General features: G+C 42.3%; 3 protein-coding genes across 11 annotated transcripts in view; 1 reads left to right on the plus strand and 2 right to left on the minus strand.

The window, feature by feature from the left end:
- Positions 1-306: 306 nt before the first annotated feature.
- On the plus strand, positions 307-40,935 carry itga8 (integrin, alpha 8). Of its 3 annotated transcripts, none has more exons than XR_012596205.1 (31): positions 307-686; positions 1,022-1,152; positions 4,004-4,104; positions 4,246-4,369; positions 6,434-6,495; positions 6,935-6,980; positions 9,195-9,320; positions 9,474-9,518; positions 10,926-10,969; positions 12,528-12,584; positions 12,799-12,851; positions 12,935-13,140; positions 16,151-16,348; positions 21,069-21,114; positions 21,248-21,355; positions 25,856-25,911; positions 26,899-27,056; positions 27,209-27,340; positions 28,344-28,411; positions 28,984-29,131; positions 29,948-30,040; positions 33,517-33,596; positions 34,034-34,114; positions 35,379-35,484; positions 36,649-36,807; positions 38,479-38,595; positions 38,685-38,798; positions 39,065-39,166; positions 39,263-39,385; positions 39,468-39,994; positions 40,058-40,935. XR_012596205.1 is itself a non-coding variant. In XM_074653795.1 (30 exons), the coding sequence occupies exons 1-30, from the start codon at positions 505-507 to the stop codon at positions 39,555-39,557; spliced, it is 3,156 nt and encodes a 1,051-aa protein (XP_074509896.1). In that variant the 5' UTR covers positions 307-504; the 3' UTR covers positions 39,558-40,935. The 3 variants fall into 3 exon arrangements, 1 of the variants encoding a protein (XP_074509896.1); XR_012596206.1 differs by having other exon boundaries at positions 39,468-39,986; XM_074653795.1 differs by having other exon boundaries at positions 39,468-40,935.
- Positions 40,936-44,779: 3,844 nt separating this feature from the next.
- Positions 44,780-62,525, minus strand: LOC141779133 (ataxin-1-like). 7 transcript variants are annotated; one of them, XM_074653797.1, is made up of 4 exons: positions 62,337-62,525; positions 58,022-58,158; positions 51,064-53,134; positions 44,780-49,241 (listed from the first exon to the last, which is right to left on the minus strand). In XM_074653797.1, the coding sequence occupies exons 3-4, from the start codon at positions 52,861-52,863 to the stop codon at positions 48,600-48,602; spliced, it is 2,442 nt and encodes an 813-aa protein (XP_074509898.1). In that variant the 5' UTR covers positions 52,864-53,134; positions 58,022-58,158; positions 62,337-62,525; the 3' UTR covers positions 44,780-48,599. The 7 variants fall into 7 exon arrangements, with proteins under 7 accessions (XP_074509898.1, XP_074509899.1, XP_074509901.1 ...); XM_074653798.1 differs by lacking the exon at positions 62,337-62,525 and adding an exon at positions 60,369-60,486; XM_074653800.1 differs by lacking the exon at positions 62,337-62,525 and adding an exon at positions 60,369-60,463 and having other exon boundaries at positions 58,022-58,153.
- An 8,072-nt stretch (positions 62,526-70,597) lies between these two features.
- fam8a1b (family with sequence similarity 8 member A1b) overlaps positions 70,598-72,089 on the minus strand; it is a 4,975-nt gene continuing 3,483 nt past the window's right edge. Inside the window, exons 4-5 of the mRNA XM_074653803.1 lie at positions 71,543-71,682; positions 70,598-71,435 (exon numbers count right to left, since the gene is read on the minus strand). Coding sequence (XP_074509904.1) covers positions 71,291-71,435; positions 71,543-71,682 — 285 coding nt within the window. The 3' untranslated portion in view covers positions 70,598-71,290. The remainder of the gene's footprint in view (positions 71,436-71,542; positions 71,683-72,089) is intronic.

Here is a 72,089-nt window from a genome sequence, read left to right on the forward strand (position 1 = left end):
ATCATAGCAACCATATCAATTACAAATCTTGTAATCGTGCCAAGTCTCCGCGTGCGTATATTTCTGGACTGATTCGAGATTTGTGTGGCAGTAAATCTCACTTTTAATATTATTCATTGTGTCATTGTGTCAAGCCTTCAATTGTGCCAGTGTGCCATAAAAGGAGCGATGACGCGCCTGTCCCATTGCGCGCTCAGATGTGGTCTGTGCCTTGTAATGTGTGTGTGTATGTGTGTGTGAATGTGTGTGTGTGCATGTAGGGGGTAAAGTTTTGTGCAGAGGGCGGGTAGTCTCCTAGCTGAGACTCTGGACAGACCTGGTGGTTTCAGGGTGTCAGGATCGCAGTGATCCAGTGACTTAACCCGGGACAAACCTACCTCACCTGCACGGAGGAACCACCCTCTCTCCACCTCTTTCGTTCTCTTTCTCGCTCTCTCTCTCTCTGTTTCCCCCAGTTCCCTCTCATTTGGTTGGGACTTGTGCGCAGCTGGCTGTTCTTTGAGGATGGAGCGCGTCTGGGACTGTGTTTCCTCCTCTGGGATGTTTATTCTGGGGCTGCTGTCGGCGCTAAATGGAGTTTGGAGTTTCAACCTTTACGCACAGCATCCTACAGTCTACAGGGGACCTGATGGAAGTTATTTCGGCTATTCTGTGGACTTCTACCAAGCTTCCCCCGACAGCAACACGTGAGTGTGACTGAAGTTGTCCCATCAGGTATCCTGCAGGAGTTAAAACTGTATACCTGTAGTTTTTTCAGTATAGACTCAGGGGAAGAGAATCCAAATGATGTGAGGTGGAAAACAAATTATAACTTCAATGAAAATAAATGGGGCTTTATCATGTTTGTAGCTGCACATACTGTAATGGGACAGAAGCAATGATTCAGATTTCTGCTGCACAGAGAAAACATCATTATGAAACTAGAGAAGAATGTATGAATGAGACAAAATTGTCTGCACAAGTTTGCATAATGCATTGTACACTTTCCTGCATGTACCTTGGTTTTTCTTTCCCCCACCAGGTTCAGTGTGTTGGTTGGGGCTCCCAAGGCGAACACCTCTCAGCCTGGCATTGTGGAGGCTGGAGCTGTCTACTACTGCCCCTGGCCTGGACACCCGGACAGCTGCAGACAGATACCTTTTGATAATTCCAGTGAGTAACCGGAAAGCTTTTTCAATTTTTTCATGTCATGGATCAAAATGAATTCATGACAGAGCTCCTGGGGGCCCCACTGGAGTATAATCACGTTCCTATAGACTCATGTTGTAAAGCATTTGTGTTGAAAGGAATAACTTTTATGAGGAGTATTTTAGTGAATAACAGAAATAAAAATGTAACAAGCATTCATTTAGCTGAGGTCCAACTAGTGGATCCTTTTTAAAGGTGGCCCCAGATGTTATATTCCATCCATTTGGAACCTCTGGAGTTTCGTATAGCCTATGTGTGTATGGACATGAGCTGGCACATGTGCTGTTGCATGAAAAAGCGAGATAAGACATATGGGTCTCATCAGCTTCATCTAACAGAAAAAGGTGGCTGGCGGGTCTGCTGGTACAAGCCCTGCATCATGTTGATTATGCCTTTCAATATATTATCATCAAGGTTAGCTGTCCAATCAGCCTGTGTTTGTGCGTCTAATGTCTCTGATGCACGCTTTTCCATCTGAGTGGTAAGTGTGTGTGCACGAGGTCGAGAGAGAGAACAAGTGAGAGAGAGAGAGAGAGTGGAGGGGAGGGGGGTAAACTGTATGCACATGGGAATTTAGTTCCCCTTCAGAGGAAAGGGGGATTGGGTGAGGTCTGCTTTTTATTAGATCTTGAAAATGTATCCCTGTCTCCTCTCCCCACCCCTTGTCTCTCTCTCGGTCTCCATCAGTCTATCCTCTCTCTCTCTCTCTCTCTCTCTCTCTCTCTCTCTCTCTCTCCCTCTCTCTCTCTCTCTCTTTGTTTCTCTGTCTCTTTTTGTGAGGGCTTCCATCATCTTTGTGAGGACCACAAAAAGAGAGATGGAGAATGATGAACTGACCTTTTGTTGAACAGTTAACTTTGGTGGAAGCGGTACTCAAAGAATCCGAGCTGCAACAAGTATCTGTTGGGAGATATAATTTATGAGACAGGATTCAGAGAAAGTTGTAAACACACATGAACATAAGATTGTAGCAGAGTTAACAGTATCAAAAGCTCAAAAGTTTTTTAGCTGTGGATGGAGATGCAGCAATGAGGATATCAGCAGAGGGCTGTCGTACACCGCCGTGTGCAGATGTATGAATATGATTGGATGTTTTGTTTTAGCTGCTTGCCAATCAGCTGGTGTATCAATGATACTGCTCCTGAAGCATGAATGAAACAGCTGATCAGCCTATCAGCTGATGCAAGCAGGACTTCATTGTTGTGCCTATAAACTAAAGCAAGGCTTCGTGCAGATGAGGGTAAACCTCCAAAGTGAGGACTATATTCTTGGCTCTCCCTAAAGTTAATTATGTGTTATTTTCCCCCCCAAAGGGGTTAGTTTTAGTGTGAAGTGTTGTGGGGAAAATTTCAGGCTTAGAGGATATAAGAATAAACACAGAGGAAGAAATGTGTGCATAGTCATCGTGCATGTGTGTATCTATTCACTAGAATGGGTGGGTGATTGATGACAGTGGCCACGGTGGATATTTCTAGAGTTACAGCAGACCCTTTATTACAGGTATAAACCAGACTAAGAGACTCATGCACACTGTTAAAAAATATCAGCACAAGTGGAGAACATCTGTGAGTACTGTACTGTTTAATATCCATACTTCAGCCTCACATGTGTACCTGTGTGTGTGTGTGCGTGTGTGCGTGTGCGTGTGTGTGGCTTCAGTGACGTTATGCAGATGTGTCAAGTCGTGCCATCTGATCCTATCTGATCCATGATTAGAGTAAGGAAACCTGATGTCTGTCTTGCTGATCCAATAATCTGCCAGAAAATGATACACGCATCAATCATAGAGTTAGTTCTCTTTTATTTCTTCAGAGAAACTTGATGTAGCAATTTCACTCTTTTCTCAGATATGTCCTTCGCATTCAAACACAAATCTGAGAGCTTCACACTACAGCCTGTCCTCTGCTGTGGCCTCAGAGCAGTTCAATAAGGTTGGGTGTGTCTAATAAGAGTATTCTTCATTCATTCAAATAACTTCCTTTCCAGTCATGAGCCTGGTTCTTTAACCTTTAGGTCTATGATATGATGAGTAACTGGCTTTCTTATTCAATATAGTCATGATTTTTCTCTTTAGATATTAGAATAATTTATTTAAAAGCATGCAAACACACAATTTGGAAGTAGGATCTACCATACATACTATGAATGAGGATGGACAAGAAATAGAAATAGATTTAGAATCAAATAAACTCTACAACAATCCTCTGTACACCTGCTGTTATATATATGCTTTTATTGTCTGCCTGTATGTGTGTGTGCACATGCTAAATGAAGGTGTTAAATGTGGGGGGGTCTGCACGGCTCTAAAGAGAGCCAGCTGCTCTTTAATAATGCTGGAAAATATCGACAACAGAGCAAATACACACATGCACTCACACCGAATCTGACACTTTATTGTGAGCCGGCTGGGAAATGCTCATAATATGCATGGACAACTTTGTGTGTGTGTGCGTGCGTCTGGGTCTGTGTGTGTGTGTGTGTGTGTGTGTAGACCCAGTTAGAGTCTTAAGTGTTGTTACATTTTATAGGAAAAGCTTTGACTGAAAAAAAGCCTCCGGCATCCTGACAAATGTCTGTTTCTGGGGGGCACAAATGGTGTTTTGATGTTTGTTATAGGCCTTTTTAAGACTGTTGCTGTTTGTTGTTGCTTATCAAGGACAAATGCTTTCCACTCACAGGGTTAGAGCTACAGGCCTGGATCCACATTACCGCAGTCAATATCAGCTTTTACTGGCGTCATTATGAAATGTCTCTTTCATTTGCTTTTTTTTTTATGTCTTTTCCACTTCCCGTCTGTCTCCGTCTCTCTCCCCAGATAACAGAATGATTAAGGTAAATGGCACCAGAGAGCCTCTGGAGTTTAAGTCACACCAGTGGTTTGGAGCATCGGTCAGGACACACAAAGGAAAAGTGGTGGTGAGTGGACATGACGTCAGTTCAGACATGAAGCACCTGTATCATTATACAAGCTTGAAAACTATAGGTTACACAAATTGTTCTCTTTTTTAAGGCTTTTGAAGTCTTTAAACGGAAATCAGATTGTTATTTGTCATGCAGGCGTGTGCTCCTCTCTACCACTGGCGGACAGTGAAAATGAGTGGGGAGAAGGACCCCGTGGGGACCTGTTATGTGGCCGTCCAGAACTTCAGCGCCTACGCAGAATATTCACCCTGCAGGACCAGTGAGTCACCCCGCAGCCCCGTCTCCAACTGTCTCCATCTCCCTTTTTACTGCCCTCCATTCTCCCTTCCTTTTGTTTTTCTCTTTCTCTCTCTCTGCTGTCAGCATGAACACAAATTAACCATAACATTCAGAATGTTAGGACATGGCTTTAATAGACCATGACCTAGTATACTGTATCTCGCATCAGTCTCATATGTCATAATATGGCATAAAGTTTAAATACGGTGCACCAAGTTTTATGTCAACCTATAAAACATAATATCTGGGCCTCAAGTCTAAAGGGTCGGTTCACCAAAATGACACTCAAAAATACATTTCTCACTTACCTCTAGTATCTTGCATTGCAGACAGTTTATGCTTTATTTGTCCTGGTTTTGATATTCTGTCTCTGAGATCCCTGCCTCCACCCCACTAAAGTTGAGGTGAATGTAATTTTGTTTTATAATATTATGTTTTGTGATGCTGTTTTGGTTTTGCACTGTATTATGTAAAAGTAGTGCTATGATATTGGATGTTACAGGGACTGGGATGAATGCAATTTTAGATCCCAGATGTTCTGATTTCATAAAAAAAAAAAACTTTTTTACTCCGATTTTATGCATGTGTTGGTATGTTCTTTATACTATGACAGTTTTCCTAAAATTAGATTTAAAAAATCGCAGTATATTGCATTATATTGAATTATAACCCCTGTATCATGATACGTATCATATCGCCAGTGATTGACTTCACTGTGAACACTTGTTATTACTACTATCTACTATCTACTAACTACTATCTACTGAAGAAATAGTCCCAATGAAAACTGTTGCTAGCATGTTTTGCCAAAACTTCTATTGTATTTGCATGGCGGCAGAAATCTCAGAGGTGGATGTCTCAAAACTTGGCCAAATCAAAACAAAATTTGAGACAATGGGCCTCATTTAGGAAGCAACACCCGAACAAATGTCCTTTTATTTTTGTTCATATTTACCACATTTCTTTGGCGGCATCTCTCCAAAGGGACATGTGCGTTACCTATGCTAATAATAAACAATCGGCCACATGCCTCCAATTTATGACCAAGTGGGATTCATAATTCAGCACACCTGGTTTGGAGCAGACTTGGAAGATTAAGAACATTTGGTGCATCTGGAGCTCTTATTTTTTCTCGTAACAGAAAATTAAGAGAAAATAAAAAAGAAATTAAGAGAATGTTGCTGCATGAGGCCCATTGTGTGTTTTTTCTAATGTGGTTGCAATGACTGAAAAACAGCAAGCAGACTGGCTTATTTGTTGGCCGGGCTTTCTCTCTCTGGTCCTCTTCTTTCTGTCATCAGCTCTGTGAATGGGATTCATGGGATTTTCCAAACCCCCTCCTCTTCTTCATCTCCAGCTTTTTTCTTTCTCTCCCGCTCTCTTCCTGCGACCCCTCTCACCCTGTACCGTGATATGAGGCACCAGCAGAGTGTGATAAGGAGAAATGGAGCTTATCAGGTGGCACATCGTCAACAGCAGATCAAACACACAGCTCTTATCATCCGCTCCATCATCCGCTCTGCATAAGCACTCCTCACCGTTCACACTCATGTACTCTCATACACAGACTCATACTCCCTCTTGTAATGGGAGGTTGTTAAAGATCTCTGTGTTGTTGTTTATGTCAGTTCGGACTAATCAAGACTATAATCACAATATAAACTCAATTGTTCTCAAGGGTGGAATAACGCAGCAGGGGAGGTATTTCTTTATTATGTGTCTAAGTATGACTCTTCTGCCTCCAACAGCTTCTTTGCTTCATCTTAGCATGAATCTACGACCACTCAGACTATTACAATAACTCACATTTTGTTTATATGTGCACGTGTGTCGTTATGCATCATTAAGCCTCACTTCAGGGTGCCTCTGAAATGGAGAACGATTTATTATGTTCATGCACAGTTTAATGCAGTAATTTAAACAGAAACACACCTCAGTGGTTCTACATTTTTATGTAAACTTTAATAGGTTTTTCTTCAATGTTTGTTTTTTTAAGATGCTTTTCGTAGTATTTGAAAGATGTGTGTGTCTGTGTGGTTTTCAGATGATCCAGACCCGGAGGGACAGGGGTTCTGCCAGGCTGGCTTCAGTGTGGATTTCACCAAGGTAAAGATCGCAGCAACAACCGCACACTATCGCCATGACAACCCCCCTGCACACATCTCGTCCCCTTGTCAAAGTGCAAGCAGAGGGGTTTCTTCAAACACAAGACTCCCTTTTGAGATTTATGGTCTCTGGGAAGACGAGAGCACGTTTGTCCCTAGAGGAGCCTCCACTCCTGATATGACCCATCGCCTCTGAACACAATAGACCAAACACACACTCACTCTTTCACTGTATAGTTAAGGTGAACTTTGACCTCTGTCTCATGGTCCAACTCTACCCTCCTGTACAGGAAGTTTTCATTCTACACCGGACATTTCAACAGGCATGACAGCAGGAATCATATGTGCACGCTCACACAGCTACACATGTTATAACCCCCCTCTAGTCTCAAACAAACATCTGTCACATGACTAACCCTAACTAATTGTATTTATTCCAGGAAGGAATGCTGGTGGTAGGAGGACCTGGAAGCTTTTACTGGCAAGGTAACTGCAGCAACAATGCGTAAGCCTGTCTCTCTTTTGCAATGATTTCATAGATGGGAAGGTGTTCAAATGAGGGAAGAGAATGGAGATGAGTTTAACAGTGAGAACAGCCCACATACACACATATGCATGTGGACACACTTGCCAAAATCTGCAGTTTCATTACAGGAGTCTTACGTAGGAGAAGGTGGAAAGAAATGCGTCTCTTTCTTTGCTGCTTTCTTTAACTTTTTCCCTCACTCGCTCCTTTTCCTCCATGCTGCTCTCTGTCTGTAACAGTGTAACAGGAAATGGGTGTTTGGGCTCTGTAATGAGCTGATCGGGGGGTAATGGAGTGTGGAGGAGCTGCCCCTCTGCCCCGTGATAAAGCGCAGAGGGGCTTGGAAAAGCTTCAAGGAGAGGAAGAGGCTCAAGGGCAGGCTACAGGGTTGAGAAAGACGGAGGAGAGAATGTAAAGACTGATAGAGAAAGAGAGCAGGGAGGACAGCGGGAGCGATAGAGGATTGCTAAGGAGATGATAGAAACATGTTGCGGCGTAGTGGGGGGGGAGAAAGATGAGAAGTGAGGGAGTGAGTCAGACGCAGAAAGAGAAGAAGAAAGATGGATCTTCTGCTCGATAAAAGCAGCGCTGAGGTCAGCTAGCTGGCTGGATACGCAGGGCTAGTCGAAGCAGAGGGATGAAGTGTCTTAATAGGTGTAGACACAGCTAGAGTGTGTCAGAGTTCAGCTGGTGAAGTGTAGCGCTACTCCCCCAACGCCAGGTGTGTGAGAGTGTGTTATCTAAAATTAGAAGAGTTCTGCAGCTGGAGCAAGGAGACAGTTATACTGATAATTTGCACAAATATTACACTATATTCATTTTTAATATTTTTTTTCTGCACTATATTCACTTTTCTAATAGTCCTGTATCACAGTTGTTACCCTGCACTATAATCAGTTTTAACAGTTTTCTTCATCTCTTGGTATTTTTATATCTGGTATATTTTTTGTACTTTGTACTACTACCTTTTTTTACTGCCTTTTTACTAACATGTTTTGCACTATGGAACTGTGATGCTGGAAACTTGAATTTCCCTCAGGATCAATAAAGTTACTATCTATCTATCTATCTATCTATCTATCTATCTATCTAATTCTCTTTCCCTTCTTTATAAACCCCCGTGCGTCATGTCATTTGTTTAGAAAAGAGAGATGGAGAAGAGAGAGAAAGACATAAAGAGGAAAGTGGCTCAGTGATGGATATGTCAAAACTGCTGCACAATTTTTTTTTATGATTTTGGTTTGTTGTTTGGCATTGCTGCTGTTATTACACATGGTTAAATAATAAATGCCGCACTAGACAGGCATCACAGACTAACAACCTAATGGACTGCTCCCTCTCTCTCTCTCTCTATCTGTGCCCTCAGCGTGGCAAGGCTGGCTGCCTCCGGTTAAAACACTTCCTCCGAATGTTTATAAAAGCACTCAGTCTGGATTTTATGGCCTCTGATATACAACGATTATCTTCAGCCTTCAGTCTGAGTCATCATATAAAAAACTCTTTTATATACAATCTTGTTATCTCTGGGTGTAAAGGACACTTCAAATTAGCTGCAGTGAATTATGCATCTGTGTTAACAGTTTGTAACACGGTGTCTCATTAATCAGATGGAGGTTTAATAATGAGTTGATATAGTGATATGTTATTCTGGGAGATAAACTCGTAGCGTATGTGTGAGGGAGAAGGAGAGGGAAGGGGGGAGGAAGAGGAGTTGGAAGGAGGGTTAAGAGGGCACATTTTCCACCCTGTCAGTGCACACGCACACACACATTAAGAGAGGATTTATGGAAAGTGGAGGGCGGTCGTAGATAAAATCATTTGTTTGTTTGACCTCTTGTTCAACAGCAGAGGAAGGGTGTTGTTTGTGCGCACACACCTATAATTCAGAATCCTCGCTGCGGAGAGGACAGGCGCTTTCTTGAGGGTGTTTTAAAGGAACATTGGAGTATTTTTCCAACAATGTGCTTTAGCTTTCGTCGGGGAAGACTCGCATGTGTCGTTAGCTCTGTGCATCTTTCATGTGGAGCAGATGGGTCGGCTCCAGCAGGTTTCTATAGCGAAGGGCGGCGGTGCTCCCTTCATGGGGTCCCGAGCTGAAACCACTGGCCATGAACAGATGTGACTCTCTTGCCCTGAGTGTTTGTTTTTCTCTATCTATTTATCTGCGTGTGCAGGTCAGGTAATGACAGCGGGGATAGCCGAGATACTGAACGGCTACTCTTTGAAGGCAGTGCTGAGACGGGTTCCAGGAGAGAAACACACTCGAGCTGCTGAAGACACACACGACGACAGCTACCTTGGTAACATTTACAAAACAAACACACACACAAAGTGACGACCGTTGTGATCTAAATAGTAATCATACACTACATTACACGTATCACATATGGTTTACACAGAGCGATGAGTTAATTTCGCCCATATGTCATCATGTGCAACCGATTTCTCTCTAGGTTACTCTGTGGCAGTGGGAGAGTTTACAGGAGACTCTGAACAAGGTGAGAAAGCCAACAATTCATTATAACTAACCACATGCTGCACCAGACGAATCCCTCACTAACAAGGCCAGCAGGCACCCTGCAACGCCGTCTGAACCGCTGCAACACTCTCTTTCTGTTCTCTCCGGCTGGATGCCAGGACCACTGTGGGGGGTGTTATGGGGTGAGCGATAGGGAGCGGACAGCTGGGTGACAGTGTCTTGGTCTGAACTCAGAGGCAGTAATGAGAACCGTCTCTGTATGTCTGGGTCGCGACCCTGAGGGGACAGGACTTCGGGAACTGCTGATAAAGGGATTTCCTCTCCTCCATTTTGACTGATTAGAATGATTAGTGGCAGACTCCGCAGACCTCTTCAGGTCTAGAGTGAGTCCAGAATCTCTTGAGTATTAGGTGGAGAGAGAGACAGGCACGCACACACAGCATCGTTTTATTAAAGTCGTGCAGGTGGGGAGAAGTGCAAAGGAGTTTATCCTTAAAGCTTTCACGTGGGAGGCCAAAATAAAGTCATAAAAGTTCTGATTATGACTTGCCAGCAGTGTGGCATTTTGATTCACATCCCTCTGCGAGTTTCAGGTGCCGCTGACGTTCATTCCCATGCCATCACCAAGTAATTTGAGGCTCAGCTCTTTTATTAAAGAAAATATGAAGAAATAAAGCAACCACAGTCATGCTACATCATTTTTTTTAAAGCATTTAAACAATTTTTTTATTGCTTTCTCTTCAAACACTATCACCACACACTCACTCTTCTGTCACACGCATGAGACCCTCCTCCCCCCAACGCCACTTTAGCTTCCCATTCATAATTTCCTGTCTATTGGAGCCTCTTTGCTAATCACCATGTAGTGGGATCTTTACGGGACAGCCTCGCGTTTACATACCCCCATACCAACCCCGCAAAGGCCCTGAACCCCCTCTGGCACAACACATGTCCGGGAGACTTAAAGCGAACCTTAAGAGGTTACACATGCCTGTTGATGTGTTGTGTTGTGTTGTGGTACGAAGCTTGTTGTGGTCATGTTCCCCAAACCCTCTTCAGACTGGAGAACTGGTCGTAACTGTGAGTTCTGAGTGAAGATGGAGCTGGGAAATCCTAGTTTATAGGCTCGTGGTTGAGCCTTTTGGGGTAGAGCTGGAAGGCCGGAAGGAGGGGACGCTGTCTTCGCTCTCTGGGTGGGTCCTCTCAGATCGTCCCTCGAAGTCCACGGCGCCGCACTAATCAATCAATACACCATCACCCAATCACTCAGTGTGTTCTCAGCAACACTTGGCCCTTCTGACAGGGTGGGCTGGGTAGAGGGTTTAAGGGTTCAGGCCTTTGAGACAAACCCTTTCTTTCTCTGTAAGTCTTTCTCGCACATACACACACGCTAATGTAAGTCTTTCTTTGTTTGTATGTTTCCCAGAGCTGTTAGCCGGAGTCCCAAGAGGAGCACAGAACTTTGGATATGTGAGTTTGAATCGACAAGCAAATGCATACAAACAATTATCCAAAAAAAAAGACATTTGTTTGGTCATTCAGCAGCAACAGCATTATTACCGTGACATATTACTGTGAAGATATGATGAGTATGAAAGTGATGTGAATCATATGCTATGGCCTTCGCAGTCACTATATCTCAGCCCAGTTGAACACCTACTGTATGGGAGATATAGGTGCGTTCAACTACACTCTCCTCCACCACCATCATCAAAAAAACAAAACAAATTATGGAATATATTTTGGACAGATGAAGTATATTTCCAGAGACTTGTAGACTCTATGCCTATGACCTTTGAAGCCATTTTGGTGGCTTATGGTTAAGCTTTACGTCGGGTTTTTCTTTACTTCTGTATCCGTTTTCTCTACCATCTGTATGCCGTATATAAACTCGACATGTCTTGTAGTTGTGTGTGCAGCCGTGTATGATCTTAGTGAGATAAGAAGTACAGTATACGCTTTTTTTTGTGCAGAAACATATGCAGACACACAATAAAGTCTTCTAGATTCATCTGCTTTTAGTGTTTCATATAAGATTACATCTTTTACTGTACACTGTATGTATTTACATAGCAACGAGAAATACAGCATGTGCGTCTGTATAAACTGTGTCTAGGTTTCTCTTATGGGAACATGTCCCCAGGGCTGACAGTGTCAATCCTCCCTAATGACACACAGCTTCCGCCGCATGTGGAGGGCGGTGACCCCACCTAACCCCACTAACCCTTCTCCACACACACACGACCCCTAACCCTAACCTGCAGTGCAACCGCAGGACGCGTCACACTGCGCACACATTGCAACAGTGTGTGTTTCATGTCTGGATCTTGTAGCTGGTGCGAGGATGCTCCTTCCTGTACAGACAGTGCACTGTGAGTGTCATAGAGGAGGGGGGCTTGCTGCTCGCAGTAGGGGGAGTGTTATGAGGTAGGCCGTGTTAGAGGCCTGGCACCGGAGTAGCTGTCAACCCTGATCAGGTTTCTCCTGTGACCAATCTGACAACTCGGAGTGCATGAAAGTCAAGCTAGTGATTCAATATTTGTGTTTACACATCCTCATCTGTCTGTGTTCGTAAGTCTATCCCTGTTTAGTATGTCTTTGAGACATCTGTGAATGGGTCAACGTGTATCCTCCTGCATGTGTGTGTGTGTGTGTGTGTGTGTACGTGTAGCCCCCGGCTGTCTCCATGTGGTTGTTATTTTAGGTCTTATGAAGGAATTCTCAGCCTCCCCCCTCCGTCTCTCCCCACGACCGGGGTTAGGATGGGGGAAAGGAGAGAGACATGAGGGGGGGAAATGGTAAAGGCACAACGATGATGATGGTGGTGGGGGAGGGCAGGGAAAAGAAAAAGAGGTTTCTGTAGAATAAAAGCTTTTTTATGCGGCTTTGGACTTTTTTTTCCTGCATTCTTCATGTGCCTGTTTGTCAGGCTGCTTGGACATGTTTGCTTGTGGAGCACAACAAGGACCAAGCCTGGTGCTTTTATTAGTCACGTCATATTATATCTGACAGTCTCTGCTTGTTTTAGGTGGCGATGATCAACTCCACCAATCTGACCTTCATCCAGAACTTCACCGGGGAACAGGTAGGAGCATCAACACATCCCAGTGTTCCCAGTCACAGTCTGTCATAGTGCAGGGCCGTATATAAACGACTGCACTGTGGTCACCAGCTGATAAAGATTTTCTTCCATTTTTTATTTAATTCAATTTGAATGTAGATGAAAATTAAATTAGATGAAAATCAACCATATGTGTTTACGGTTAAAAATACTCATGTTCCTTCTTTGTCTGTCTCAGATGGCCTCCTATTTTGGGTACTCTGTGGCTGTCACTGACCTGAATGGAGATGGGTAAGAAGAAAATGTCCTCGTCAGTCTAGACGCATACTTTCTACTGTCTTTCATAGCATTAAAACTACAGCATATGTCCCCAGGACCGACGATGTGATGGTTGGAGCGCCCCTCTACATGGAGAGAGAGATGGAAAGCAAACCCAGAGAGGTGGGGAGGGTGTACCTGTACCTGCAGATGGCCCCGCTCACTTTCTCCAAACCTGTCGCCCTCACTGGCACGCACACCTTTGGGCGCTTCGGCACGGCTATAGCACCCCTCGGAGACGTCAACCAGGATGGATACAATGGTATGCTTGCGAGGATGAAAGGCAGAAACGGGGGGAGAAGAAAGGGAAAGACGAGATAAAAAGGAAATTGAGCCAGATGAAATTCATCTGAGAAACTAAAATATGCAAGATGAGAGAGACAACAAAGAGGAAAAAGAGAAAATTAAACAAAATCCTTTCATTTATTTTGTGTGCCAGTGCATGAACCTCTTTCTGTTGTACTTGTCTGCCCATGTGCGGCTGGTGTTTCCAGGTAAACCCAATGACAGACAAATCTTTTTCTGTGTATCCCGTGCCTCTCGGACTGTTTTGTCTCTGACTGAGGAAATCCTATCAGACGCTGCTGCTTGAGAAAACTTTAAGCTCTTCAGCCAATCAGGAAGTGCGCCGATGAAAGGTTGTCTGTGTGAACTGTGTTTCCTCCTGTGATGATCGGGGATAAGGCCGTGTGTGTGTGTGTGTGTGTGTGTGTGTGTGTGTGTGTGTGTGTCTGTGTGTGTCTGTGTGTGTCTGTGTGTGTCTGTGTGTGTGTTGGAGTTATTTTTAACCAACCAGATGTGCCCTGAGATAAAATCATCTGGGAGTTTCTGTCCAGCAGCCCGGAGTTCATTCCTCTTCAATGTGTTTGTTTTATCCTCACATTGATTGGACAAAGACACACACACACACACACACATGCACCACACAAACCAGGCAGGCTGCAGCCCAAATGCTCCATGAAGCTAAGGCATGTGCTTTAAAAATGAATGAACTAATGCACATCTGGCCCTCGTATGACATTAATCCCACTGATCTATGTTTTATTAATGTATGGACACTCTGTGTTAATGTGTGTCCCACCCCTTTAAACCCCTTTAACCATCGGATCAATAACCATTGGATCAATACTGAAGCTGAAACCCTACTGTAAATCACATCAGGCTGTCTGTCAGGATGTGACCGTCTCTGAGGAGCCTCTCTGCCAGCTGCAGTGACATGCGGAGCGTAGACTTGTTGAGAGTTAATCTAATGAGTACAAGTCCATGTCTGTGCATGATTTCATTATTCGGCATTGCATTACGGCGTCACCATGGAAACATTGAGATCAGGGTTTTCAGCAACATGTCAAACTGCTGCGTTCGAGTATACCTGTGCCTCGTATGTGTCCATGCATAATCACTGACAGATCCCTTTTCTGTCTGTGATGACACTGAGGCTCTTCCTCCTCCCATAGCAGAGGCCTCATCACCCCCATTTCCATGTCCTCTCATCTTCATCACTTCATGGCTGTCAGCTGTGGAAAGAAACCTTCCAATTTAGTTAATTCAATTTGCAATGTGGCTCTTTTTGTTTTTAGTTTTTATCAATCAACCAGTGGCTGTCTGTCACCATCGCTTTCTGTCTGTGAGTAGCAATCTCCTATAGTTTTGGTCACAGTGATCACAGTGGGTGTTCTGCTATTTAGCTGTGGATTTCTGCATTGAGGGGGATGCTGTTGAGCAATGCCCATGAGCGACTTTCACATTATTTGAAGACTTTTTTTTTTTTTTTTTTTAAGTAAAATGTTTTTTTACACAACTATTCAGTTATGTACACATACCCACGCATAGACATACAGACTTGGGCACACACAGGCTCATATATACACTTGCATACACACATGGTTGCGTTTATCCTCTCTACCCCACAATCTGCTTCATGTGGAACTAGTTGTTTAGGCTGAGAGAGAGAGAGGGGGTCCAGAGACAAACAGGATGTCTAGAGGTGTTTGGACAGTTACAGCACGGAGGGATACTTTTTGTGCAGGGCAGTGCAATGTGTGGAGAGTAAGAGGCTAAAGAGTAAACAACAACAACATCTGTTCATATGGGTAAAGAATCATTGACTTTTCATATCAGGACAGGTGCTTGCAGTAGTTGCTTTATCTCTGTTTTCATGTATGTCTGTGTAATAGGCCTTTTTCACTGCAGACATTTGGACTTGTCATAGTGGGAACAGCACAGGTGATACCAATAACACATACGAAGGCTCCGTTCTATTCAAGTGTCCCAGTTAGGGTGACAGTGAGCAAACGTGAACGACACCAGGAACCTGAAATCAAAGCAGCTAAATGGAATTCAGCCATCATTCATTTCAATATTAACATCTGTCCTTTTCCGATGGTGACAAGTCAAAATGTCTTACTATGAACAATTGTTGTCCAAATGGTCCGACATAAAATTTGGGTTAGAAAAGTTAGAAAAGTTCTCAGGGGTTTTAAAGTTATTGTTCAACATTTTTGAAAATATGCCTTTTCACTTTCTTGCCAAGAATAATTGATACCAGCCTCATATCTATCACATCTAGCTAGAGTCAGGAGACAATTCTCTTAGCTTGCTAATGTTAATTGTCTACTATCTTGAGGACACTGGAGGACACAGAGGCACATGAATCTTTTCAGATTACCTGTCTCATGCACTACTATCAGGATATAGTGATACATTTTATAAAAATAACTTTTTTTAATCATATTTGCTCCATTTCTATCCACTGCAGCTTTAATTAGTGAGGTTTAGGACACATCCAGGCTTCATATTTCCCCCTGTTTCCAGTCTTTAAGCTAAGATAAGTAAGTTAGAGGCACACATGGCAGTGGTATCGATCTTCTCATCTAACTCTCGGTAAGAAAGCGAATAAGCATATTTCCAGAAATGTCAAACTATCTCCAAACAGTATAGTTGCCAAGTCAACCTCTAATTATTTCTCACTTATTACTGGGGGATATTTAGCCAAATGTTTGCCATGCAGAGCACAATACTAAGTAACCGAGAACTAGAGCAATGACCTAAACAGTGCCCAGACAAGACAAGATTAAAAGATGAGTAAAACAAATGGAAATTAAAGCAAAGAGGTAAATGATCATGCTGCCATGGTCCCCGCAGTGCAGGTAAAGGAAGGTCAAGCTCTTTTCCTTCTCTCTTTCCTTCTACCTGTATGTTTCCCTCTGCTTCTGTCTCAGAGGGGCCTTAACCCTGCTGATGTCTAAACCATGCTTGTGTGTGTCATCCGTTAGACGTGGCGGTGGGCTGTCCGTTCGGAGGCGAGGATCGTGGAGGCAGAGTATTGATCTTTAACGGCAACAAAGATGTGTCCACGCAAGGCCTGACGCTGAGCCAGGAGCTGCGAGCATCCGGGACCCCCGGTGGCAGCTTGCCGGGATACGGATTCACCCTGAGAGGAGGCCAAGACCTGGACAACAATCAGTATCCTGGTAAATACTCACACTCAACAAGTCAATCCTTCTCTGCTCAACTCCCCATGTTATAATCAAAATTCTTTCTAAGACTTGCATTCCTTCACTTCTCCACTTTCCTTCCAGCTCCTCTCGTTACAGCCTCCCCTCCTCTTCATTCTTGACCCCCACATTTCATGCTTCCCCTCCCCAACCCCCATGCACTCCTCCACTACCATCCCCATGTTTTCCTGTATGACTTTCCTCCTCTTCTCTGGTAAAGTCATCAGTCAGACGAAGGGGGTATAGGGATGAGTGCCAATGAACTGCTGCCGCATCCATTCTTCAGGGATTTATAGTACTCAAGTAGGAGAGAAAACACAAGATTGAGAGAAAGAGGTATAATAATACATTATCCGCATGTTCAGTCTGCCAGACATTCAAGCCTCGACCCGTATCCCTAAAACTATGAGCAGACAATACAGCATGCAATCAAATTACATGCAGGCACACTTTATATGCCACCTACTCACTTTACCAGACACCTCAACCTTCTGACAAAACATACCTGAAAAGGAGGGGATTTTTTCATACGAGTGCAAAGCTGTTGTACAACAGTTTTTAGTACAGAAAAAAAATCCATTTGAAACAAGGCAGGTCTGTAAAACCACTGTTTTACTACCTAATTTTCTCCCTAATTTAAAGCCAATCTGCTCCCAGCATTACTTTGGCTTTGTGCTTCCACAGATTAGGCTGAAAAGGAGAATTTGTTTAGTTTTACCTTTTCTTTTCTTTACCCCCACTCCCTTTCCCCCTTTCTTTTCCTTTTCATTCTGCTGTAATAACAGATTTCTTCATTCCACAAACAGGATATCAAGGGAAATACACGCACAGGAGTACACACAAGTTAACATGTGTGGCTTGTGATCAGTTTCACTGGCGGCTGGAGAGTGTGTGTTGAGCGAGTGCCAGGCTTTAGGTCAAAGCTAGACCCTCTGCAGACCCACTGTGCAAATCAGCAAACCCCGAATTAGAAAAAACATTGTACAGTAAATACACACTCAGGGGTTACAGGTTGAAACTTGGGCTGGTGGAGGAGGAAGTGGAGTAGAAACTCATGGGTGGCATAGCTTTCAGCCAACACACACACACACCATATAAACATGCACACACACACAAACGTGCAGCACTTGTGTCGTCTGTCATTAGAGAGCTGGCTGGCGGAAGTGAAACACACACACACGTACAGAGTGTCGTTAGCAGGGTAGTAAAGTCACACTGTTCAAAGGAGCCAGGGATGTTTGATCAGTATTATGAGAGGACTGAACAGGCGTCTGGGAGGCCTGCTAACGCCGCCATATGCTCCCATAGATGTTAAATGACATTAGTTTACTGCAGGAACACAGACAGAAGGAAGATGACGATGAAGCTCCACTTTTAGCTTTAATGGACCTGTTTTATTTGTGTTTTTATTTGATAGCTTGCAGTAGGAAATTAAAGATGGAAAGACACAAAATGACAAAAATGTCACCCACACTAACGGAACATGTCCCCAGGGGTGTTTTTTATCTTGAGGGATCGCCTCGCTTCCCAGCATTGGACAATCAAACCGTTACCAACATGGCGGCTCGTTTGGAAACTTTCCTCTCTTATATAACGAAAATAGTTCACCGAAATGTGTTTCTGCGAGAAGAAATCCATGCAGTTGCTGATTCTGTCTTTATTTTGGATCGACAACGCTTAGTTTGAAAGTTCATCGTGAGTTTCCAGAGGTGCAGAGTCGCGCCGGACGCCCCTGATTTGCATAAAGTAGCCTAGACCTCAACTTCATGAAAATGAGGAGCAGCCAACGTGACGCCCCGTTTCTCAAATCACGCCGCCACGCTACCAGAATGCATTGCACGGCTGCTCACGTAGACAATGAATGGGAAGCGTGGAAAGGACGAAGGCTGTGAACATGGGGAGCTTCTGTTGCTTATGCAGCGGAGGTCAATGAGCAGAGTATGGTTCAGGCTAAAGGCTGGAGTTAAGGTTAGGGTCAGCTGTGTATCGGAAGGGGGTCAGATAGCCTCAGGGTGCATTTCAGGTTCAGCCGAGAGGTCAAAGTTCAAAAACTGACAATGTTTTACCTGCCAATCACACCGACTTGCTGAGAGAGTTACAGACAGAGACACGTCGGGGTCAGTGATTTGGATGTGTGTGGTGGCGAGGGGTCATTAGGTTGGTCATTAGGTCGGTAAGTAGGTGTAAAATTTATTACTGGGCTCCATGTCTACTCGACCATCTTTTGTACTTTGTCTTTTTCATCTTAAAATAGGTCAAAGTGATCAAATTGGTACCTTTTTCTTGTTTTGGAGCAATCTTTTGGCATGTTTCTTGTTCCCTCAGTATTATAGTTATATACCCCAAATGTACTTTTTAAACAAAACCTGCCATATTAGTCAATCCTGAGAAAGTCCTCCCTAATTTGTTTAAGCCAATTCCCCCATCTGCAGTGTGAAAGATGTACTTTTCAGGCCAAATAGGGAGTGTTGAACATGTGCATTAGAGCTGGCAAGTTACCGAATAGCCTTAACATCCCACACATGCATCCAAGAATTAAGAAATCCTCCATGTCTCTCTGAAAACCGCCTCCTTTTCCATTGAGTGCCATTGACCTTTGGCATTTCATCATGGAGGCCAGTCCCCTGCAGCTAAACAGGCAGTCGGGGCAGGCAGCCAGTGACAGCTTGACAGTCTGTCTAAACTCTGGATGGAGGTTGTGTTTTCACAGCCCAGGACAGACACCATCAGCTAAAGCAGCTCAGTTACAGACTATACCTGCACATAGACCGGCCATCAATGAGTGGAGTGTATATGAGAGTGTACGCACTGGTGTGTCCCACTGTGTGGGCATGGTTCGGTGTGTCTCCACACACACACACACACACACACACACACACACACGCACTAACCTCAAATCAACAGTGGCAGGCAAGCTTTCCTGTGCGTAAGGAAATGGGATTGACATAAAAAGGAAAGTGGGCCGTTATTTGATTTAGCCCACGGTGCAGCCATGCACGCACTCACACTCTCACACACACTTAACCCCATAGGTGCCCTGTCCACAAATCAGTCTCATGTCATGCGGTGGTTTTGAGAGCAAACAAAAGCGTGAGGATAAGGAGTACAGACAACCACTGTATCAAAAACTCACAGCTATGGAAGGAGTGGAGTTGGGTTTCCAGGTTACACAACTGCAGCAGCGGGATGGATGGAGGAATTTGGACTGGGACCGAGGTGGTCCCTCTCTGTCTCTCTCCGTCTGCTGAAAACACACCTTGTTTCTGATGGCTTTCACAGATGGCGGTTTAAAGGCCAAGTGCACTATCGCTTTCTCTCTATCATCCCCCTTCCTTCTCCTACTGCGCTCTCTTTCCCCTCTTTCCGTACCTCTCCAACTGCCCCGCAAAACCCACATCTTGAGGTCCTTTCTCGTTGCAGGCTTTTCGATACAGTACACACACAGAGCCACACACTCACATAGCGACATAGCACACTCCAGGGGAAGAGGGACAGGGCCTAAATGTTTAATGTTGTGGTTTCAGGGGGACTCGGTGACTGCAGCCAAAGGCAGAAACAGATGTTCCTCCTCTCAGATTCAATTAGTCCCTTTCTTCTTAAATACGCGGGAGAGGAAAGGCACAGCAAAATGACAAGCAAATACTAGAGTAGAGTACACTTCCACCAGCTTAGTCCAATAATGCCTGCGGCAGGTTACCACAGCATTTACACACTGATAGTTGCTTCCAGTTACTCTGTTTCTCAGTATTTGGTGTTGTTCACAGTTCTATGTCATTTTTAACTGACTAAATTCTAGTTTTTGGATAGTTTTTATGGCAATCTTTACAATTTTTGTATCATTTTATAGGCCAAACCATTAATAAATTAATCATAAAAAATAGTAAAAGATTAATTGATATTGAAAATAATAATTAGCTGCAGCCCTAGTTGCTTTTCACCAAGCAGCATGAGGTTATTCTGTCTTTCTCAGGATCACACAACTTACTTTTGCTGCGTCTGGCAGTGGTGGCTTGTATTCATTAAGTGCCTCTCTTCAGTTTCACATTGTTTTAATCAGCACTTGTGTGTGTGTGTGTCTATGTGTGTGTATGTGCGGCTTTCATTGGTATGTGTCCCCTAACCGCAGCCATTAAATACCAGGCCCTATTTTAAACTTGTGAGAGCCAATTAAAAGTGTGTGTTCATCACAAAACCCATGAAAACAAATAAAAAACGACATATAGATGAGATCTGTTGCTGCTTACAATTAGGAGCTGTTGGGAAATGTTGTTGCTAGGCGAAATGTGATTGGATCGATGTGAACCTTCTAATGGTGCTGGAATGCAGCGTGGGGTCCCTGTCTCGCAGCAGACACACACACACACATACATGCACGATGAACTCACAAACACATACATTAATGCATGTCGTGTTTATGAATTTAGTCTGAGCTGAGTCATGTGTGAAAAGAAAAGCATGGTGATATCAGACAAAATGTCAAGGAAATATCACAATGTGTGTGTGTGTGTGTGTGTGTGTGTGTGTGTGTGTGTGTGTGTGTGTGTGTGTGTGTGTATTAAATGTGAGAAGTCTGTGTTTGATGAAGATTGCTGGAGACCTTGAAATCAGTCCCATCTGTGGCATTCTTTGAAGCTCTCTATTCCCGTCTCTCTCTCACTCACTCTCTCTCTCTCTTTCTCTCTCTCTCTCTCTGCAGATCTGATCGTGGGGGCGTTCGGGGCAGGCGAGGTGTCGGTGTACAGGTAACAATGTACAAGTCGCTCTTCCTCTGAGTAGAGAATCTTTCTCACGTTTGTGCTTTTCCTAGTAGTCTGTGAGAAGTTTTCTTATGTCAGATTGTTTTACAGTATGTCTGTGTGTGTGTTTCGTATGTAGGTCTCGAGCTGTGGTGTCTGTGGAAGCTGCACTGATCTTGACTCCCAGGATCCTGAACCCCGATGACCGACAGTGTCACCTGCCTGAAACAGATATCATGGTTACCTGGTAAGATGAGCATGCTTAAGGCTGTCCCAGACTAACTAACTAATTAACAGATGTTGAAAGTGTTTGAGACCCCACACATTACGATAATAAGTCATGGTACATATAACAGTTTTGTTCCTATAGTGTGTGGTGAGCAATGATATGACCAAAACAGCACACAACACACTAACAGATTCCATTCATGAACAACAAGAATTCCGACTCTCAAAACCGGTAATCTCGCGACATCTCTCACGATCAACCTTGACTTTAGTGTAAACAAACATGGTGGACGAGGGACAGGAAGAATTAGTGATGGAAAGTCATGGAGACATAAAATCAACGAGTTGGTCCTCCATTTCTGAGGTCCGTTTTACTACTACTTTATGCTTCGCGTTTGCATTCGCCACGGCCGCCATGACCTGAGTATTTACCAGTTGTTGTCTGTCCTTCTTCAGTCAGCTTGGTTCCCAATTGGCTATCATTTGTTCCCACGTGACTGCGTCATCGGCGGTCCTCGGGGTTCCTCACACACAACAGGATATCAGATTGTAAATACTGAACGTGTTTAATATTTACTATTTGGATTTGGATGGACTTCGGACCCTATCGGGGATGTAAAAACACTCTTAAAATACCTCACACCACAAGAATATCTGGAAAGATAACCTTTAGAACGATCAAAAAATCGGGGCTTTACTGACAAAATCTTGATTCTTATGTAGTGCGTACCCGGCATTAGATAGTCTCTAAGAAAGATTTTAATCTCAACGAGCATTATGCAAGGTTAAATAAAAAAAGAAAATATACTACAGTCTTAAATGCACTTCATGATACTAACCCAAACCCAACTGACAAATGCTGACTTTGGAGTACCACACTGACAATTAAACAAGCAAAACATTTTTTCCCAAAGAATTTATAATTATAATAAATGTTCCTCTAGCTCTTTACCACAGATCACAATTTGTTGTAATTTACTCCAGCTGTGTGGACAATCCTCCACTTCCGTTTAGCATTGCATCCCCATCAACGCCACACTCAAAGTCAAGCTAAAAATGAAAAGTGAAATCTTTGCGTTTGCTTGATTTAGTAACATTTCCCGTTTTAACACTCCAGATACTCTTAGTTATAATTTATGTGTAGTTTTTCGAGACAGACCTTGTGTGTGTGTGTGTGTGTGTGTGTGTGTGTGTGTGTGTGTGTGTGTGTGTGCAGGTGAATCAAAGCTAAAGGGATCAAAGCCTTCAAGAAGACTAATGAGGCCCACTGCTATACTGAACCCCAGAGCTGTACCACAAATCTTACTGCTTATACTGTATCATAAAACGATATGCAGTATAAAGCATACACATTCACAAATCACACACACACTGACAGACGTGACAAATATTTCACCCCCGTGCTCTAGACGTTTGCCATCAGCCAAGGTCTGTTTGTCTGTGTGTCTGAAATACTCATATAGCCCTGGAAATGCAGATTTATGAGACCCTGCTATTAATTTAAAACAGCATAATTCTATTTTGATTATGTTATTGTTCCTGTGGGTAGCAGGCTGGCTTTGAACAGTCTGGGGGTGAGTTTAGTTGAGGAGAACGGGTCTAAAGGCTCCTGCAGCTCCGCCACAGTCTGTTGTTGGTCCAAACTTATTGGGGCTGAACCGCTGTCGGACTATTTGGACGGGAGAAAGTGTGCTCGGCTAGTTGCCATCATGGTGTCTGTGTGTGTGTGCGTAGTGGTGTGTGAGTGTTGGCAGCGAGTGGAGAGGGAACAGGGTTTTGGGTCGGATTGACAGAAAGCACTAAACTGTGGAATTCTGTCTAAATACAACTCAGCTTATTTAAATAAACCACCATAAAGTTTTGGTCAGAGGTATGGAATCAGATAGGACACATAGGACACGCACATGCAGAGAGTTAAACAGCAGCTTGTAGAATTAATAGATGGCTGATCGCTCTGAGAGTTGTGGACATTTTAGCCGTTTCCCTGTGGTGAGAGCTGGAGAGACGCATGATGGGAGGTTAGCTCCAGTTTGCGCCGCTCATGTATTACCATTACATTTGAGTCACAGGTTTAAGCATCAGATTTTTGGAAAAATAATTACCCAGCAATCTTTGAAAACCCAGAGGGTCGTTTAACAACACTGACCGCTGTTCTGAAGGTATTTCCAGAATCCTAAAAGACTCCTCAAACCACCTGGATGAAAAATATTCTCTTGGCTGCATAATTGTTTTCATTTTTACATAATTTTTTGGCATTTTTAAGTCTTTATTACAGACAGTGGAGTTGTGCTTCTTTTCCCTAATCCTAACAAATATGGTAACCAGAAATGACACTTCTCCTCGGTCAATTTGTACAACATGATCTAAAATTTTATTTAGTTATATCGGTATATATTTATGTTTCTTGTCAATACTTAATACAATATTCTCATACAAAATAACATTTGTGGCAAAGTGGCAATATTCTCGTATTAATTATATACTTGTATTTAAAATGTCTTGCTCATAGTGATGAACCAACAGAGAATAACTGGACTCTGCAGTTCCTCTCAGCTCTACAGAGCTTTATAGTGAGTTGCAGCTCACTGTTTCTAGCTCGCAAATTTACTGTTTTGGTTTCCTCTCACCGTTCTTATAGTCGTTTTTGGCTGCCAGCAAATAATCTCTCAAATCTGACTCTACGCTACCTACCTAGCCCCTGCAGACAGACAAAGTTAGCGACTAGCTGGTGAACATAGTGGAGTATTTTGCAACTAAAGAGCAGGATGTTTTTCTCCAGAGTTGGTGGAGACCAAAATTAGAGCTGAAAGGAGAGTGAATACTGGACTTAAATTCATCAGGTGGACAGAAACACGACTCCAAGTGTCGCTCAGTATCTGCTGGATGCGTAAATAAGCAACTGTTTTCTAACATGTTTCAACTCAAGAGGTGGTTGTATGTCAATGTTGTGTTCACAGCTTGATTCTGCTGACCCCAAGTGGCCAAAAAGCAATCTTCTGGGTTTTTCAAAGATCGCAAGGAAATATTTTTTTTTAGAAAATCAGATGTTTTGTTCTGTGACTCGATTGTAATGGTGATATATGAGAGAAACAAACTGGGGCAAGATGGATGAAGGAGTGGTGGAAAAGGAGGGGCAGCTACTTAATGACCACTCTTGAATTGAACGTTCTTACTCATTAAGTGGACCCGAGGTAGTCGGGGAGGGGATTTCTGTGTGCCTGTTTACAGGGAGGGCCGGCTAGCAGTGTGGAGGGTGGTGGAGCAGAGATGCATTTTGGGGAAAATTACATACAGTAATGACTAACCAGGCAGCAGAGCTGTTGTCAGTAAAATGTGGGTCATTTCCGCACTGCATACACTTAAGTTTGACACACAGTGCTTATTAGAGTCACACTTGAGCACACCCACCCAAAAACATGAAACACGCACATGCTTACATGCAACACATATTAAACATGCATGAAGCCACCTGGGGGAGGTCAAAATGACGTAGGGGAGCAATTTCTAAAATAGTAACCTGTATTTTATCACACACACATAAACTAACATCTGCGTCCCACACATTCAGAACGCAGGAAAACTAGCTCATCATTATTTGTGTCATCTAATGGGGATCCTAATTATTAGCAAACACTCAAGCATACACAACATCTGCTTTTTGGATGTTGGGGTTTGTTTACTGAAACCAAACAACCATTAATCACATGAAGTCATTTATCTCACGCCTAATATTGCTTAGTCTTAAGAATCAGGAGCGTTACGTCTCTAAACTTCCTCAGATTAGTGCCTATTAACAGTGCAGGGCTTCCTGTGTGGGTGTCACTTCCCTGTTCTTGATTAGAGAGGTGATAACACACACACACACACACACACACACACACACACACACACACACACACACACACATACATACATACATTCATACGCACTGAAATAGAGGAAATGCAGAAATGTTTCTCAGTCTCCCATGTCTGTGTGTCTAATTGAGTGGCTCATAGGACCCTTAGCGGTATTTCCCTCTGCCCCCTGGAGCACAGGAAGGAAATAATGACTTGCTAATGGGCAGCTTATTTATTTTTATAGTTTGTTTTTTATGATTTTGCATACAAATATGAAACAATAGTGTGGTCGAAAACGTCTGCAATGAATGAATACTGTCATTGGAGCTTAGTGTGCGGTCATGATTTCCTCCAATAAGTCACTGTTGTGACCAGCACCTAATTTGAACACTTAGTCAGAGCTGCCGCCCTTAAACCTGCAAGGCTCACTGTTCTTACAGGTGTAATATCCTGTATGATTTATCGGCAGACTCGTTATTGAAAAAGATCTTTATGGTATCATGAGGTCCCAATAGAAATTGGACTCTAAATATTGGCACCCGTGCATTTTGTTCACTTTGTCAGCGTTGATGTGGGTCAGTAGACGGGTAGGGTGTCTTAATAATGTACAGTTATCACATTACATGTTCTCCCCCTCTCTTGTCTATCTCTTTAACCTTCCTAATATTCTCTTCCTCCAGCCTGAAGGTGGACGTGTGTGCGGCAGTGAGCGGAGTGGGGATCCCCAGCTCTGTAGGTAAGCAGCTGTGCACAATGTGGTGGAATGAAAGCGGGGGAGGCAAAAGGGAAAAGCTCAGAGGGTGGGACAGCAGTCAGAGCCACCTCCAATGTACATCTCATTAGTGTTTCCAGCTCTGCTTCACCGATCAGAGTGGGGGAACAAAGGCAGGAGGGAGGGTGGAAACAAGAACAGGGTAGACAGACACAGACAGTGGAGGTGTAAAGTACATTGTTTCCACTGTCTAATGATGCTCTGTAGAGTAAAACACCTACAAACGGCTCCTTACTTCCTGACTAGTGGAAAGTCGTGTATACTCTTGTGCACACATAAAGGGATTGGACCATGTGGATTCAACAGTTAAGGAGGGTCTGATTGGCTGGATCACCTTATTCGATCTCACACTGTCACTACAATGGATGTATTGAGAGAACTGGATACAGCGTTGCAGGCGGGGCCCCGTTCATTCCTATGAAAGTTGCTCAGTTGCGCATGATGCCAAAATTGCTTGACTTCCGAGTGGAAAAGTACCCGTATCTTGGGCCCATGGAGCAGGCACAGTAGTGTCCGCTCGCTCACGAGGTCACAGCAGTCACACTGTCGTCACGGCTTGCTAACACCGCCTCCCAGCCCTGGTTCCAGCCTCGGTCTGAGTCTCATTCATCTGAACGGAGGAAGGGAAATAACTCTGGATTTGGCTATTAGTGCATTTTACAACTTTTAGGACCTAATGATTTAAATAAGGGCTATTCAAGTGTTCATACTGGGAAGTTGATTCACCTCCAAAAAAATTATCTGCTGAGTTACAGACGTCTCTTTCCCAATTTAAGTCTATGGGAAAAATTCTTACCGGGCCGAATGGCATCACGTGACAGACACGGAAGTTGTAGTACCGCCGTTTGGCATCAACGACTGGCGCTCTTCCTGGGGGCTTGGTCACTACACTCATGCTTTCCTCTCACTTCTCCATTCATCTCCACCTCTGCATCATTGCCTTCCTTCCAGACTTGAGAGCAGAGCTGCAGCTGGATTGGTTGAAAAGCACCAGAGGCGCAGTCAAGAGGGTTTTGTTCCTGGATACCCAGCAGCCTCAACGCACAGGGCTCCTAAAGTTGGGACACAACCGCCCACGTGCATGTCTGACCTACACCATTTACCTGAGAGTGAGCAAATCACACATATACAAACACAAATTTATGAGCTTTTGCATAATGTTGTGTTTCTTACATCATCTGTGCAACTGCTAAGATACTATTAAAACCAAACAAAGTTGACTTACTGCACATTTCTCACCTCTTTCTGTTACTCTTCACAGGAGGAGGAAGATTTCAGGGACAAATTGACCCCAATCTCACTGGCTCTGAACTACAGTTTAGCTCCACCCAATCATGGCCAAAACCTCCCACCTGTGCTCAACCATTACAGCAGCACCTTCCTTCAAGAGCGTGTGAGTATATAGACAGTAGAAGCATTATATTATACACATAAAGTATAATATTGTCTTCCTGATTTTCCATATTGTGATCTACTGCATTTTTGTCTGTCCTGGAAGAGGGATCCTTCCTGAGGTTTCTTCTTCTCCCCCACTTAAAGAGTTTCTTTTAGGGAGTTTTTCCTTACCCGAATCAAGGGTCTAAGGATAGAGGGTGTCATATGCTGAATAGATTGTAAAGCCCCTTGAGGCAAATGTGTGATTTGTGTATAGGGCTAAATAAATAACACTGACTTGACTTGACTAAACTAAGCCCAACTCTGAGCACATACTGCCAAATTTGAGACTCAAATCCAACCTGATGTTATATTTCAGTCACTCGTTCTTTGATTAAAATGCTTGCCTTGCCACAGTCATCTGCTCTACCCGTTAATATCAACTTTGCCTTTTCAAAGGATAGATCTGATGATCATTGCTGGTAAACTTAGACCTTCTTTCCAAGCAAAACTTTACAAATCAAAAACTTGACTATAAGAAAGTCTCTTGCACGGAAGTATAATAACTCAGTCAGGTGTTAAGAAATGATGAAAGAGCTTGCTGCACACCAAAAACTCAGCTCTGGACGAACAACTATTTATTTGTTAAACAAACCAGCCTGATGAAGAATATGTGAAACACGTTGCTTGCTCTTCCACAAAAGTGTTACAATAAATACCAAGAAGAGTAGAGAAACCATAGAGAGAGCGAAACAGAATGATTTTTATTACAAAATTACATTTTCAAGTAACCAAACTGAAGCCTGAAGTTGGGTGCAATCCAAAACGTATTCTTCTGTCCAAGACCTGGATAGCACAACTCTAGTGTGCGTGTTATGAGTCTGTATGTATACAGCACCTGCATCCTGGTGTGTCCCACTTGCATTTATTTCTATTTTTGGCTTCATGATGATGATGTGCAGTGTACCTCAACAATTTCCTCATGACGACCCCCCCTCTCTCTTTGCCCCTCTTCCTCTCAGGCCTACATTCTCCTGGACTGCGGTGACGACAATATTTGTATCCCCGACCTCCAGCTCTCTTCCAGCATGTAAGAGTGACTCGGCCACGCACCTCTGACCTCAACCTGTAAACACTCAACACTTCACACAGACACATATGCACACACAGCTAAACCAAAGAAATGTCTAGGTCTGTTATTCCTCACACAATGAGCAAAGTTTACACTGAAGTTGCACACATTATAGTCCCATACCATTACCATGTGGTGTGTGTGTGTGTGTGAGGGTGTGAGAGGGTGTTTGCGTGCATGTGTGTATGTGAATTAGCCTACTCTCTCTAGTGTTTCCAGCTGTATGGTATCTCCATGGCAGCGTTATACAAACATCCTGTCAGCCTCTACTGACTGACACACACACACACATTATTTTGGGGGTCAGGGGTATTGCATTCCTTTCAGCAGAGCAGATTGCACATGAGGAAAACCCATTCCTAAAAATTATAAACTAAATTTTACAAAAGAAATACAGGACAGGAGATGGAGATTATTTCATGTAACTGCAGCAAAGTGCTTTATTTTCTGTGTCCTCTACATGACTGAAAAGATTTATTTTCTCTGTGCACTGTTCTCTCTTTTTTTTTAAAAATAAAACACACACACAGGGACCGCTCAGAGCTGGTGATCGGAGACGACAATCTGGTCATGTTGACCATCACTGCGGTGAACCGAGGAGAGGGAGCCTACGAGACAGAGCTCCACACACTGATACCTCCAGAGGCTGACTATATTGGAGTAGAGCGCAGGGTGGAGGTAAATAAACACACAGTAGGGCTGTCCTCGACCAAAGAAATTCTAATACTCCATGTTTATCTGCAAAGAATCACACAAAAGCATCACTTTAAATCTTGTGTTTACCAAAGAAGCATGAAAAAAAGCATAAAAAAAGACTAAATGAATAAAGAAATCTTAGTCAACTAAGACCAAAACGTCCGATTAGTCGGCTAATCGACAAAGAGGGGACAGCCCTATCACACACATTTGTCTGAAATCGGTTTTTTTTATGTTAAGGGCCAGTATGGTGGATACTCAAAATAGAAATTGAGGCTTTGCCAAGTGATCATATTAAGTGAGGAAGTTAGCTATTAGAGGCTGCAGTTTCAGTATGACATCACATCCTGTTGTGTCTTTGTGGTGTGTGTTTGTTTGGAGTGATTAAGGCGAGGCTATCAGAAGGCTATGCTTTACTGGCAATGGCCCAAAAGCCCCTATTATGATTTACAAGCTGCATTAGTGACCACGGAAATGGAGAGGGTGAACGGCTGTGTATGTGTGTGTGTTTGCACGTTTTTGTGCGCTAATGAGTGTGTAATGGGGCTGTTTGATTGATGAGGTTGTTACTGTCAGAGCATTCATCACTCTTCCTCTCCTGCCTCCCCCCTCCCATCACTCCTTCTCTTTCCTTCTCTCCCCCCGCTCCCTTCCCGCTTTGATGGTGTTACACGTCCCTCCATTGTTCTTTTCTTTCCCCTCTTGACTCCACAATGCTCCCTATTAGTCGCTTTCATTCACTTTTGCCTCATCATCTCACTCACTGTCTTTTTCTCTCTCCTCTTTTCTCTTCTCTAGTCGTTGTCTCAGCTAAACTGCGAGTACAAGATGGTCAATGACTCCAGAATGGTGGTGTGCGACCTCGGGAACCCGATGGTGGCTGGGACAGAGGTGAGTTTTTGTACACGAAAGCACACACACATGCTTTTTTATTAAAACATCACTTTCCATGCCAAGAGGCTACGCATGTGTTACTCCTCAGGTTTAATTCACACTGATGGATGGTTTCCAATGATTACTGATCATCACCTTGACCCTCATTCCAACCCCCTTTGACTCCCTTGGATATGCTTCACACTCAATGTGTGTGCGTGTGTGTGTGTGTGTGTGTGCATAAGTGTGTATGCAGTGTTTGATAATAATCCATTTAGCTCTTGGATGGATGACACATGCAGGAAGTCAAGGCTTTGTAAAATAAAGAGTGGTCCTTTCCTACATGAAATTCTACCACGCCGGTGCACTTATGCGTGCCACAATGCATGTCACATGTGCTTCGGTGTGTGGTCAAGTGTGTGTATTACTGTGAATGGAGTTTTTTTCCGCTAAAGGTGTCAAGGCCGACACAGAGGTGCGTTCGAGCTCTGGAGGTGACACACGGCATACTGATAAATCAATTATGTGGTCATGTTTCACTGTTGGGGGAGGAGAGCACAACAAGACATGTGAAAGGGACAAGGCATGTGCACGTGAGTGTGTGAGTGTGTGAGTGTTTGAGTGTGTGAGTGTTTGTGTGTGTGTGCTCCCCAGCCGTCCAGATGTTTCCCATATTTAAATCTCCCCTTGCCCCATTGGACGTCCAGGAATCCATGAGCTTATGCAGAACATACTTCCATGTACCCCATACAGACTGTAGTTATATTGTGCAACGAAATAGTTCTCTTCACTGGAGTTCATTTGTTGTGCCGCATGACACAGCTGTAGTGCCTCGCTGAGCAGGGTCAGTGTAGGAGGTACATGCCTGAAGGAAAGCTGGTTTTAGCTTCAGTATGTGTGCCTGCCTGCCTGCCTGCATCTCTTATGCTTTTCTTTCTCTTTTGTCTTCATTTCAGTTCAATGAGTTTTGGTGTCATTAAGCAGAATTCAGCAAATTTTGCCAAAGCTTTGGTAGCAATCAGTGAATGATAACATTTATGATACCATTAATCATCCATCACTGGAGAGATCACTGGAATATTGTTGTGGTGACATGTTTAAAGTTTTGATTCCAAGTAAAATAGAATTGAAAACTACAAAATTAGTTATTTATGTTTTAGCTTTATGAGGAGCACAGTTATACGCACATCAACATGTGGGTGCAAGGCTACTGGAAACCAGCATTGATAAAAAAAAAAGTAATGCCTGCACACTAGGGCTGGGCGGTTTGGAAAAAATCCAATATGACAATATTTTTGACCAAATACCTTGATATCAATATTGCGACAATATTGTAGGGTTGACTATGGGATTGGTGCTTTCACAAAATAAATATTTACGCAATGGGATTTTTGATAAATAATCATCAGAAATGTGGATATAATGACTAAAAAGCAAATCATAGAACAGCCAGGACAGTCTGGTAAGTTCAGAAAATTACATAACTTACTGTAAAGTCTTTAAAACCAGGAAAACACAACACCATATTACGACATTTTGATATCCAAAATCTAAGACGATACTAGTCTCATATCATGATATTGATATGATATCGATACATTGCCCAACCCTACTGCCCACTGACTCCAAACTACACATTTATTTATATAATGGACACATTTCAAAGTCTGGTGGTGCACTGGTTAGCACTGACGCCTCACAGCAAGAGGGTCGTAGGTTCGAATCCAACTTGGGGCCCTTCTGTGTGGAGGTTGCATGTTCTCCCTGTGTTAGCGTGGGTTTTCTCAGGGGACTCCGGCTTCCTCCAACAGTCCAAAGACATGCAGGTTAGGTTAATTGTTGACTCTAAATTGCCCGTATGTGTGAATTTGAGTGTGAATGGTTGTCTATCTCTATGTGTCAGCCCTGCGATAGGCTGGCGACCTGTCCTGGGTGTACCCCGCATTCGCCCAATGTCAGCTGGGATCGGCTCCAGCCCCTCCGCGACCCATAGCGGGATAAGCGGTTGCAGATGATGATGGACATTTCAAAGTCAAAATGACAAATTTCATTAAGTTTAAACAGATTTAGATAAAGTGGTTTGGAGTCAGTTGTGCAGGAATTATGTTTTAGAGATGTATGAGAGTGTAACATGGTAGTTTTAGATGTCGATATTTGAAAAATATTCTTTTTAACATTGTGACATTAATTTCAGCCATATGCCACAGCCCTACATTTAAGTGTTCTCCATCTGAAATGTTTTGTGTATCAAACAACCCTGAAGGCTTTAAGCCCTGTAGGTGGCTGTTAAAAGTCTGTAGTTTCATTCCTCTTAAAGCGACGGTGGTTGAATTCATATTTGTTCCAATGGATGCCAATGGTGACAACTTTGTATGGCTGACAACAGTATTATAAGTTATAAGACAGTATTATAAAGGCTTTAGAAACTTCTCAAACTTCAGCAAACTTCTCTCAGCGTTGTGGTTGAATACATTGCTGTGGCAAAGCTTTGTAGCTTCAAGGATGGCAATAACCCAACACAGAAGCAGTGCATGTAGCCATATTGTGGCAAAATCGTAATTATTTGGAATACAAATACATCGGCAAATCTAACAACATTGCAAGAGTGCTTTGAGAAAGTTTCTGTGGATGTTTTGATGATTTTTATCCACCGTGAAAATGTACAATCCATTGTAACCAACATAAATTCAAGCGGACCACAGCTGCTGGTCTCTCTAAAGGACCAAACTACAACATTTAACAGACACTTTTCAAACTGGTGTGTGATGCTGAAAAGACAAATTTGACCTCATCAGACTGTTGTTGGGCTGTTCTCCTCCTGGAGTAGCTGATAGTGACGTCTTCTCTCTGAAAGACTCATTTGGTGTCTGTCTCTTTAGATCTTTCCGGCCTGACTTTGTACTCCCAAACCCCCCCGCAGGCCTGCCTCGTGAAGTGTTCTGCATGCTGTCATTTCCCGCTCTGGACCATATGTTTGATCTGTCGTTCAATAGAGCTCACACACAAATGTGCGCGTACACACACACCCACGTACACACACACCCACACACACACACACACACTGTCGTCGTACAGTTGATGATGAACTAAATCCTCCACGTGTTTTGAGTTAGCCAGGAGGACAGGGGATTTAAACTGGGGAGAGACAAGAAACTTAAATTTAGCTTTTAAGTGTGTGTGTAGTCTGGATTTTCTCCGATATTGGAATTCTTCTGTCGTCAACACACACACACACACACACACACACACACACACACACACACACACGCACACACACATGCAAACACACACACACGCTCCTCTGCCTATGTAGCAACAGAGGGGGATGTAGTTAACAGGGATTTTACTGTCTATTACTGGTCACTTTAAACATGATGTGGTCTTTGATATACAGATGCATCTTGTCTCTGTCTTTCTTTCCTCTCTATCATTTCTCTTTAACCATCCTCCTCTTTCTCCTCTCACATGTTTTTTATACGTTCTCTCTCGCCCAGCTGTCTGTTGGTTTGAGGTTTTCTGTCCAAAGGCTGGATGATGCTGGACCGAAGATCAGCTTTGAGCTACAGATCCACAGGTGACACGCCCACCAACTCTCACGCATACCCCCCCGTACACACACACACACACACAAAGAGCTGTTTGTCTTTCTTCTGAGCCATGTAAATAAGTCCTGTGTCTGTCTTGATCCTGTGGTTTGATGAAACTAACCACAGAGACAGAAGAAGAGGAACCCCAGAGAGGAGACAGGCTCTACACAACATGTCCACTGTTTGCTTCATTGAATTGATTTCCGATACATCACTAGACACAGACGGTCGAATGTTGGCCAAGCCCGCTTCCAGGGAAATTCATCTTGGAGTCATCTGAATATAAAAATACAGCTTTATTATGAGCTTTTGCTTTCACTCATTTTGTATCACAGCCTCCTGTGAAATGTTTGCAAGCAGATACACATTGTTTTTTATTTTATGCCTCAGATTTTATTTAAACTCCCTGTGCATCTCTCCACAGCTCCAACAAAGACAACTCCGACAGCAACCCAGTCACTTTGAATCTGTCCATCGTTGCCAAAGCTCAGCTCGATTTACGTGGGTGAGTCAAGCATCTTTGCATGTGAAAGCGTGGCATCTCCTCCGAGACACAGTGACAACCTTCTTTGTTGCCGTGTTTGTTTCACAGAGACGCACTTGATCTGGTTTCAGTCTAAACTTTTTGGTGTTTGCAGGGTATTACTGCCCCTTTTATAATGTTTAAATTTGCGGAGCATGTTTATATACAGATGGAAAACAGCATGAAAACACATTTCTAGACATAAATTTGAACTAATCATGTGCACATGGGATACTTGTGAGCCTCTGATATGTTCATGGATGCCCAGATGCCGACTGATACACACACAGACACACACTCACTTCAAAGCTTGGAGTCGTGCATTGCTTTGTTTGGGTGTGGTCAGCTGTACATACAAACAGAGGAGGACCTGGGATGAGAGATACGAGGAGGACATATGAGTTCTTGTGTTTATGTTGTGAAAGTGTCCTGCCTCAGCTGTGTCCATCTAGTATGGACTTTTTGCTTAACTCGCTAAATTGCTGCCCACTTAGCTTACAAAAATTACGTCACCAGTCGGAGGTGTAAACAGTTTGGCCCACTTAGGTCAGACTGCTTTGAAACCCTCAGAATGGTGTCATCAAATGGGGCAGAATCAGCTTTGCAGCAGTTACATTTCCAAAAAACAGTTTATTAGGTACACCTGTACAATCTAATGCAATCCACATTTGTGTTGACAGCATGTGTTAATTCAGTTATATGTTTTAGCATTGAGGTCATAGTTACCGATGGTGTTGTACTGGTGTTGTACTGTATTGGAAAATTAGAAACACTATAACTCAATGAAATGTAGTCCAGTACAACACCACCTTCAATAATAAACTTATAATTTACACATTTCCAACAATGTCAACAAAAACTGTCAGTGTGTCAGTGTGCTGACTTGACTATGACTTACCCCAAACTGCATGTGATTATCATAAAGTGGGCATGTCTGTAAAGGGGAGACTCGTGGGTACCCATAGAACCCATTTCCATTCACATATCTGGAGGTCAGAGGTCAAGGGACCCCTTTGAAAATGGCAGTTTTTCCTCGACAAAATTTCACAAAAGTTTGGAGCGTTATTTGACCTTCTTTGCGACAAGCTAGTATGACATGGTTGAGGTTGAGTTTTGATTTGTGATTTAAATGTGGACAGGTTGATGAAGTGACTGTCAACATTCATATGGTCAGTGAGTATTATATTTAGCCCTACCAGTGTGTATATATGCATCAGTGTCACCGATCTGTTTCTCTTCTCTTCAGGGTGTCTCATCCCTCTCAGGTGGTGCTGCCATTCCCACGCTGGGAACCCAAAGAGAAGCCTGTCAAAGAGGACGAAGTGGGACCACAAGTAACACACATCTATGAGGTAAATGCACGCCCTACATCCAACAAGCACAGCCGTACAGCTAATTCTCATGTGAAGAGGAAAGTAGAGGTGTTTTCAGAGATGATGAGATGAAGAAGTAGAAGGCTGAGTTGTTTTGTTTTCCTTGTTGCTGGTCACAAAGCATGTCTCAGTCGTGAACTGCTAAGATGAAAAGAGCAAGAAAAATAGGTGTGGGAAGTTGTAAATTAGGCTACAGCAAGAGGAGAGCTCTGTAAGGTGAAGTAAACAGCAACACACACACACAGTAAACCAGTAGCTCTATAAAGAATTGGGCTCTGGATGATCAAAGGTTTCCAGCTCAGGAGTAATTACTGCTGTGAAGGCGGGAAAAGGAGAGAAGTGGGGGGGGAACAGAGAAGGAGGGAGCAAAGCGAGGAGGAAGGAAGGCAAAGAGGTTTGTTCCTAAGACTGGACAGAGCGTAATGAGTAATAATGGCTGAGAGGAAAAACAAGGTCAAAGAGAGGTACAGACAAATAGATCGAAGGAGGGAGGATGGCAGACAGACTGGCGACAGTTTACAATAGGAGAATGTGCATGTGTGCGCCGTACATGTGATTTCTTTTTGTTTTAAAGGGACTGCTGCTTCATTGAATGGGAGTGCAGCCGCGTCTGGCCTGTCCTGCAGCTGATAATGATTTTCATTTGCGGTGCTTTTCCCAGTTGGCAGCTGCTTCTACTTAGAGAGGACAGAGTTTTTTTTTGCTCTTGCAGAATTCCTGCCCCGCAGCACCAGGATCATGTCCTGTTTGGATGACTTGCTTCAGTGTTAATGACCATGTGTGTGTGTGTGTGTGTAGAGAGAGAGAGAGAGAGAGAGAATACAGGTCGAGGTAAAACATGAGGATTTATTGAATTGATGGTTCATTTAAGCTCATAATTCATTTATCCAAATTTTTATGTGGAATGATGAGCCAGGTGATGCCGAAGGTTTTACTCGTCTTGTATTTCAAATTTCAATCCCCAGCGACCGAAGGCTGCATGAGTATTATCTTCTCTAAAACACAGGTGGCCTGTGTCATCATCGCACAGTTATGATAACCTAATTATAGCCTCAGTCGCTTGAGACCTACTAATAAGACAGAAGGGAGCCCAATACTGACAACCTTCTGTTTTCTTTTCTGTTTCCCTCTGTCTGTCTCCAGCTCCATAACTCTGGTCCCAGCAGTATTCAGGACGCTGAGCTCCAGGTCGGCTGGCCTTCTCGTTTCCGTGACGAAAACCTGCTTTATGCCATGGAGATTCAAACTGATGGACCAATTAGCTGCCAGACGAACACCAGCCTCAACCCACTTGGCCTTCAGGTAACACGACCATATATGAACATATACACACTTATGCATGCAGACACATATTCAAAAACTCATTTCAATACCCAAATATATAATTATGGACATTTTGCCAGCAGTGGAAATAAATATGCTCCTTAGTATTTCTAGCCACTTTCTTGCGTTCTATCAAACCACCACACTTCTATTTATTATATTGCTGGCAGCTTATTCATCCATCCATTTCTCCGTCATTTATACCTCCGTATTTAAAACATAATTGGACCCGATGTTCTTTGCCAGTTGGCTCAAAACGATGGCGGATGGATTATTATGCTTATTAGCAGAAATTAGAGCTGGAATAGTTTCCAAAATCCATGATATCATCTGTAGAGTAATTCAAAAAGAAAACATGCAGTGATTTCAAAAAGTGCCTAATTATGTCAGACAGTGAAATGTTACGAACTGTAATCATAAATGGAAACAAAATGAGATGGATAAACAGCCTGTGGTTAAAGGTCACATTTTTCTTTTCCATTTTTTCCTGATTTGGTCCTTTCCAATTTCCCAACATCTCCCAGTGTCACTGTCAATCCCTATGTGTTGACGAGACTGACTGATACACACTGACATAGTGACATAATAGTTTCTACATACTATGATTTGACTTTTTCTGAGTTTTTCCGACATACTATTCTATGACTTTTTTTTTTTAATTTTGACATACTATACTATGACTTTTTTATTTTTTTCGACTTACTATAATATTACTTTTTTTCGACATACTATACTATGACTTATTAAAAAAATGTTGACATACCATACTATGACTTTTTTTCGACATATTTTTCGACCTACTATACTATAACTTTTTATGACTTTTTTCGACATACTATAGTATGACTTCTTTTGACAAACAAACCATGACTTTTTTTCAACATATCATACTATGACTTTTCTTTTAATTTTTTCGACATACTATACTATGATTTTTTAATTTTTTTTACATACTATGCTATGACTTTTTTGTGACATACTTTACTATGACTTTTTTATTTTGTTGACATACTATACTATGACTTTTTCAACATACTATACTTCGACTGTTTTATGACTTTTTTCGACATAGAATACTATGACTTTTTGTTTTACTTTTGACATTGTTATCTGTCAACTGTGACTCGGGTCATTCAGTCTAATTTGCTGCCTGTTGTCAATCTTCTGTTGCTGTCAGTTTGACTCTATGAGCTGCAGTCAAGAGGTAAAATCTCTTCAACCTTTTGATTGGATCGCTAAATGTCGCTCGTTTTCACAGCTAGTGATTTTGTGTTATTTTATTACCTTTCTTAAAACATTTTTAAAATCTTACTTTACAAGCATTCTCTTTCCTCAGGTCCACCACATGAGCTGCATTAGAGTCCATGTGCAAAACATACCACACTAAACCACCAATATGTGAAAAATCAGTATGTTGTAACTAATAACTGTCCTCAAAAGGCCCAAACACATGCTGTAGAAGCTTTGCTTAAAGATAAAATAGAGGATTGTGAGCAGTTTAGCACTCATTTTCCTTCGTTTTCTGTTTCATCATCTCCCATTTGCAAAAAAAAAATCTCATTTCAGATTCATCATTTCCAGTTGAGTTGCTGAAATACAAAAAGTAAAATATTCAAAATGTTAATCACTCTCTCTCCTTTTCTGTCTCAGATTTCCTCTCTCCAGGACACACCTGAATTATTGGGTTTCTTGAGGAACACCAGCGCTCCACATAACCGCCACAAACGAGCCGTCACTGCCGCTGAGAGTTATAGCGGGAAAACCTTGGTGAGCCTCACATACATGTAAATTCTCTAAAGAAACTAAACCAAATGTTCATTAGTAATTCATGGGTATGTAATGTCTCTTCTCCACAGAACTGCACCAATGTCTCCTGTTTGAAGATCTTGTGTATCGTCGGCCGGTTGGATCGCGGGCAGAGTGCGGTGGTCAAGATCCGCTCGAGACTCTGGGCGCACACTTTCCTGCAGGTCAGTTCTTGAGCTTTTGATCATATCACATGATCTTCATCAGCAGATGGAGTTTGCCCAGTTGTCATCGAATTGTAGATGTTTAAATTTCCATTTTATTGAGTACTTCAGTGACTTTTCTTCTATGTTTGCTTAAAAGCTAAGGTTCAAAATTCAAATTAAACTTCATTAAATGTCTTACAACCCAACATAATAATTAAAATATGTGATGATGATGTGAAGTGAAATTATACCTTTTAAATAATAATGTTTTATTTGTCCTACAGCGGCGTAACGACCCCTACATCCTCAACTCTACTGTGTCCTTCATAGTCACAGCCATGCCTTACCGCAACCAACCCTCCACCCTGCCTCAGCACACCACATCGGTAAGATGCAGGCAGTAACACAAGTGTGTGAGTTTGACAAAAAGGACATGTATCAACACTTACAAACACCCAACTGTGTCTGTCTGTGTCCTGCAGATGGGGACCATGGTGTTATGGGGAACTCCTGATGTGTCTTTTGCTGTTCCACTCTGGGTCATCATCCTGGCCATACTGCTGGGGCTGCTGGTGCTGGCCATGCTAACATTAGCCATGTGGAAGGTACATACACACAACATCCAGCATTCCTTGTGGTAGATTGATTATCCAATATTAGACTAATGGGTTAATTTGATTTCCTCAGTGTGGTTTCTTTGACCGGGCGCGGCCACCAGCGGACGACAATGTCTCTGACCAGGAGCAGCTGACGTCTGATCAAACAGGGGACGCCTAGACGATACATGACAGCTCCCAATTGGAGGACTGTGGTTTGGGAGGGATGTGCACCTTCTGAGTAACTTAAATCAGATCTGAGATCTGCATTTGTCGGACCCTACATTCCATAGCTGGAGATCATCTGCCTCTATGGTAATGAAAATGACAGACTGAAGACTTCAGCGCCACACAGACTGGGACCAAAGAACGAGGTTCAAACCAGCCGGAGTGGGACCAAAACACACTCAGCAGGCTCAATCACACACATATGTCCATTGTTTATCCATTGTGATGAAGCACCAGGACCGAAGACAGAATGGACTTTGTTGTGAAGACAATGCTTTAAATGTTTCTGAACATTTCGATGTGTCTGTGTAAGTGGGGCACAAAGAGACTTGAGATCTATGCACAAGTGCTTTTGTGAGTGAGTCAGTGAGTTTGTGTGTGTGTGTGTGTGTGTGTGTGTGTGTGTGTGTGTGTGTGTGTGTGTGTGTGTGTGTGTGTGTGTGTGTGTGTGAGCGTGCGTGTGTGTGCGTGTGTGCGTGTGTGTGTGTGTGTGTGTGTGTGTGTGTGTGTGTGTGTGTGTGTGTGTGTGTGCAAGTACTGTACATATGTGTGTGTCTATTAGGTGCATCTTTCATTCAGTTATTTTCTTCACCTGATTTAATTTATCCAACTTTTCTCCTGTACACAGATTTATCACACACACATACATACAGATGCAGCCACATGCAGAAACACAAAGGCACAAAGTTGATGTCTATATTTATGAATGTATGTGCAATATTTGGGCGTTGCTGATACTGAAGCTTGTTTACACTGGCATTATTTTATTAGAGCTTAATGTTTCCATTGTTTATATATAATAATTGGTATATTAGATATTAGTGTTGCTGAACAACAAGAGCAATTTTTGGACTGGTTTACAGTAAAGCCCCACCACATAAGTTCTGAAAAGTGAGTAGACAAATAACTAACTTATTATTGTCTTGATAGAATGACCTTCGGATTTTAGCTTTAAGAAGAGACCATATCGCCATAGTTGAAGCCCTGCCCTTCTACTTTAAAGTTTGTGTATGTCAGTTATTTTGGATTTGTTTCTAACGTGAGTGACAGACTTCAAAAACTAGCTGTAAAGATAAACGTTCCATATCAAAAACACATTGTAGACAGTATGAGACTGTTACTGCACATACCGTATGGCATTTAACAGTCTGTTTAATGTTGTCATTTGCTTATCTGATATCAATGTATCGTGCACAGGCAGGCAGAACAAAGCGGTCAGGGCACCAACAGCACCCTGAATTTAAAGTCAACATTTAATGTGTCATGTTTGAGTCGTTATTGGTTTTTGTATCAAGTGTGAAGTTTTATCAGAATAAAATGTTGTTTGATTATTCGTTGTCATCCTATGCTGTATATTAGATTACTGAACTGTGCATTGTCCTCCTGTCCAACATGAACAACAGAAACTATCTTTAGCTTCAATGCTGATGTCTCCACCTCGGAGGAAGGACTCTTGCTCCCCCAGGTGGTACTGTGTAGAAATAAACCTGCATTACTGTTTTCTGGAGGAGCAGCACAGTAAAAAGGGAAGGAGTTGTATGAGGCAGGACAGGGACCTCTTGTGGCGATGACTGGAGTTAAACTCTGTAGTGATCCGTGTGATGTCAGTATACATTTAAGACAGCAGCAAGAAAACATTAGTCTGTTTAACTACTTCAGTATTACTTCCTGCTACAAGATGGTCTGGTTAACCATGAATTACGCTTGTGGTAACTTATAGTCTGTAATTCTAAGTATAGTACAGTAAAAAAGTATAGTAAAAAAGTCATGAAAAACCCATAGTACAGTATATCATAAAAAGTCATTCAAAAAAACATGGTAAAGTACGTCATAAAAAGAAAAAAAATCATAGGTAGATAATCATAGTATGACTAAACAGTCATTAAAAAAAACATGGTATATAGTATGTCAAAAAAAAGTCAGAATAGTATTTTTACATACTATAGCATGACTTTTTTTTTCAACATTCCATACCATGACTTTTTTTCCACTATTTTCGAAATTGATCAAACCCACAACCTTCAGTATTCCAACCAGATATCTACCACACTGAGCTATCTGACCAAATACACTGAAGTAGTGTTGCTTTTTGTATTTCACTTGTTCATTTGAGGTTAGACCTGAAAACTGACTGCCCTACATAAGGATTGAACTGATAACCTCCAGTATTCCAACCAGATATCTACCACTATGAGCTATTACACATGATACATTTGATTAATGTTTCTTGGTGTATTTGACTTCTCCATTCGGCTGACAAAAGTCATAGTATAGTATGTCAAAAAAAAGTTATAGAAAGTCATAGTATTGTATGTCGAACATACTATACTATGACTTTTTATCACATTTTTCGACATGCTATACTATGACTTTTTTACCACTATTTTCGAAGTTAAATTCAACATTTAAAAAGTCATAGTATAGTATGTCGAAAAAAATTTATAAAATAGTATGTCGAAAAATGTCATAGAATAATATGTCAAAAAAAGAAACAGTATAGTATGTTGAAAAACTCATAGTATAGTATGTCGAAAATAGTGGTAAAAAAGTTATAGTATAATATATCGAAAAAAAAAAAAGTCATAGTATAGTGTGTCGAAAAAAGTGATAAAAAAAGTCATAGTATAGTGTGTCAAAAAAAGTGATAAAAAAGTCATAGTATAGTGTGTCAAAAATAGTGTTAAAAAAGGAATAGTATAGTATGTCAAAAAAAGTCATAGTATAGTATGTCAAAAAAAATGATAAAAAAGTCATAGTATAGTATGTCAAAAAAAGTGTTAATAAAGTCATAATATAGTGTGTCGAAAAAAGTCATAGTATAGTATGTTAAAAAAAAAGTGATAAAAAATTCATAGTATAGTATATCGAAAAAAGTCATAGTATAGTATGTCGAAAATAGTGGTAAAAAAGTTATAGTATAGTATATCGAGAAAAAAAAAATCATAGTATAGTGTGTCGAAAAAAGTGATAAAAAAAGTCAAAGTACATTATGTCAAAAAAAGTCATAGTATAGTGTGTCAAAAAAAGTGATAAATAAGTCATAGCATAGTTTGTCAAAAAAAGTGTTAAAAAAGTCATAGTATAGTGTGTCAAAAAAAGTGATAAAAAAGTCATAGTATAGTATGTTAAAAAAAGTGATAAAAAAGTCATAGTATAGTATGTCAAAAATAGTGTTAAAAAAGTCATAATATAGTGTGTCGAAAAAAGTCATAGTATAGTATGTTAAAAAAAAAGTGATAAAAAATTCATAGTATAGTATATCGAAAAAAGTCATAGTATAGTATGTAAAAAGAGTCGGAAAAAAGTCATAGTATAGTATGTCGAAAAAATAAATAGTATAGTATGTTGAAAATAGTGGTAAAAAAGTTATAGTATAGTATATCGAAAAAAAAGTCCTAGTATAGTGTGTCGAAAAAAAGTGATAAAAAAAATCATAGTAGAGTATGTCAAAAATATTCATAGAATATTATGTCGAAAAAAGTCATAGAATAATATGTCGAAAATAGTGTTAAAAAAGAAATAGTATAGTATGTCGAAAATAGTGGTAAAAAAACGTCAGCGGATAGTATGTTGAAAAAAGTCATAGTATAGTGTGTCGAAAAAAGTCATGGTATAGTATGTTAAAAAAAGTGATAATATAGTGTGTTGAAAAAAGGGATTAATAAGTCATAGTATAGTATGTAAAAAAAAAGATAAAAAACGTCAGAATATAGTATGTTGAAAAAGGTTATAGTATAGTATGTCAAAAAAAGGGATAAAAAAAGTTATAGTATAGTATGTCGAAAAAAAAATCATAGTATAGTGTGTCGAAAAAAGTGATAAAAAAGTGATAGTATAGTATGTCGAAAATATTCATAGAATATTATGTCGAAAAAAATCATAGTATAGTATGTTGATAAAAGTGGTAAAAAGGTCACTGTATAGTACGTCGAAAAAAGTGACAAAAAAGTCATAGAGTAGTATGATGAAAAAAGTCATAGTATAGTATGTCAGAAAAAGTGATAAAAAAGTCATGGTATAATATATTGAAAAAAAGTCATATTATAGTATGTCGAAAAAATAAAAAAGTCATGGTATAGTATATTGAAATGTTTTTTTTAAAAGTCACAGTATAATATCTTGAAAAAAAAAGTCATAGTATAGTATGTCGAAAAAATACAAAAGTCATAATATATTATGTTGAAAAAACAAAAAAAAATTACAGTAATGTATGTCGGAAAAAGTCATAGTATAGTGTGTCAAAAAAATACAAGTCATAATATCTTGTGTTGAAAAACTAAAAAAAAGTCATATATGTTGAAAAAAGTCATAAAAAAGTCTTAGTATGTCAAAAATAGTCACACTATATTATGTCGAAAAGTTTTTTATGACATATTGTACTATGACTTTTTATGACATACTCTACTATGACTTTTTATGACATACTGTTCTATGACTTTTTATGGGGAACTATACTAAGACTTTTTATGACATACTGTATTATGACTTTTTATGACATACTCTACTATGACTTTTTATGACATACTGTTCTATGACTTTTTATGGGGAACTATACTAAGACTTTTTATGACATACTGTTCTATGACTTTTTATGACATAGTTTACTACGACTTTTTATGGTATACTTTACTATGACTTGGGGTGTTGCGATATATCGGTATTGAAGATAACCGTGATATTTTTTAAAAACTGAAATATTGATATCATGATAATAATTTACACGATAATATTGTGTAAATAATCCAACGCCTCTTAAATGGTTACAGATTCTCTGTCCAACTCCTTACACTTGTTTTTGAGTGTAACTCATTCATCAAAAAAGAGACAAACGCACGATAAACAAAGATACAGAAAAACTTAAAGTATAGTATGCCAAAAAGTCATAATATAGTATGTAAAGATAGTCATAAACAAAAGCCATAGTATAACGTGCCAAAAAAGAGACAAAGTGCACAATACCAATAAGGTACAATATTTTCAACGTTTGATTTTGAAGTAATCCAAAAGTATTACATTTTATAATCCAATGGATTATGTTAAAATTGTCATGTCATTTGTATTTAGTAACTGACTACGTTACTACAGGCATATCTCAAGTGGAAACATTAATCAGTCGTACAGCTGACAAACCACATATTCACATACAAAGTGCTGTCAAAAAACGCTTTCTCTGTCTTTTTCTTTAGACTCTTTTATTTCTTTGAATATATTTGATCAAATGTAAAATCAAACATTTGAAGTACAGATTTAACAGTTTCTGACTAGCAACCTCAACACCATCAAAATAAGGGAACATTATTGATATTTACTACATACTGTACGTAGGACATACTGTATCTTAGCTGAGATTTATCCAACAAACAGACCCGAATTACAAAAATCCTATTTTTTTAAAAGTCTTTTACTCCCATAAATTCCTGTTGTTGTTGTTGTCTTTTTGAGCTGGTGCGAAAGAAAACATCTTAGGTGAAGCGATATCCTGTATTTCTTTCAAATAAAATGATGTCTTTTTGAAATTAAACTTAACTTCAAAGGTCTGTACATGGGGGATCAGTGTTTATCCTCTTCACTGACAACAAGGTCATACCAACATTATAATGGAAGACTTTGGCTATTTACAAATCACTGAGATGCTGTACTGTTAGCGTACAGTTTCTCTCAGACATGCTGTACATTACTTCTGTGTATTAGTTAGACTAAAACACCCTCCACCCCATATAACAAAGTGCAATTCCATATATCACCACAAGGCAGTGCTTATACACCATATTCAAAGTTATTTAGAAAGGCTCCGACTATACCACTATACCATGTGAGATTTTAAGGGGCCCAGCTGCAGCATATTTGTGAGCAAACAACTTGGTCGGTGTGTTTTGGGCCTTTTAAGGATCATTCCAACATTTTGGGGAAATGCGCTTATTGTTTTTTTTTGCTAAAAGGTGGATGAGAAGATTGATACCATGTGGTATCAAAATTCAAACGTAACTCTCAGCAAGAAAAAAACGTTATTTACCCAAAATGTGAAATATTCCTTTTAGCATCAATTGCACATTTCACAGATTTGTCTGTGTCATGATGTCATTTCAGGTCTGTATTTGAAAGATAATTTCTTAAAAAAAAAAAAAAGAAAATACAAACACAGGCCAGGCTCACAAGAGAGGAAATGGCTACAAAGACAAACTGATGAAAAACAGTACCTCTACCTTGTAACAGTGAAGAATATAAGACCACGTCATTTTGGAGAACAGTCACTGGGCAGTGTTAAAGCCTGAGCAGTCAAACACAAACAGAAGAGAACAGTCTGGTTACTGGGTTTACAATAAACACCTTTTCCGGGAGTTATAAAAAAGGTTAATGGCTATTATGATAAAATTGCAGTTCATATATCACACATATATACTGCATGTTAACGGTGTGCGAGTCAAATTCAATTCCGAGGAGGCCAAATGTATGTAAATGTTCCCAAAGGAGTGTAGCACATTCATGAACGTTAGATCAATACCTGAACTGATAGAAACAAAAGCAGGACCACTTGATATTGGTGAGTTAATGGAATGATTGAAGAAGGAGGCGCTGTGGCACATACAGTACATAGGCTACATAAGGGTTAAAATATCTATACACACACACACACGCTGTACACTCTCTAGGATACAATTTACTGTACACGATCGACTCTCTCTTTCTTTCTCTGTATAGTAGCTCTATCAGTCATCAAAAATAAAGTTGAGATAGTTTGCCCGATGTGTGTGTTTACATTCCCTGCCCTGGTATATAATGTTTTCTCTCCATGATAAACCTGTAGGACAGATGAAAAACAGTCAGTTGATTATTTTCATTATATCTAACTAGCTGAGGAACAGGGACACCAACCACCACCACCACTACACTCCCGCTGGATGCTTCATCAAAGTGCTGCTGCTCAGAACACACACACATACACATTGACTGCGGACATGCACATACTGTCTCAGGCCTCCACACACACACACACACACACACATACAGATGCACACTGTTCCTGAGTATGAACTGTAGGATATTTAATTTGGCTCTACTCTAAGAAAGAAATGACACTGATCAAAACAGCCGTACTCGGATATAACAGGTATGGACTTAAGAAAGGCATACCATCATTGAGGAAAATAGGTTTAATAATAAAACTATAAAAAACATGTGCTGCTGTGAATTAGGTATATACAGTATATATCTCTAAGGCCATAGTTTCTGTAAAGAAAGCAATATAGAAAGGTCAATCAAATGGGAAGGTACCATTTTTATATCAATACGTAAATATCATGCAATCTTTTTTTTTTATTATTTTATTGTGTGTTTGCATTAAAGTTGCTTTCATCGATATTTTTATATTAACAATGGGTCAGATGGTTACGCATAATGTGAAAGGGAGACAATTATTTCCAGACTCTGCAGTTCATCTCTGCTCTATAAACCTATTTAGCCTCCTTCAGCTCATTGTTTTGTTAATATTAACCCCCTGCCCAAGTGTCAAAATATGAGGAGTAGGGATGAGATCACGTTGGCGCAGCAGGTAGTTCTTTCCAGTGAATAAGCTCTGATAAACCTATTCTAAACTACCTGCACAGCACCAAACATCAAACAGAGGGAACAGAGGGTGTTCATGATGGAGAATTTAGCAACTTAAGGGCCGGGGATTTCCCTCAGGTGTTGGTTGAGACCAAAACAAAGTAACGAGTAGGGTGAACTGGACATTACATTCATCAGTCCGCCTAACACATGACTCCAAATGATTGATGATCTGTGTTACTGGATGTGTAATTACGCAATTGTTTTTTTTAAATTTGTCAAATCTAGAAGGCAATACGTCAGGGTTGTGTTTAGTTTGCTGTGCTGCCCCCCAAGTGGCAAAACAATTAGTGCAGTTAGCAAAGTTAGCCAGCTATGGTTTATATTGCAGTATGAGTCCATACATAAATCAGCTAAAAACTCATCCGTAGATAGTAGATAGAAATCTCTTGTTTGTAATGCTGTACATAGCAGGGTTAAAGATGGGCATTAACTAGTGACATATGCTGTCTTTGAAAGGAATTGGAAATTTGACAGAGGAACTTCATCAGAGAAATGCACCCCTGTGCAGCTATTGTCACCCACACATTGTAAAAACAATGGTATCAAATTCTATATTGACTGGGAACTAATTCAGTTATTACATTCAGGCCTTTTCAGTCTTGATATTTGCAGGTTGTATTGACGACTGAGCTCACAGCTACAGTCACACGAACACACCTTAATTCTGTGCTGTCTGATAGTCACAGAGAAAAACACACACACACACACACACACACACACACAGGCACATACACATGAGACAAGTGGCACAAGGCCACCTGTGGCAGCGCACACATCTGCAATGGTATGAAAATGAAAGAAAAATTGTAATAAAGTAAAACTCAAAACCTCATCAGATACACAAGGCAGCAGAGACCATGTCTGAGCGTCGTCATTGGACTACCAAAAAAATCTCTCTTTGACTTCAACTCCTCATAAACGTCACTGTAAACCCAAATAAATAGTGAAACCAACAGGATGAGAGTCAAAATATGGTTACCCACTTTGTACACGCTGACATCGGGGTCTGTGCTTGTTCGTGTGATAAGAGGAATGGTTCGACTGGTCTGCATCCAACAGGTTTAAGCCACGTGACAAAAGGAGATCCAGCTTATGGTATGTGACACGCAAGTCAAATGTTTCTCAGGTGACTGACTGCCATTCATACTCGACATTCACGCTGCATTCATTTTTGCTTTCAGCATTGATTGCACTGATCTCGTGTGTGATACCACTTATAAAGGTGCTCTACTGTACTTCATCGTAGATGTCAGACTCGTGTGAAAGAAAAGAAAACATGAAAATACTGTGTAAACTCAGCCTATAATACAGTAGTCTGGATAGAGAGGAAAGAGGGGGGATAAACACAAAAGCAAACCACAGGTAATCAAAACTCCTTAAAGTTCTCTCAACAGTCTATTCTTCTGTTCAAGCGCCTTTCACTCCCGGTACTGGAGTGGCCCTCTATGCTGATTTTAACCTCCTGAGGGATGAAGGAGGGTTTGGGCAGAGTCAGAGGAGGCTCCTCCTCAGCTCTCCCGGTCTGGTCTCGCTCTGGAGCTGACCAGCGTCTCTTGCGGACTGTGGGTCTCTCTGGATCACCACATTGTATTTTGGTAAGAGCAGGCATGTCTGTTTTCACTGATTCCTGTCTCACTTCTCCGGTCAGCATTGGTCCAGCTCCGTAGATCCCCTCCCCTGGTCCCGGTCCAGTAACCTGCTCCCTCTCCAGCCTGTCTGCACCGGAAGCCTTCATGAGAAGGCCACTGTTTCTGCCTGCAGCGTTTGGACTCGTACTGTTTCTTACAATGGCGTCCGCATTGTGACAGGAGTCAGAGAGGTGACCAGTCTTCAGCTTGGTCCCCGGAGCATGGCTGTCTGTTACTGAAGTGGTCCTCAGGCCGCGGAGGGTCAGCGACACGCATACGTCCCCCACACACAGCTTAGCACAGGACAGCTCAAACAGCTGGGTGGTCCTGTCCGGGCAGCAGGACGACCATCCCTGGCCAAATACAAAGAAGGGATACTCCAGCAGCACCTCCACACACACCTGGAGATGAGCACATGCACAAGACACAGTTAGATTTTCGGGGGCACCAGTGCGCCTGAGATTTAGCAGGTCCGTCTCTGTGTGTGTAGCGTTTCCTAATGGTAATGGTCACCGTTTCTAATGGTAATTCAAAATGAAGAGAACTACCGATTGTTTTTTTGTCAAGACAAATACCGTCCCTGGCCCTGAAAGGCCCGGCCCAGGCCTGACATCATCGACAGAGGTGTCCGCTACACCACCTGTCTCCCCGGTAAGATGCCTTTTTTTGACCCAACATATTCGGCCTAACCCAAATGGCGCAGTGAAAAATTTTGGGTGCACCTAAATTATGTGCTGGTGCGCCCAAATGAGAAACTGACAAACTGGCACCAGTGCCAGTTAGTCTGGAGCGTTATAAGTGTTTGTTTGTTTGTAAAAACAACAAGCCTCAGGCCCTTTTTTCACAGAAGACATTTTGACGTGTCGCCGTGGGAACTCACAGGTGTGAAAATAAAATGAATGATGGCTGAATTCCATCCAGCTACTTCCGATTCAGGGTCCTGTATTGTGCATGCTGGCTCACTGTCACGGCTGACACTTGATGGAATTGAGCCACTGTTAATGTTATTATTTACACCTCTGCTTTTCCTGCTTTGACGAGTCAAAACGTCTGCTGTGAAAAGGATCTATTTTAAAACCAGACCTATATATATATATTGGCACAGCTAATAGAATCTTATCTTATCGCAGATGTATCAGTATTGCCGTATATGTCATAAGACATTGCAGTAAAGAAATGCCAAACATATGTTTGAGGCCAATAAACTTGTATGAAAACTTGTCCCGCTCAGTACATTTCTTTAATAACCAAATTCAACAGATTCCTATCAAAATGTTTCTTTGTGTTATGCACTCATTTTCTTTTTAACTCTCAAATATCAATATTGGTATCAGCCTTAAGACACCAGTATCAGTTGAGCTCTGTAGCCCTTTACAGACATGGGGTCTGTAACATTGCTGGCTTCACTTATCTGTAATAGTAATGCCTTTTGGCCTTTCAAAAAGCCTACGTCTGCATAATTAAATGTTATATTTTGGCATCTGGTACATGAGAGGGAGCAGTGTGGGTACTGCTGGAGAACGATCGGTAGGTTGGAAAATAATGACATGAAGGGAGAACAGTGTTGTCAATTCTCTCAGTTCTGCATCTGAGATGGATTTCATGGATTTTTATTTTGCAGCTGAGGGGCTTAATTGATGACCATAGTGAGCATGAGGGCTAATGCTGTATTGGACTGTCAGGACCTGAAGGAGTTCAAGCTTTTGCCCCTTCGGACGTCATTTCAGGGCACTCGTTAGGAGAACTAAAAGATTCCACGTCTCCTTCATCCCAAATATTAATATGCTCAATAGCATATAGTACTCTGGCTGCACTTTTTGCTCTTCTGTTGCACTATTAAACACTTGCACATTTGCATGAGTGTATATGTGTACTTGGGTAGAAATGTCCCTGCTGTAGCTCGGTGTTTTATCGTGTTGATGTGTCATTGATGTTGTCTTTTGTATTCTGTTTTAATGTGAACCCTGGCTGCAAAACGAATTTCCCCTTCATGGGACAATAGAGATAACCTAACCTAACTCAACTGTGCTTATCACTAGTGGATCCCTTCTTACATTTTCTCCTCAATTGAATTCTGGGAACTATTTATTTATTCATGTGTGCATTGCTATCTGCTATTTTTTATGCGATCACTGGCGGCGCAAAAAACACTTCTACAAAGTGGCTTCAAAATTTAAACTCACGATTAATCATGCAAGAATGATGAATGTGGGAATAACATACCTGGGCTTTGAGCTCTCCCACAGAAAACTGTATGACCACAGCATTAGGACTCTGTCCACTGTCAATACGCTCGACAGTGCTGGAGTCGATCTTCAGCTCGCTGCTAATCTCAGCACTCTGGATGAAGTCCTCCGTCTTCAGGTCCTCCACGCGCTTCAGCTCCCCGTCGGCCAGCTGGATGATGGAGCCTCGCATGAAGAACGGAGGGAGCGCCACGGGGGAGGAGGGAGAGGAGATGGAGTGGGAGGCTTGGATGGAAACAGGGGCGGGACTGGGGACAGGAGCAGGTGTTGGCGAGGGAGTTGCCACCGCTGCAGGAACCGGGTTTGAGGGCAGGACCGGCATCGCTGGTGCGTGCGCGACGGCAGGGGGTGGTTGATTTCCATCTGGCCCGATCGCCTCACACTTGGACAGGGCTGTGGCCAGATAGGCATGTGGCATGGCGGTGGATATTTGAGGAGTTGTAGCAGTCAGGGTGCTGACCGTACGACTAACCTCAATTTCTGTGCCATTATTGGTGCCGCTGACCGGGATGAGGAGGGACTGGCCGCTCGGGATGACCAGGTGCTGGGGCAGTGCCGCATGGTAGCTGACGCCATGCTGATTTGCGCTGGTGATGTAGCCGATGATGGGTGGCTGTGTGGAGGAATAGAGGCTGGCTGGCAGCTCCTCGTGGGGTAGAGTGGTCTGGATGACTGTGTGAGGAGCAACGGACTTAACCACATCTGAGGAAGTGAGGGAGGTGAAGGAGGACGATCTGGACACTGGTTTCCCCAAACAGATACCTCCTTTCTCAGTCTGGACAAAGGAGAACTTATTTGAGCCAGTGTCACGTTCAGCTCCGTGGTGGTTGGGCTGGGCCAACAGCACCAAGGAGGTCTGGAGTCCTGCAGGGTTTTGGCCGTAGTCTGCAGGCAGGAGGATGTGTCTGGCCTCATAGCTGTGGACCTGCTGATGGTTCACTTGATGACTGTGGGTTTTAGTCTGTTTGACCAACTCTAATTCCCCGTTCAACACACCCTTAGCATGCCCCTCTGGTTTCCTTCCAAAGGAACCATCTGCATACTGTACCAAGAGCTGTGAGGGAGCCAGAGTGAGCGTTTGAGGGAGGACGGCTGTGTGAGGGTGGAGCTGGAGGTGGGCCGTCTGGGAAGAGACGGCGTTTCCGCTGACGGTCAGAGGTGTCCTGCTGTCCAGATGAAAGTACTGGCTGGTGACTTGGGGAGAGTTTGGGAGCGACACAGGAGTCAGTTCTGTGGGAGAGAGGCCTATTTGAAACTGCTGCTCCCCTTTGTTGTTGGGGGAGATGAGGGCAGTGGTGTAACCATCCAGCTGGGGACGCTGTCCCATGGCAGCGCTGTTGGGTGCAGAGCCAGCGTTGGCGATGATGTGAGAGGAGATGTAGCCGGCGTAGGGCCCAGAGCTGATGAACTGGACGTTGGGTCCCAGCTGAGCGAACTGGATAGTACCAGCCTGCTGGGGAAGGGCGGTGGGGTAAACTGCAGGCAGAGAGGCCAGGGGCACCGCAGACAGAGGAGTGGCCGAGGAAGGGATAGAAGTGGAAGGAGAATAGGAGGAAGCGGAGGAGATGGGACATCTCGGGCTCTCTGCGTCCCTGGATTTGCAGCGTTCGCTGGCTACACTTGCCAGCCATGCTAGGTTCTCTGTGTGGGGACTGTCAGCAACCACTGCAGCTGGAGGCGCTGCTGCGGCTACTACCACCGCCCTGTGCTCCAGAGACAGCATCTCACGCTTCTTAGGAGGCAGACATCCATTACTCCGCTCCTGGTTGGACTTCATTGTGCCAGCGTGGTTTTAATACTCCCAGGTAGTTATTCTAAGTTGTTCTGGGTCTTTTTGGTCTCTCTCTCTCCTCCACTCAATGGTTATGTGCAGCGGTCAGGCCTCTCTGTGTGCTGCGTGGCTCTGGCTCTCTTTGTGTTCACTGGTAGACAGCTCCAGGTCTCAGACCAGAGAAGATGGAGTCACTCCAGCTCACAAAATGAGCTCCATAAACTTCATGAGGAATCATCTCTGACTGATCCACCTCTTCCACGACGTCGGCAGGAATCTGACAGCAGAGGAAAAGCTCAAATCAGTTACTCAGGTAACAGAGAATTCAATTTAAAAGTCCTCATACTCATATACTGTACAGATTTTTTAAGCCCTCTAGGACAGCTTCTGAATTTGGGCTGTATAGATTAACTTGACTTTACTTGACTTTACAATTCAATTTACTCTCATTAGTCTAATTGCACTGCAGAACTAGCTCAGTAAGCACAGACTGTGTTTATGAACCATATTCACAAAATGTTCCTGCAGGGCTGCAAACACCAACAAAAAAAAACTTCACTCGTAAAAATGCCCCCACTTTCATGTTTGTGGAGGTGTTGTTCTTTGTTTTGCCACAAGGTGGTACCTGGTATAACGACTGCATCTGATTTGTGTTCGTCTAAGCACTTGAACACAACATCTAGGCCATTCTGTGCACGTTTCTCCACGCTCAACCTCTTAAGATGTCCCTCGAGGATCTACATGAACTAATCTGTCAAAACTCAACCAGCCTTTTTCCATGAGTAATGATATATGACATACAGGAAAAGTACAGTGCAATGTTGTGTGTCATCATTTACATAACATGGAAAAAGCTCTTTCATGTTTTCACCACCAGGCAGGAGTTTCCTGAACTGCGGTGTTTGTGTGTCTGGGTGTGTGTGTGTGTACACGCTCATGTGCAATGTGTATGTGTGTGCGTTGCTGTCGGCTGTTATCTAGCTCCAGGCTCTAGGGTAAGAAAGCAGAGCGGAGTGGAAGGATAACAGCACAGAGTAACAGCCTCAGAGGAGTTTGTGTTTTTGTTTTAACACTCCCCGGTATTGTGTTGAGTCAGTGGGGGCTACGGTAAATATATCATCCACCTCCAGACAGGAACTCTGGGTCAGTGGGCACATCAGAAAAAACGGTAGTGAAAACAATATGGCTTGAAATTTGATTAAGGAACATTCTGCAAGAAGCGTAAATGGGCCTCGCTGAAGTGCTTCAAAAATATTTTAACAATGTCTTTCCGCTGTACCCCGTTTGAGTGGTGTTTCAAAGTTCAAGGGAATACAAAGTGGACAACAAACAATGAATGAGTAGGCCCTCTTAAGAGTTTGGTTTAGCGAGAGGCAGACTGAAGGCTGAGCTAAATGAGTACTGAAAAAAAAGCTCTTTATTCTGCGCAAGAAACGGTGAGGTTATGACCTGGACACGGACAGGGCAACCCCAAAATACAGCCTTGTACTACTCCTCTTTAGATTCATATGTATGCCTGCTCACATAGCTAACACATGCACAAGGAAATACAAAACATATGCAGTGCATCCATTAACTCAACAACAATAACATGCAGCCTTTTTGCTTCCCATGAGCTCATTTTTTTTCACAGTTTCTTTTTCAGATTGACTGTTCTTTCCTGCAGGCTTATCTGTGGGTCAATGCACACGACTCTGAGTTGTTCATTAGCCAGAGGCACCACAGAGATGGAGTGTATGACACACACTCACACATCCGTCCATTCATTTTTCTAGCCCTACATTCCATTCAGAGGTGCCGGGGCTATTTTGACAGTGCTAAATTGTATTTTCATATTACAAGAGGAGGTTCACTACGGCAGGCAGCAACACACAGACATGTTACATAAAGACAGAGCAGAGGGGGGGGAAAAAACACAGAAGGCGACCTTGGTCAGTTTCTATTTAGATGCATCTACCTCTAATGCTGGCTTTGACAAGGTCACAGCATCCAAAAGCAGCGAGAAAAAACCCTCCGTGCAATTCATCTAACCATACAGCCTGGTAGATCCACCAGATGTAACAAAGGGGGGAGAGCAGCAGAGCTGGGAGAGAAACAGAAAACAGAGAGAGGAGAGTGAGGGGGAGGAGAGGGAGAAAGGCAATGTAAGATGACAGAACTGTTGTAGAAGGAGGAAAGGGAGTAAGAGGCAGGGGGGGTGAGAGAAGAAAGAAGATTAGGACTGAGAAAAGAGGGAGCGAGAGAATGGGGAATGGGGAGAAGACAGAGTGCTGCTTCTCCTGACCCACATTGAGCAGCGCCTGCAGCATCAGAGCGCCATAGCCCCCGCCTCGCCGAGAGATTCCCGATCAGCAACACAGCCGCCCGCTACAGCCTGAGCTACACTGTGCAGCATCGCTCGGTGGCAACAACCCCACCTCAGCAACACCGTGTCAACACTGTAATGACATCACATCTGAAGCACAAGTACCTCCTATGATTATAGCTGCATTGGAAGACAAAGCCCTGCATGATCTGATTTCCACACCATTACTGTCAACGAACCACAAGATACAACAGGATGCTTTAAAGAAGGTGCCTTTCCTCATATGACCTGTACACAGCACTCTCTGCACATGGTCTCACACACACACACACAGCGCAGCAGCCAAAAGCATCACTAGATTTTTCCAGCGTCAGCCTATTATTAGAACACTGACACCAACAAACATATGTGATACTATGGAGAACAAAGCCCGAGCTTTCAAGACATGTCTGTCACACCGAGCCAGACAGCACGGGAGCCCTGAGTCAGTCCCCTGGCCCGGGACTGTCACCTCTGAGACATGTACGGAGGGATGACAACAGAGAGTGATAGGGGGGGGGACAGGACGCTATCTGTTCCGCTCATCACACTGATGCTTTCCAGCTCAGACAGAGTGATTGAGCCAGCCTCGCATGTCATCCTCCTTTCATACTCCCACATTAAAAAAGGCTGCACAAACCAGAGAAATAGGTTTGCGTAGCGGTGTTTTGTCTGCCGTCACCCGTGCGCGCAGGAGAGCAGATGAGATGTTTTCATTCAACCCTCCTCTCTGTTGTCTCCAGGTGAGAGGCCCCCCTCCGGCAGAGTTACATCTCCTCTCTTACGCAGCAGTCGCCAGCTCCTCCACCTTCACTTCCTTCCGTCTTCTCTCACGCTCCCAAGACCCACTATTTACTCCTCGCATTGATCCGCACGGCTTCATAGCAATAACACCTCTCTGCAGCAGGATGATGCAGGGGAGGCGATAGGAAGGCAATAAAATGATTTAGTGACATGCAAAAAGCTAATGCAATGACCCTGGGTTGATAAACCTGTTATCAATACTCCTATACATCATGTTTCACCTGCTAGACCAGTCATAGATACACAGTGAATACCCCATACAGCAAATGGCTATATATAGAAAACAAAAACATCATTATCAATCTGAGCTCTGGCTATGAAACAGAGGGGGAGGTACCGTGGAAGACAATATGTACGTGCGTGTATGTGTGATTTGCTGCATATAAATAGGACCTCCCCACAACCCCCTTACAAACGTAGCTGCTTTAACCACAGAGCAGATCAATACAGTGTACTGCTTTTTCTAATACCCAAAAAAAGCCATTTTTTACTGCCCCTTTCTCGGTACAACAGTGGCGCCTGTGCCTTTAAGAGGCGGACCGACCGTGTGGCAAACTAAAGCAGACAGTAAGAACAGGCAGTGGGTTCAGGCTGTTTGTCTTCACAATGACTCCAGAGTTCTGCATCACTGCCCGACACACACCGATCACACAGTGTACAAGCAGAGCGGTGGCGTCCCTCTACAAGCGAGCTACAACTACGAGCCAAACAGGGTCAATGCTGTTGAATGCCACGAACTGTGACTCTGGACAAATGCTGTGACTGTAGCCTCTGGGGGCTTTAGAATGACAGTGAGAGCGCATGAGTGTAGTAGCAGGGCAGAAAATACTACTATGCCACAAATCAAGAGGAAAAGACAACCCCCCCACCCTCCTCTCCGCCTCTGGTTAGAGTACTAAGAATAGCTCACCAGTCTCTCCACAGCCACTGCTTGCAGAGCATGTCCAAGGATTCTTCCTGCCTCTCAGTGTGTGTGTATGTGTGTGTACGTGTGTGTATGTGTGTGTGTGTATGTGTGTTGGAGACGTGTTTCCTAGGACTCCTCTTCCTGAATCTCTCCTTTGTGCCTCTCTCCTCTCCTGGAGCCTGTGCCGTAGCTGCTCCAGCTCTGCCTTCCTCTCAGGACTCTCTCTGGTTGGGAGGCTACGCTGCCCCTGCAACGGGCTGACGGTGAAGGAAGGAAGGAAGTTCCCCACTGCTGAAGCTGACACCAAGTCCTGCGTTCAAGGCTGCTCCAACGCGTGTTATGCAAGGCCACCAGACCGCCAGCTCCCTCTCTGCCTGGCTGCTTCTCTCTCTCTCTCTCTCTCTCTCTCTCTGTTTCTGCCTCTCTCCCCTTTCCCTCTCTACCTCCCTCCCTCCTCTTTCTTTCTCTCTCTCTCTCTCAGTACTCCACTGACACAGCTCCTCCCCCAGCCAGCCTCATCAGCCGCATCAGGTATTCATTCAAAAAAACACACTCCACTTGGCTTAGCGCCCAGTCTACGCTCACACAGAGAGGGAGGGAAGGAGGGGGAGGGAGCAACAGACGGAGGGTGAGGGAGGGAGAGAGAGAGAGAGAGAGAGAGAGAGAGAGAGAGCTGGAGATTCAGAAAGCGTTCGCTCAGACAGACATACTGCATGAATGTGAATAACAGTGGGATATTCACACTGCTATATAAATGCAGAGGCATAACACATATGCACGCACCCAAACCGACAGAGGATTAAATTGTTCAGTGTGTTAGCACGTCAAAGCTGTTTTAATGCACTGCTTCCGTCTTGTTTCATTTTAATATGCATTTTTTCCCCCCGCAGAGACAAATCTCTTCCTAATCTGCCCCGTGAGCTGCTCTACAATTAGAGTCTCAACCTCTATTCAGCTGCAAAGTGACTCAGAGTAACCTGCCACCCCGTCCCCAGGTCTCCCCAGGCCTTCCGCCTCCCCATCTCCTCCCCAGAGATATTTCCCATAGCAGGCAGGCAGGGCTGATAAACACCCCCCGCCCAGCCACTTGGCACTGGGGCCCTCCTCACCCGAAGGCCTCCTCCTTATCCTGTACAGCACACAGCAGAGAGAGAGAGAGATCCAGACTGCAGTGGCTTCACCACCAGGCCACCAAGCTATCTGCTCCTCTGCAGGCAGGACAAGCAGGGTGTCCCCTCCACCTAGACTGGGGAAAAACAACAAAACAAATCACACAATGCTGCTGCTGCTACTACAACAACAAGCCCGGTGAATAGTATTACACCCACAAAGGCTCTTGGGTAGGGGCTTCCTAAACTCTCTCACAGGTGCATCCTACAACAAGGGTTGTAAAGTGCATAGCTAAAGGGAATTTTGAGCAAAAGCGACTAAATGGCAATAACAAATTATTCCTTGAATTATTAACCTAATTTAAAGCATCATTTGGAGAATGTCTTTCTTTACCAAGCCTCAGCCCAACTGTCCCAGTGATGGATTTCAACCGCTACACCGTCTACAAGAGACTGCGGTGTCCTTGCCTTGAAATGTCTTCACTGTACATAGAAGGTCAGATTTTAATGTCAGCCAAGTGAGCTGAAATGTGAGAATTCACGAATCCAGCTGGAGTTGTATGGAGCAAAAAATGTTCACTGCACTGAGTAGATCGAAAGCGAGACTGCATGAAGACAGGACTGTCAAATCTGTCTTGCTGTTTGTAGCTCCATCAAAGACTTTCCCTGCATTTCTGCGCAAGGAAAGTCGGTACCGCTTTAGATTTACAGTACAGTTCCTCCGGATACATATGTGTAGGTGCAAGGCAAAAAGATGTGAAGTTAGGGAATAAGAGGGTAACAATCTCGGAACTTAATACTGTAGGTATCTATTCTAATATCAAAGGACACAGTGTGACTATTACTGAGCAACAATCTGTCGTTTGGGGAGGAATTTAAAGAGAACTGATACTGCAAGTATTTTTAACTACCGGTCACCCATTCTATTATGAGCATGACCATACTTAAAGCTGAAGTGGGTAGAAATGGAGAAAATATGATTTAAAAAGTTATTTTTTTATAAAACTATATCTATATCTTAACAGTAGTACATGCATGAAACAGGTAATCTGAAAAAAAATGTGCCTCTGTGTCCTCCGGTGCTCCTAATGGCATCTGCAAGATTTCACAGACCGGAGGAAAACAACCAATCAGAGCCGAGCTGGAGTCTGCCGTCTCTGAGCAGCTGTCAATCACTGGCAAACTCTGATCAAACAGTCAAACTAGGCAGCGCTGATCAAATATGAATCAATATTCTGTTACTGTAATGCCTATTTCTCACCTCAAATCTTTTCAGAAACATCTTGTAGTGTACTGTTTAGATGTAAAATGAGAAAGTTTGTGACTCGGATGCCATGTTGGGATCAGTTGAGGAAATACCAAGCAACAGCCACCAGCCACACCAGTAGCTGTTAGATGGACACTCTTACTGTACTCCAACAAGCTGTGTCAGTCCACATAAACCTGAACCACCTCAAGCTGCTCACGTCCCCTGTAAGTACGACATTGTACCCCATAAGGAGGCCTACATTACAACATGCAAAGTAACACAGTTTATAGGACTACAGTATGTTCTCAACAATACTCTATAAATACGGTATAAATTATTTTTAAGTTCCCAGATTGTCTCCCCCTTATTCCCTAACTTCACATTTTGTTCCCTCTGAACTACATGTATGCATCATTACGTACTGCACTGGTAACGTTACACTGTTAGTATAAAACAATTACACTGTAATTTGGGAAGGATTACGCTGACTGCTGCAGGCAACACAGATCAGCAATATTTCATCTTTGTTGACAGTTTTTCAGATACTACCGAGTACTATTGGATGCTGATTATTGTGGTCCAACCTGACGGAGGGGTTTTGTTGGCTTGTACTATTTTACTCAGAGTACACACAACTAAGTGTTACATTCCTCAGTGTGGTGCACACATTATGAGAGGGAGGAGTGCTCTAAACCATAACAAGATCTATGCCATTTTACAAAGATTAACTACTAAAAGCTGATGATCCTCTGAGTAAGAGTAGTAGTAGTAGTAGTAGTGCAAATGGTGGTAAAGTACTTGCAGCAGTAGCTCTCTCCCTCACCATCTCAACAAATCAACATTGAATCATACATTCCTTCATTTTTAAACACCCAGATGTCTCTATGCACTGCCTGTCAGTGCTCTCTCTCTTACTCATACACAGTAGCCTTCAGCAGAAAACACAATGAAAACTCAAGTGGGCTCCAGTTGCTGCAGGTTACAACACTGCATGGCCTTTACTGCGAAGCAAAAACACAAGTTCACAATTAAAGTTCTGGGGTGAACTATTTCAACCACAATACCTCCTCACAAATCTGAAGAAATGAATCACATTACCTTGAAACTGTTCTGTGTCCGGTAAACAATTTATCCAAGCATAATTTCCCCACATTCAGTTCTGCATCCTCACCATACACCACACTGGGGATAAGTAAGCCTCTTCTAATGCAGCAGACATGTCCAGACATGTTACACTGATCCTCATACACAGCAGAAGCATGTATGCTGCAAAACAGTCACATATGGTAAGCTGACTCCCACCGTGTGCTACTGTTTGCATTAATGAACTTATTCATACTTTTTCAAAACATTTCCAGGAACACCTGTTCAAAACAATTAGCAAAAATAATCACATCACACCTCCACACCACGACATCACCAAATCACACCTGAACACCACGACATCACCACATCACACCTCCACACCCCAACATCACGACATCATCCCCACACCCCGACATCACCACCTCACACCTGAACACCACGACATCACCACATCACACCTCCACACCACGACATCACCAAATCACACCTGAACACCACGACATCACCAAATCACACCTGAACACCATGACATCAGCGCATCACACATGAACACCACAACATCACCACATCACACCTCCACACCCCAACATCACCACATCACACCTGAACACCACGACATCACCACATCACACCTCAACACCACGACATCACCACATCACACCTGAACACCACGACATCACCACATCACACCTCAACATCACCACATCACACCTCAACACCACGACATCACCACATCACACCTCAACACCACGACATCACCACATCACACCTGAACACCACGACATCACCACATCACACCACGACATCACCACATCACACCTCAACACCACGACATCACCACATCACACCTCAACACCACGACATCACCACATCACACCTCAACACCACGACATCACCACATCACACCTCAACACCACGACATCACCACATCACACCTCAACACCACGACATCACCACATCACACCTCAACACCACGACATCACCACATCACACCTGAACACCACGACATCACCACATCACACCTCAACATCACCACATCACACCTCAACACCACGACATCACCACATCACACCTCAACACCACGACATCACCACATCACACCTGAACAACACGACATCACCACATCACACCTCAACATCACCACATCACACCTCAACACCACGACATCACCACATCACACCTCAACACCACGACATCACCACATCACACCTCAACACCACGACATCACCACATCACACCTCAACATCACCACATCACACCTCAACACCACGACATCACCACATCACACCTCAACACCACGACATCACCACATCACACCTCAACACCACGACATCACCACATCACACCTGAACAACACGACATCACCACATCACACCTCAACATCACCACATCACACCTCAACACCACGACATCACCACATCACACCTCAACACCACGACATCACCACATCACACCTGAACAACACGACATCACCACATCACACCTCAACATCACCACATCACACCTGAACAACACGACATCACCACATCACACCTCAACATCACCACATCACACCTCAACACCACGACATCACCACATCACACCTCAACACCACGACATCACCACATCACACCTGAACAACACGACATCACCACATCACACCTCAACATCACCACATCACACCTCAACACCACGACATCACCACATCACACCTGAACACCACGACATCACCACATCACACCTCAACACCACGACATCACCACATCACACCTCAACACCACGACATCACCACATCACACCTCAACACCACGACATCACCACATCACACCTCAACACCACGACATCACCACATCACACCTCAACACCACGACATCACCACATCACACCTCAACACCACGACATCATCTCAAAACAATTAGCAAAAATACTGCACGTTGTGTCAGACGCTAATATAGAGTTGGTGACGGTATTATACTTTAAAACAGTGGAAGAAGTACTCACTTCTGAAACTGAAGGTAACGCTGCTTCATTCATCAGCAAGCTGTTGTGATATTAGCTAGCTAGCCATGTGAGCTTGCTAACGTTACATAACAATAATAACCTATTGTGAAACACTGCTAGCAAGTTGTGTTGACACTTTCAGCTTGTTTTCTTTCTCACTCTGCCTTTCTTTTCTCTTTTGATAGCCTGATTTCCTTTTTAAAATGACATAATTGATTCAAGGTTGACATAAAGTCTTAAGTACCAGCACAATTAGCAGATGAACTATATTTGTCCAGACTGTTGGACTAAACCATGCGCACCTTTTAGAGGGGGGTGAAGACCCCTGAAAGGCTCTAATATTGTGTTACAAACTTGAAATACTCCGTCAAACTATTTATTCACCGAACATTAAAACCTAATAAAGTTGGTAATAATGAAACATTTTAATTTTTAAACAGAAAAACTAACTTTTATTATCCAGCTTTTTAAGTGCTTCCCCCATGTTGGGGCCATAGTTAGTCCCACTATCAAAAGAGAATAGAACCAAAGAGAAGAAACTCGACAGCTGCTGCTGCCGCCATTTTGGACTGAAGAAGCTTATTATACACTGGAAAAAGAAAGTTCGGAAACTCGTGTTTGGTGGATTATTTCTCTGTTGTTACAATGCTAATTGGCATTGTATTTTACATGGTTGGAAAGCCTGTTTATTTACCTTCACAATGATGTCCAACTTGTAAGGATCATGCATTTGTGGGATGAGCAGCACAGCTGATTATCCTTCCAATTCTACTTCCACCGCTACTGAGGCCCCTGATGGTGTATTGAATGAATAAAGTGTAAAATTGCCAATATGTCTTGTTTGTTCCTTGTTACTGATAGAGAGTTCAATCTTCCAATCCACCAAACAACTCAAAACAAGAGTGAATACCAACAGGAGAATACACTGTTTACCATTGGCAGAGCATTTTGGCAAATTTTTCTTGGGCGCTCCCCACATAATCAGCTGTGCTGCTCATCCCACATATGCATGATCCTTACAAGTTGGACATAATTGCGAAGGTAAATAAACAGGCTTTCCAACGATGTAAAATACAATGCCAATCAGCATTGTAACAACAGAGAAATAATCGACCAAACACAAGTTTCCAAACTTTCTTTTTCTAGTTTATTTATATTTTACTGTTCAAAACAGGCCATTTTGTTACAATATGACTATAGAATAGAAATAATTTTGTTGCACTTTTGTTGCACTTTTTAAGCCGACGTTTTACTTGCGACCGATAGTCGCTTTCAGTCTAAATTGGCGGAAGCATAGCTCAGCTGCATGGGCGTTGATGTTGCAATGGACTGAACAATTGGCTTTCACTTCTTGTCAATATACGTTCTTTTTTTTTTTAAAGTACGTTTTTGAGCAAAGTTCAGTATGTGAGAGCAGCCAATGGGAAATACTATGCATTAATAATAAAGAGAATGGAAAGTGGAGTGTGGGTGGTTGGGATTAAGAGGGCATCTGGTATCAGAGCGGGAGGTAAATAAGCCTGGCTCGGTTCTGTTTGAGTGCAGACCTGTCTCTGCTGTGGCGCGCTCCAGTTTGGAGGGAACAACATGCACACTCCACGCTATGTGGGGAGAATGTGAAAGCGCTTGCTGCCATGGCAACAAGGCAGCTCCACAGTCTCCAGTCCCCATTAAGAAAGATGGGTGGCAACGTGGCTGTAGCTCAATGGTGGTGTAGCATGACACGCTGAAAGAGCCTATTGAAAGCCAGTGAATTCAGCAGTTAATGAAAAGAGTAAAGGGACAGCAAATCCACCAGGCAGGTGATACTGACCTCACCTCTCTGTTTTTGGTTGCATACGCTTGTGAGAGTTGTGTGAATATTACATCTACTCAGCTTCACTGTTTTGATCAGTACACTTTGGGCTTCAAATCTATGAGAGATCGTCATTGAATTGCAGCTGTAATTACAATAGAGCAATTGTTGAGTGATGCCCTGTGACTTCAAAATGACCTTGAGCAGAGTCCTTGAATTAAATGTCTAAAGATGAAATGAAAGATGGGTAAGCAAGGGGTTGAAACTCTGAAAACCAACCAATGTTGTCACGGTTATTTTTAAAATAAGAAAAAGTGTCCTATTTATTTTAAGGTTATTATAAAGTCATAGTCCAGGAAATGGTTATCTACACAAGCCTATGAAAATGAGCTGTGGTGTAATCTATTTCTGTCAACTATATGACTGTGTGTAATTGCACATTAGAAGTGCCAAGTTTGGAGGTGTTTTGTTTATTCAGGGTCTGAATGTTTTGCTTATACAAAACAAGTGCAATGTGAGTTGAGGCAGTGGCTTCTTGATGTGAGGGAGTGTTACTCTTAGGCTACTATTACCACTTTCTACAGACATCTTACAGACAAAATCTATCAGCCAAAAACAAGACATTTACTTCTATCATCAGAATGCTACGTGTTGTATTTATGTTACTAAGGATAACATATTCCACTCTTATGACAGACAGCAAACAGATCATTCGAAAGCCATGCTTCTCAGTCAAATTATGGCTTTACTGTAGGACATCATTAAACTGAGTTCTTTAACTCTGTTACAAGATACTGTGTGGTGAAAGCCAGATTCAGCAGAACAAAACAGATTTCATCCTGAGTCCAAGTGCCAAGACTCTTTTCATTCAGCTGAAAATAGCAAGCCACTGCTTACGCACATCTCCAGAACATAGTTTAGGCAACTAAAGGATTGGGTGGGAGTGATTCGTGGAGGAGGAGTACAAGCCACTGAAGGAACTCGGCAGAGTTTGTTCAAACACATGGACCAAATCAATCAGAAAAACACAGAATGGTGCAAAAAACAAAAACAAAAACACTAAGCACAATGTGCAGCCAGGAAGTAAAGTTACTGTTGACTTTCAGAGATGAGCCAAGAAAACTCCCTTAATAATACCCATTACATTTTATAACATTTATGTCATTATAGACTACAAGTTTCAAGTAATCAACATGGATCCATGCTGTTTCTTTGCCTGATTTGGATATTCAAGCGAGGAACCCGAGCATCATTGAAATGACCTCAGTGACCTCAGTGAAAGCTTTCCCACTCCTCCTACGCAATAACAGATTCACACAGCAGAGGGCAGCATATGGACTTCTTCACCTGCATTTGAGAAAATACAATAAACAGTATTGCCTACTCATTCATAACAATTGAGAACATCAACACATGTTTGTCCAGCTTGGTTTCTGTGTCATATTACAACATTTAAACAAACATCACCTTCATATACCACACCATATACCAGTAAATATAAAATATTTATACATTTTAATACAAAAATAGTATATAACCAAACGTCACATTTAAAGCTGTTTGGAAAGTAAATATATTGTTGCCTCAATTAAATGTCATACATATTTATATGTATTAAAAATAGGCACTGGCAGACAACCAATGAATCATACCAGAGTGACCAACAATACCTGCTTTAAAATTAATAGAAAAGGGTGTGGAGTTTGAAGCCTAAAGTCTTAATTTTATGCCATTTTAGGTTGATTAATTATTGTCATAGACTTTACATTAAACCTAAAAAAAAAACAATTAAATACTGCACTCACGATTGGACAACCTAAAGGGTGCGAGCCAGAAAAACACAGCAAGAAATGTGTCCCTTTTCTTTTTCAGCTTTCATGTCCATTTGAACTAATAAGCTAAATGAATCAATCAATCTTTAATTAAATACATTTAAATATGTGATTTAAAGGTATAGCTTAATCACTTCAAATCATGTGAATCCCTTGAGAGTCAGAAGCTTCAGACAACCCACTCTGCTGCTCAGCTAGTCAAGTCAGCTTTTAGCAGGACTAGTTTAAATGCTCTCCATTATGATTACATTTAGCTACTGCCTTAATCATGTGGTATAACAAACTCAGTTACTAAGATGTTATAGCATCAAAATAGATTTTTTTTTTATAATAATAATTTTTTATAGGCCTATAGTACAACAAATTTAAAAAAGTCAAATTTCAACCAAATAAATGATATACTGCATTTCGAGTTTGTGGGTTAGTAGCCTATAATCTGTGTGACTACAGCATTGAGGATGAAAATGCCTTTTTTACATCACTACATCATGCAAAATGTTGGAACAGAGGGCATATTTTTCATTCCTTTGCTGTCTCTTTGTTTGTTTCTCTGTCTTCTTTAGAGGTCTTGAGAGTCTTGTGTTGATTATATAGTGTAAATAAGGCAGCCGTTGCCAGGCAAATGTATTCAGCACCTCCTTAGTCCAAATCAGTGGTGAAGTGGAACCACGGCACGGTCTCTCTTGACATGAGGCAGACTGTAGAAAAGTTGCCAATCAGCTTTCGAGATGATACCAGGAGGCAGACATATTTTAGGCCAATTCATACCCCTCAGTTTCTCTTCAAACACAGATATTGTGTTACCCTACAGCAACATTATCTGAGACGGAGAGAAAAAGCTGAACGTCACTGCAGTAACCAATGCAGCCTCCATGGTTGTCTTGACAACTCAAGCTTCTCGTTGCCTTAAGCAGAAATCTACTGTATTTAAAAAACACAAACAAACCTAATGTTATGTCAGAGAATGATGCTATGAACGCTATACTGCTCCCCCTCAACACACATACACACTAATGGTCTCCCTTTTTACTTCTACATCGCTCATCCTGTGTTTGTACTCACCTCATATTCACATCTATTTTTATACCAGGAAAATGAACTCCAGCACAGGCAGCGTATTATTCTGGAAAAATGTATTCTTACTCATTCTTATTTATTCACTTTCCTAGCCTTAAATTAGATGAAAATTATATCTCAAAATTATATAATAATGTAACTGCATCGAACTGGTAAGCCTACAACTTGTTTGACCATAAAGTAAGTAAGTTGCAAGGAATTTTAAATGGTGTACTATTTTTTGTTTTGTTTATCTCTGTGGAAGATATCTGACGTTTGGTTCCCACTTCTAACAGGCTTGTAATCCAAACAACGTTGGTATCACGTGGTATCTCTGGGTCGTCAGATAGTGTGGAAAAAACAGATAAATGGCTGAGATTGACGGTAAGTGCCTGGCAACGACTTGTTGTGAAGTAAATGCAATGGAACGGGGGAGGGAGAATGAGACATCTAGTGGCTGAATGTTATCAGTGTTATCAATAGCACCTTTAATATGTAAATAACATTACTTTTCACAATATTCACCACAGTTCACATTTGGCAAACATAGAATTGTGAGTCCCAAACAAAACACTATTTTTTGAAGCAAGAGCAACTAATTGAACAGGTATTACTCTAAAGTGACAAACTGAGCACAGCTGGCAGCTCAAGTTAAATCTGAAAGAAAATATAAATCTGGGGTGCGAAAATTTTAGAAGACCTTCCTGTTTTTCCAAAAAACAAAAAAAATCAAACAACTCTCCCTTCAGCAAAGAAAAAATACATAACCCTCCCTCTTTTTTACCCACTATCCTCCATAATCATTTTTGTACAATCGCTTATAGATAAAAAAAATTAGCCACCCTCAAGTCAATATTCAACACTGCGCTGAGATCAGTTAACATTGTCAGTGTATGTAAATGGCATTGTTAGTCCCAAAAGTCCTCAAACGAAGAACAAAAATTCCAAATGTGTGTGCACATTTATGCATTTATATGTATGTGTGCGTGTGTGCGTGTGTGTGCGTCACCCCATGACATAGTGTTTTGGAGCAGGCGTTTGCATCCCTCCTCATTCAACAGGTCTCCTCTTCATCAGCAGCCCTCTTCAGTCAGGCAGAACCCAGCCAGCCTGTAATTACTGACTCCACTTGAGAGGAATACCATCAGGCACACAGACACACTGGGAGAAACAACAACAACAACACATTTCAGTTCACAGCACCTTTCCACGACTTCAAAACACCTGGAGCCTGCTGCTATGTGTGTGTGTGTGTGTGTGTGTGTGTGTGTGTGTGTGTGTGTGTGTGTGTGTGAGGAGCAGCAGCCAGCTGCTATTTTAGTACATCTAATGAATGAATAATGACTTTAAGGACACACATTGTATCATTCACAGAGAATATTTGAGTCCAGTTGAGCCCAGACTGTTTACCTCATCCCTTTGCCCTGTCCGTGGCTCTGTTCAGACACAGACACATGGCTGTCAGAGAAAGCTGTGAGCCCTTCATGCTGCCTGTAGATGACTCCCTTGTTAAAAGAGCCAGGAACTCAGGCTGGACACCTCACCAACGCAACGCCGTATGGCACGCCATGTGGCAGCTAGGAACTAGATTTGTCAAGCTTCAAACAAAAGACATAGAAAGTGAAAAAGGCTAATGTTTTTGAGTTACATTGACCTCGTCTTCTCACTCCTTTATGTCTAAGTTCGCCTCCTCAGTCTGTAGAGTGATATATAATTGAACAAAGTAAGCCATTTGATGGATGGACATTACATTTATCTTATCAAGTCAGTGGAAATAACAGGAATCAATTCTCAGCACTGCCATTATTAGTGCAACAAAAGGATTCATAGACACAAGGGTGATCTTTACCGTGATTTAAATAAATTATTAGTGTTTTAATAACAACTGATTGCTTTTTGTTATTCACTACAAGGGATGTGAGGTTTATTGCAACATTCACACAAAGGTCTGTCATAAATTTCAGTAATAATTGTTCCCTTGAGCTTTTTTAAAAATCTTCCTCCTACACATTCCCCTTTGGATACGAGCCAGCGCATGTTGATACAAAAATAGATTATAAACATGCCTCAACTCCAAATAGAGCTACACTCACTCATCAGTATACAGTAGTGCAGTAATGGTGATGGGTTAATGTCTGCCCACACTTTTCTGCTCCTCAGTAAAGCCCTTCACCACTATGAATTAGATTATTCCGTCGCCTGCAGTAATGGCATGGTGCATGGCAGCAGCATGTGGGGGGAGGGTGGGGGGAGGGGGTCGCCCTGTAATCTGGGAGCACCATCTGTGGCTGTCAGCTGAAGCTGCCACTTAGTGGGCCTAACACAATCACCACGTCAACACTTTGGCAACAATTGGAGCTTCAACGTGTCCTCTCCGAGTATAAGGTGACATGCCAGAAAAGAGAAATGTCTTGAAACGAGTCCCTCAATTTAGTACAGAATGACTTGTTTCTGGACCGACGGTTGACTGTGATTGACTTTCTGTGGTCCCACACAGGCAGATTTTTGTTTAAAATATTGCATGAAGGCAACTGTGCTGTGGGTTTATTCAACCCAGAGTAATGTCTGCATGACCAACAAACACACACTAGGTGGAGCCAAACTCCTGAAGAATTTATGATCACTGTAATATACCATTTTTACAATTCCAGCTTCTCACAACAGAGCAAATACTCATTAAATTACCATATTCATGGATTGCAAAGATTATGTTACAAGGTCAATTTATTATGACATATTTAATACCTAGACATCATATTTTCTTAAAGAAATAGAGTGGCATATATTCCCAAGTTTCTACTGTGGAAGTAGAGTGTAATTTGGACAAACTGATAAACTTACTGTGGCATACTGGGACATAGAAATGGGTTGTTAAGTAAAGTAAAAAACATTATATTCTCTTAGGTGGTTAGGGCCACCACAGGTTTCCAGAGCAGCTTCAATGCACCTTTGCATATTTTATACAATCACACCGGTTGAGAATTTTCAAAAAACGTGTTTGCTAATTTTGGTGTTTTGACAATGGTGGAGGAGAGCAATGTTTAAAAAAGGGTCGTGCCTAGATGGTTACCCACAGGTTGCAAAAATGTGTGAAAACTCTTTTGAGACTGCCTGACGATCTATTCTAACCTTAACCATTCAAGGTCAATGCCTGACCTTAACCATCTCGCTAGAGTTTCACAATTTGTGGGTTACCTTCTTGACACAACCTCTAATATGTCAGTCCAAAATCTCCCAAAGGTCTTTGGTTGAGATTTGGTGACTGTCATCAAACTATTCAGTGACCCTTTCGTGCCCTGTATGGAGACTCCTGCATTTACTGTTTCTCCACCCTCTGACTACTTTTTAGGGTATATGAATGTTTTTCCTAATGAAGCGTTGACATATAAAATACTGTAACTATTATTAGTTCCAACACAAACTGATATACACACCCCTTACATGAGGCAAATACTGTATAATAGCATGCTAATGAGTCAATGCAGCTTAAGTTAACAAAACGTAATGAGGCAACCTGATTAGTACCAAAACATTTCAAATGATCAAATAGCAGACAAACGGCTAAGAGACAGATGTCAAACATGCAGGGAAATAGTGGTGGTTTCATTTAATCTCCTTGAATGCAAAAAACAGTTAATCACATAAAATGTGTCATACATAACGTTAACTTTTCAGTTACACACATGCTGTAAGAGTAAAAGGAAGATCAATTGTGATCAGGTTTACATTTCCTTTCGATACATTTAAATGTGCCTTAGAACCACCGGTCATGAGGCATCACTCAGAACCTCAGAATTGAAAAGTCTGAGTAAAACAACTCTTAAGACAAAATTGTAATACAAAGAGATACTGAAGGTATAATCTCATGAATGCATGACTAGCAACTTCAATACTGAGTGACACGAGACATTCACCCTTAATCTGGAAGATTAGTATTTAAAAAGAGGCAAATGTTGTGTTAATGAAAAGGTGGCATATACCGTCATTATTCCTGTCTTCAAAAGGATTTGGCACAGGAACAGTATCTGAAAGCAGCATGTAGAAATACATGCAGAAATACAGTATGTGTCCGAGACAAACCCAAGCAGTAGGGAACTGAAATTGTTCATACTGATGTGCATCAAACTCTCTGCAACCATCTTAATGCTCCTGCGTGTTCTGACGATACCTTTGAAATGCGGATGTCCGAGTTCTGCAAGCATTTTTAAAAAAACACACACACAGTGCCTGCTCAATATTTAGTGTAGGACTCTCTTCGGGGTTCTTCTGCGTCATCTGATCCTGGAGCGCTTGACAACAATTGTACCAGCTACCATATCATACACAGTCCTGTTGTGCTGGAAGAACAGTAGTGTGATGAAAGCCGGGAAAAAGAAGGCGATTGAAAAGTTCTTGTTCAAGGCTCGGACAGTTGATCTGCGGAGGATGACAGAGACTGTGATTACAACACATGCAAGAGAGAGCAACAGGGTTATGTTTATTATGAACATATTGAAAGATAACCTTTAAAATTAGCTACTCACGCAGACAGAGAGACATTAGTTGCTGGCACTACAAGCACCCTGTTGGGCTGAACCAGAACTGATGAGTCACATGTAACAACTCTGAGTCCAACGAGAAACTTCCCTGGAGTGGCTCCTCCTGCTCCCCAAATGCACACAATCTGAAGGGAGAATGGTGTAAGAGCTGTCACTGAATTGCAAGGGGGGCCTTTCCGAAGTTTACAAAGAGACAGCTGGCAGTTAAAGGGATAGTTTGGATGTTTTGAAGTGGGGTTGTATGAGGTCTTATCCATGGTCAGTGTATTACCTACAGTAGATGACGGTCTGCACGTCCCCAGTTTGGAGAAGCAGACAGGAGTTACCGAACCGAAGCAAAGCAATGTACTGCTGTGGACGGGGCCGGCAGCAAAATGTATTTTAGCCACCTAAAAGAAAGGCACGCCTAAAAAATTAATATTAGTTTAAGTATACGCTATATTTAGAATATTTTCCAAGTTTACATTGCCGTGAGACAGCTATACAGTCTATGTTTCTGACGGGGAACTGAAGATGTTATCTATGCTCTCGC

The sequence above is a fragment of the Sebastes fasciatus genome, chromosome 12, assembly GCF_043250625.1.
Source record: "Sebastes fasciatus isolate fSebFas1 chromosome 12, fSebFas1.pri, whole genome shotgun sequence".
Taxonomy (NCBI): Eukaryota; Metazoa; Chordata; class Actinopteri; order Perciformes; family Sebastidae; genus Sebastes; species Sebastes fasciatus.

Bases quoted from the DNA above. Each gene is read 5' to 3' on its own strand.
- itga8 (XM_074653795.1), top strand. From the start codon at position 505: ATGGAGCGCGTCTGGGACTGTGTTTCCTCCTCTGGGATGTTTATTCTG. The intron at 10,970-12,527 runs GTGAGTTTGAAT...TGCTTGTTTTAG, and splicing joins GAGCACAGAACTTTGGATAT to GTGGCGATGATCAACTCCAC. The intron at 30,041-33,516 runs GTGAGTTTTTGT...TCTCTCGCCCAG, and splicing joins CGATGGTGGCTGGGACAGAG to CTGTCTGTTGGTTTGAGGTT.
- LOC141779133 (XM_074653801.1), bottom strand. From the start codon at position 52,863: ATGAAGTCCAACCAGGAGCGGAGTAATGGATGTCTGCCTCCTAAGAAG. The intron at 49,242-51,063 runs GTATGTTATTCC...GCTCATCTCCAG, and splicing joins TGGGAGAGCTCAAAGCCCAG to GTGTGTGTGGAGGTGCTGCT.